Source organism: Esox lucius, chromosome 5 (genome assembly GCF_011004845.1).
Source record: "Esox lucius isolate fEsoLuc1 chromosome 5, fEsoLuc1.pri, whole genome shotgun sequence".
Taxonomy (NCBI): Eukaryota; Metazoa; Chordata; class Actinopteri; order Esociformes; family Esocidae; genus Esox; species Esox lucius.
In genome coordinates this window covers 25,739,806-25,799,036 of record NC_047573.1, presented here as the reverse complement: position 1 = coordinate 25,799,036, position 59,231 = coordinate 25,739,806, and the positions used below count along the sequence as shown (strand labels likewise).

The window sequence follows — 59,231 nt, the reverse complement described above, 5'->3', positions numbered from 1 at the left end:
GGATGCCTCTTCTAAAGATGATGCAGAACAGTTTGCTGAAGACAAGCAGACTAAGGACATGGATTACTGGAACCATGTCCTGTGGTTTGATGAGACCAAGATAAACATATTTGGTTCAGATGGTGTCAAGCGTGTGTGGCTGCAACCAGGTGAGGAGTACAAAGACAAGTGTGTCTTGCCTACAGTCAATCATGGTGGTGGGAGTGTCATGGTCTGGGGCTGCATGAGTGCTGCCGGTATTGGGGAGATACAGTTCATTGAGGGAACCATGAATGCCAACATGTACTGTGACATACTGAAGCAAAGCATGATCCCGTCCCTTCGCAGACTGGGCAGTATTCCAACATGATAACGACCCCAAACACACCTCCAAGACAATCACTGCCTTGCTAAAGAAGCTGAGGGTAAAGGTGATGGACTGGCCAAGCATGTCTCCAGACCTAAACTCTATTAAGCATCTGTGGGGCATCCTCAAACAGAAGATGGAGGAGTGCAAGGTCTCTAACATCCACCAGCTCCGTGATGTCGTCATGGAGGAGTGGATGAGGACTCAAGTGGCAACCTGTGAAGCTCTGGTGACCTCCCAGCCCAAGAAGGTTAAGGCACTGCTGGAAAATAATGGTGGCCACACAAAATATTGACACTTTGGGCCCAATTTGGACATTTTCACTTAGGGGTGTACTCACATTTGTTGCCAGCAGTTTAGACATTAATGGCAGCAAATTGACACTGTTATACAAGCTGTACACTCACTAATTTACATTGTAGTAAAGTGTGATTTCTTCAGTGTTTTGTGAGAAAATGTATATACATTATACTTACCGGTACTGTGCTTCAGAAGGCGTACCATAGCTTTCTGGAGTTGTCTGCCGTGTTTAAGTGTTCTTTTCTGTTTTGTAATGGAGAGTAGGCATTCGTGTTGTTAATCTTGTTTACCATTTAAACTCTACTTGTCTGTGAATCCTGCTCAACTGTCTCACCTTGCACCCAGCCCCCTCCCTCCACAATTCCAGCAAAAGGTCAGTGGTGCCTCCCCACGTATGTGTGTTTCTTACTGCCGCATGTGCCTTTACTCAAGTCTGTTGTTACTCGAGGAGAAAGAGACTTCAGTATCAAAAGTAAAAATCAAACTGTAAAGCCTTAAATACCAAGTGGTGAAGCATGGTAGAGGGAGCATCTTGCTATGGGGATGCTTCTCTGAGGCATGTACTGAGAGACTGATCAGAATTGAGAGAAGGAAATTTGAAGATCAGGACGCATCATCCGAGAAATTCACCTTGAAGTTGTTTTTCTAGTCCAACCTGTGTGACCAACTCATCAGAGGAAAAGCTCCTTTGATTTACAACTTCAGTGTAACTTGCAGGCACCTGTACCGTCTGAGAGACCCAACAGACCGTGATGAGTCAAGAAAATCCCTACCAAAGACATGTCCGCCAGCCGTGCGCAGACCCTGACAGTATTACCTTAGACCGCTGAGCCACATGGGAGCCAGCAGATGTTTTAATGTTATATTACGTCTGAGTCCATTTTTCTATCCAGAATCTTTCTATGCACGCACACAGAAGAGTCCATACAACACTATTGACAAATGATGACACTGTCTACAACACCAGAACTGCATTTAAGGGAGGTAAAAAAAATCTGCAGCAATACTGGTTTACTGGTCTTTGTTGAAATAATTGCCAGGATTTTATAACAGTTGTCATGGGAACCCAGAAGTTGATGCATGTTGACAGATTCTGTGCATGGAGACTGAGACACTGAAACGAGAGATGAGTGGTGGATGGATACACAAATGCATCCGACGAGCGAACTTTGCCAAACAGTGCCGGGCATTTCAACACAATAAGGCTCTGATGGGAATGAACGGTTGTGAGAAAGAGTGCAAGAGAAAGAGAGACTGCAAAAAAGGACAGAGACGGAAAGAGCGAGCTATTTTAGGCCGCGGGTTGTCATGGAAACAGCAGCCTCACTACTACAAATGGAGACGTCTAGAACACACGGACCGGGAAACAAACGGCATGGGTTAAAGCGCGTGCAGAAAGCGTGTGTGACTGACTACTCTCAATCTTGGTCGGGTTAATCCTCATGATGACACGGTCTCATTCAGCCAGAGTGAAAATGAATGGGGCGCTTTAGTGAGGGGGCACAAACGATGGGAGTCAGGGGCTAAGTAACAGCCAGTAGTGTCCATTCAGTCAGCCAGCGAGTCAGCCACTCAGTCTGTCTTTTAATTAACCAGTCCCTTTAGCCGCTTCCTCCCCCACCTCAACCCCCCCCCCCAACATCTCTCCCTCCCTCTCTCTCTTTATCTCTCCCTCTCTCTGAAGGACGGAGGTATTCCCACATTTCCTGGTTGCTATAGCAACACTGCGGCGAGAAAAAGAAAGAGAGGGCTCAGGCAGGAGGAGGGGAGTGGGAGAAAAGGACGAAGGGGGAGGGGCGGAGGGAAGCGGGGCCTGAGATGAGGGGATGTGTGAACAATGCAAATGGTAATGATAGCCGCTATACCAACCAGGGTGATGGCGAATTTCCCATTGTCGAACCGCCCAAAGCCCAGACTTATGTCACTCCCATTACGCATAATTGTCAGTGGATATCTTATCTCGCTTCATGACGATATCTCTCTTTCTACAAGACACAGCCTTCTGCTCGTTCATTCAACTGTCCTTTTATCTTTTCGACGTTGAGTGGCCCGATTGTCATAATTGCTTTCATTTTGTTTACCATGTGAGTGTCGTACAGATATGATAGGAAATAAAGTTACAAGATCCCACACTGTGTAACTTCACTCAAGGATATTGAGAACGACATGAGAAGAAGGCGCCCTGTGCTTTCATTAAAACTGAACCAAATCAAACCAAAGGGCTTGTCTGACAGGATGTGTTCAAAACATTGCGATTACCTTCCATTAATGTTGTAGGGTTGTAGGCCTGTGTGTATCGATGTATAATACCAAATGTTTTGTCACATCACAATAATAAAATCAAAAAGCAGACCATATTGTATCACTAAAGGCTGTGAGGAATATAATGGGAAAAAAGCTGAATGTCCTTGGATATGTCTGGCAGACATATGCACAGAATCCAATAGATATATGTCGCAATGGTCATCAAGACATGTTCAGTGCATACCGCATACATATGGACAGTTGTATACATTCTACATGTCAACAAGACTGTCTCTCTGTCCTCCCTTCTCAATCAATAACTCATCACTTGACGTCAATACTGTTATCCCCCATGGGACAAAAATGTCCTTCTTTAGGACAAATGGAGTATAAAAGTGAAAAAAGAAAAGCAAGGTAGATAGACAAGGAGAAAGGGAGGGGGGAGAGGGAGAGAGACTTGTTCTTCCTTCATATCTCATCATGTTGTGCATAATATATCTGACACAGCAAGAATTGCTACATGTCTTTCTTAGCTTTTTTTCTTTCTTTAACTTCTTTTAACAGTCTTTTTTGCTTCTCCTCTTTCAGTGTGCAGTCAAAAAGAATTAGTTATCAGATAGAAAGTGGATATACCTCCAAAAATGGGAATAAAATGTGGAACAGATATAAAATACAGGTGAAATACTGTTTAAAGACAGACACTACATACAGGCAGAACTGCGTGGATGGAAATCAAGAATTTTGAGCTCCAGCAGGTGCCTTGCAATATTTGAAAAGACAAATGTTCTCAAAACTGCATTTTGTCGTAGCCAGTCTTAAAAGTAATAGTCCCAGGGTTATGGGATAGCTTCATTTCCATCCCTGGGCAGCAGGAAATGGAATAATACCAATGTTTTTAAGATTGCTCCACATTTTTTGTTAGTGTTGAGTCCATCTATATACTAGTCCATCTATACTATATGCTTTATTCAGTACTTTGTAGAAGTACCTTTAGGAATGATTGTAGCTTTGAGTCTTCTTAGGTATATCTTTACCAGCTTTGCACAACTGGATTTGGCCTGGTTCTCCAATTCCTTGTAAATCCCCTCAAGCTGTGGGAGGCTACAGTGAACTGTGATCTTCAGGTCTCACTGCCATTGTTAAATGGGGTTCAAGTCCTTTGGATGGGCCACTGCAGGACTTGCACAGGTTTGTCCCAAAGCTACTCTAGCATTGTCTTGGCCCTGTGATTCAGATTGTTGTTGTGCTGAAGATGCATCATCTCCCCATTCTTCAATGGCCTCTCTGTATTTTACTCAGTTCATCCTTACCTCAATCCTGTCCAGTCTCCCATTCCCTGCCACTGTGAAGCATTCCCATACTTTGGTGCTTCTACCACCATGCTTCTCCATTGGGATAGTATTAGCCAAGTGGTGATCGGTGCCTTGTTTCTGCCGGATGTAGTGCCTGGCATTCCAGCCTACTAAGTCTCATCAAACCTGAGAATAATTTTCCTCATGTTCTCAGTCCTTCATGCCTTTTTCCCAGGACTTACATTTGTCTTGCCACTCTAACATAAAGGCTTGATTGATGGAGTAACTGCAGAGATGGTTGTCCTTCTGGTAGGTTATCCTAACTCTGAAGCTCATTTAAAGTGGCCATTGTGTTCTTGGTTACCTCTCTGACCAAGGCTCTTCTTCCCAGGCCTGTTTACTTAGTTTGGATGGATATCCAACTAGGAAGGCTTTCTATGCCTTGACACAATCTCTAAGATTGAATGACTTGTCTTGGTTTTTGCTCTGACATGCTCTTTGAAGGGTGGATCCTTGTTATAGATTGGTGTGTGCCTTTCTAAATCATGCCCGATCCGTTGAATTTGCTACAGGTGGATTCCAATCAAGTTCAAGGGGACATTTTCAAGACTAAAACTATGCAAACTCAATTTGGAGTGTCATGGCAAAAACTCTCAATACTTAGGAACATTAAGAATGTCAGTGTTTAATTTTTCTATAAACTGGCACACATCTCCCAAAATTTTGTTTTGCTTTGTCTTTATGGGGTATTGTGTGTAGATTAATCGCAAAAATATATACATATGTAATCAATTAACTTAATGCACAATAACATATGGAGGATGTGAAATGGGCTGTACGCTTTCCAAAGCCACTGTACATAGCTCAGTTCACCAGGATCAAACCTTCTGCTCAATGATGATTTGTTCTAGACCATCACCTTTCACCTACTTCCCCTATTTTTTAAGTCTTCTCTAATTTCCTTCTACAATTAATTATCGTTTCCTTTTAATCCTTCACCTTCTGGCCAGCCTCCTATGGAGGCCAAGTCACTTCACTGTCGGTATGTCCAGCAACCACAGGTTTACTGTAATGTTCCTCTGCAGTAAAGGTTGGTGTGCTGCAGTCTATTCCAGAGCATATCCGCCACACGCATACGAATGCCTTCAGTTGACCTTAGCATACAAACATCCATGACCCAGTGCTTCACCCTTGCTCATCTTCCAGACTGGGATATTGGAGACGATAGAAAAATCGCTTAAGGGCAAGGGATCCCTTTTTAACCTCGAAACTCTCGAGGCTGGTGAGATATTAATGGAAGTCCTGTGCTTGTTAGAGGTTCTGTATTGGTAACATCTAACACAGTCGGAATGCATTATGAATGAGGCCCTAACTCACTGATGCATTCTGAATGTGTAAGCTATTTTAAAGTGCGTTCATGCACCACAAAGAAAATATATATTGGTAATTTACCCGTTGCTGGATTTCTAGAAATCGGACACATTATCTCGAGCAATAAAATCAAGACATATCTACCTATTCTTTAAAGTAACGTTCTCCTTGAAAGCCAAATAATGTTGGAGAGAGAACAGAGATAAAGACAATAAGCACTTGATTCCTCCCAGATATGATTCCTGAGTTGAATTCTTAATTAACATGTAATTCTTAATAACAACATTTGTCCAGATTTTATTCCATAAAAAGTGTTTCAGGTTGGCACATGAACAGATTGGATAGTCATAAAAGAGTTGGCACAGGGTCCAGATTAACTGTATCAATCTACTCCCTTATCTCCACATTCCCTACAAAATGTTGCATTAAACGATACAAAACATTCATCAAAACGGAAACAAATAGGCAGTTTCCCTTGGTGTGCTTTGTTTTCAGTGTAAAAAGACAAATATGCAGTAATTCCAGGTGACATTGCTGGCTGAGTTGAGTGCTGCCCCCCCTCCTGAGAAAGACAGAAGAGGTGAGGAAACTGCCCTAGAGGACTGTGTTAAGGAAGTGGGAGTGAGGATGGAAGGAAATATGGGTTTAGAGTATATTACTAAAAGAGAATCAGGATAGCATCATCTACCATCTGCAATATTAATCCAGATCAGAAACACGTTTGACAAAAAAATTGATTATTTACATCTGTGAAGATTATATAATGTATGTACATGTGGTAAAGACAGCCCCCCCCCCAAAAAAAAGGTAATATATATATACTATACTTACATATATACCATATTTACATATAGATATGTGTATTTTATATGTATATACAGTAAATACTATATGTATTTATACTGTATATACACTACCATTCAAATGTTTGGGGTCACTTAGAAATGTCCTTGTTACCAAAAGATAATATGTTTTCTGTCCATTAAAATAACATTAATTTTTCCAGAAATACAGTGTAGACATTGTTAATGTTGTAAATGACTATTGTAGCTGGAAACCGCAGATTTTTTATGGAATACATTCATGGGCGTACAGAGGCCCATTATCAACAAACATCAGTCATGTGTCCAAATGACACATTGCTTTAGCTAATACAAGTTTATCTTTTTAATAGGCTAATTGATCATTACAAAACCATTTTGCAGTTATGTTAGCACAGCTGAAAACTGTTGTGCTGATTAAAGAAGCATTAAAAATGTCCTTCTCTATACTAGTTCTGTAATTATAGCATCAGCAATTGTGGGTTTGATTACAGGCTCAAAATTGACAAATACCAATAACTTTCTTCTGAAACTCATCCGTCTATTCTTGTTCTGAGAAATGAAGACTATTCCATGCAAGAAATTACTAAGAAACTGAAGCTCTCGTACCACGCTGTGTACTACTCCCTTCACAGAACAGTACAAACTGCCTCTAATCAGAATAGAAAGAAGAGTGGGAGGCCCCAGTGCACAACTGAGGAAGAGGTCTTTTGAGAAACAGGCACTTCACAGGTCCTCAACTGGGAGCTTCATTAAATAGTTCCCTCGAAACACTAGTCTCAACATCAACAGTGAGGAGGTAACTCCAAGATGCTGGCCTTCTTGGCAGAGTTGCAAAGAATAAGCCACATCTCAGACTCGCCAATAAAAAGAAAAGATAAAGACTGGCAACAGAACACAGACACTGGAGAGAGGAAGATCTGAAAATAGTGTTTGTGGTGTTCAGATCACAAAGAAAACAATTTGTGAGATGCATACTAAATCAAATGATGCTGGAGGAGTGACACCATCTGTCAAGCTTGGTAGAGGCAATGTGATGGTCTGGCGTGCTTTGGTGGTGGTAAATTGGGAGATTTGTACAGGGTAAAAGGGACCTTGAAGAGAGAAGGCTATCACTCCATTTTGCAACGCCATGCCATACCCTGTTGATGGCACTTGAATAGTTCCAATTTCCTCCTACGACAGGAAAATGACACAAACTATGCAATAACTATTTAGGGAAGAAGCTGTCAGCTGGTATTCTGTCTATAATGGAGTGACCAGCACAGTCACCGGATCTCAACCATATGAGCTGTTGTGGGAGCAGCTTGACTGTATGGTAGGTAGAAGTGCCTATCAAGCCAATCCAATTTGAGGGAGGTGCTTCAGGAAGCATGGGGTGAAATCTCTTCAGATTACCTCAACAAATGGACAACTAGAATGACAAAGGTCTGCAAGGCTGTAATCGCTGCAAATGGAGGATTATTTGACAAAAGCAGTTTGAAGGACACAATTACTATTTAAATTAAAAATCATTATTTCTAACCTTGTTCATTTCTATATTTCCTAATAATTTAGCTTTAACTAATTTCATGTATTTTTTCATGGAAAACAATGCAATTTCTACATGACCCCAAACTTTGGAACGGTGGTGTATGTACATTACATTGTACATTTAAACAGTGACTAACAAGTTAAAGTGCAAACTGTCAGCATATATTTGAGTGTATTTACACCCATAAACTGTGAACTGTGTAGGAATTAAAGTCCTATTTTACCTAGTCCCTCCCACTCCACAGGGGACCAAAATTAATTGGACAAATTAACAATTTAAAATAAATGTATCGTATTTTTTACTTGGTTGCAAATCCTTTGCATTCGATCACCACCTCAAGTCTGCAACCCACAGACCATCACCAGGCACTGTGTATCTTCCATTATGATACTCTCCCAGGGCTGAACTGCAGCCATTTTCAGTTCAAGTTTGTTTCAGGGGATTTTTGCCTTCTGTCTTGTCTTCGGCAAGTGAAAGGCATGCTCAATTGGATTCGGCTCAAGTGACTCCGCCAGTCAAGAGCATTCCTGTTTTTTGGCCCAGTCTTTTACCTGCTGCAAGGTGAACTGTCACCCTATGGGTTTTGAGGCGTTTGGTTGCATCTGAGCAGACAAGATGTTTCCGTACACTTCAGAATTCATCCTACCGCTGCGGTCCACAGTTCAACAGTGGCAGCCATACATGCCCAAAACATAACACTCCCTACATCTTATTTCACAGATGCGTTGGTATGCCAGTTCAAGTTTTTCTCTACACTTTTCTCTTGCCATCACCCTAGTACTAATGTTTTTGCACCTTGAAGACCAGCCAGGAGAGTTTTCTTGATTTGTCTCACAGTTGTTTGTTGTTTTTTTTATTCACTATGGTGAGCATTCTTTGGTCATCCACTGTGGAGGTCTTCCTTAGTCTACCAGGTTATTTGCCATTGCTAAGGTAACCAGTGCTTTTATTCTTCTTAATGTACCAAACACTTTGTTCTGGCATGCCTAATGTTTTGGCTAGGTCTCTGAACGATTAATTCTGTCCATATACTTTTGATACCCTTAAATGTGGAGTCTGATATTTATAAATGGTTCATCCAATATGGATGAAAATCCCTCAAATTAAAGCTGACAGTCTTTACACCAATGTCATTATATAATTTCCAAAATGCTGGAGTACAGAGCCAAAACAACAAAACGTGTCACTGGCAAAATAATACATTTTTACATTTAAAAAAAAATTATCAACAATTTTCATAATGACAAAAAAAAAATCTATATATAAATCCATATAAAGACCAGTATGTTTGAAATGTTTAAATAATATGATCCCCAACATCCCCACACTAACTCCTATTAAACTATTCTGTTCAACGCTTTCTGCCTCCTGCTCCTTTTCTCTAACACTGGGAAATGGAGTCCAGTCCCAGGATTTGAGTTGTATTGAAAGGCAACGTAAATACACTCAATTCCCTAACAAGCAACATAATCCACAGCAGGGCTCTTGCTGTCGATGTTACATCCACACTTGAATGTAGCCGACGCAAACTGCTCTTGTATGCATGGACTGTAGGCACGCTCAGAGGTAGGCTCCCTCCCTACGTTTCCACGGTTTCGGGCAGAGGCGCTAATGTATCGGGCTACAAACAGTGACACCTCTGCTCCATTGCTCCATCCTGAAGTTTATACTGCCAGTTCTGCCAGCAGACGCTGCTGTATATGTGTAGTCTGTTTGTCGGCCAGGGGAGTGAGATGGGAATCCCCTGAGAATCACTGCTGGGAGGCTATTGAATTTGAAGTGAACGATGGCATAGAAAAAACAGGGCAAGAGAGCTAGGTTCAGGGAGATACATATTTTCTGATCCCGACAAAGGGGACAGCGACGGGAAGGAAAGTTGCACCCATTCACATAAACTGTCTCCTCTTCATTTCAATTAGCTACTCTACAATTAAAAGAGTAAAGCATAGTATGAAAAAAGAGCTAAGAGTATATCCAGTTGCACCTTGCTGCAAGCAATGAAAAAAGTGTTTTCCCAAGATCACCTTGCACTGCCACAAATGTCCGTGTTAGGATCACACGCTTCTCTAATCACATTTGCATTCCAGCATTTCACTTTCATCTTTTAGTCTGAATGCGTGTTAAATTTGTTCTCCTCTGCCTCATACGACACATTCTGCTCTTCTCTTCACGGCCTCTTAAGAATATTACGATTTGTGTTACCTAAATCTGCCTGTTCTGTTGACTTTATATATATCATTATTTTTTGTACAAATTCAAATGTTTTTTAAGCTAACGCTAAGAAATATTTACAATTCTGTGTTTTAAAAAATTGGCAACACTCACAGGTCGTGAATTAACAACCAGAATTTTCACCTTTTGGGCACACTTGCTTTGAAGCCTCACCTAAGCACAAGGTTATCTCCTTCAGGATATAGATTTTAAATACAATCCTTACGTGCACCCTTTCTGTTACAAATCATAACTTACTACCAATCCATCACTTTAGATTCCGTCTGTACTGCACTGTGGTGCAAGCCTTTCAAACAGATGCACAGGAAGTCTTCAGGGACCAATAAGAATTGCTCTAGGGGCTTCAGGAGGACAATTAAATACAGTATACAAACATGCCCCAGAGAACTGAAGTGTCCCAAACGTACAGAAGTCTTAGTTAAACATGGTAACACATATCATCAAATGTCCCATATTCCAAATACAAAATCACCAATGTTTTCCTTATTTTGCTATACAGAGTACAGAGACCTCTTTGGTGCAGGATAAACAACTGCAATCCTTCTAACTGCATACATTAACTCTAACCATGTGCTATGTTTTAATGGTGTCAAATCACCAGAGCTGTTTGATATGAACCAACAATATAAAAATAAATATATTCACTGCATATTGTGGGCATTGACAGGTGGTAAGCCTTATTCCAATGTAAACCGAATCGAAACAGCATCAGCATTTATACATTGGTACTTAGTGTTCATGTAACTAGCAACCTAAAAACAAAAAAGAGCATGTTCATGTGGGAATAAATACTTGCTATGACTTCCACTCATTAAGAGCTATCTTTCATACGTACCAAATAGTCCAAATGGCTTACGGGATCTGGACCTGAAACCTTTAAGCACGAAGGTATGGGACAAAGAATTTAGTGAATTGAGAGTGCATCTTGGAGAAGACAGGTAATTAAGGGGACAGTTTAATGCACTGGTTTGGATAACAGCACTGTTAGATTCTTACAAGAACTTGTGAAGTGAACGGCTGTGACACACTTCTGTACGGAGTCCATATTAGGACATTCATTTCAAATGACAACTGAATAAACTCCAAGTGACTGACTCGGACTCACCCCAACTGACTTTAACATTAACCATTGTTAAAATACAAAGCTTCCATCGATGTGATTACGACTTTATGTGGGCACCACACTAGTGATCAGTAAGAAAAACATGGCAAAACATGACAACACAATGATATTTGCTAGAATTAATTTCATTTTTGTTTCATAAAATCCACACTATACAAATGCTGTATCTTAATTTGATCATCCTATTGTTGCAGGACTATTCTTGCACCGCATGAAATGTTGATTGTTAAATAGAAAATGTCTGTTCATTGCGATCCAAATACCAATTAACTTATTTCATTTTTCTGCATGACAAAATGTGCTTAAATTAAGATACAGCATCTGTAAGTTAATGTACAGTATCATCATTGTCTGAAAGGATTTAACCTGGTTTAACCTCAAGTATTTTGTAGTAAGCGGTGCTTCAGATGGGAAAACCAGTACAAACACTAAATTATAAGTGTTGAATGGATCTTGATGAAAATGTTTCTTTACCTCTGGGCAGAAGGTTAAGTCAAACTGGCACAGAGAGTATCATATAGCATATATATATATATATATATATACATATACATATAGATATGTATAGATATATATACATAGATATGTATAGATATATATACATAGAATTTCTCTGTCAATGTATGACAAATGTAAATATTATATATTCATGTGTCCAAAGGTGAATAGAAAAGTTGTAAAATTTCTACTCCACCGTATCCCTGGGTTAATGATTTATAGGTGACATCAGATGACAGTACATTAATAATGACCATATCAATAATTTTACACTTTAGATACAACCACCAATTGCGGGAAAAAAATTTAACAAATGAACACAAAAATGTCACATTTTATTATTTTGCATTTAAAGAAATCTATAGGTTTTCTAAAGCTTAACTTTCTTTCTCTTCATTAAAAAGCTTTCCAAACAACAACATAGTTCAGTTTCTCGTTCAGTTCATCAAATGGAATTTCGTACCAAAAGATCATAATTTTCTCACAATTTTGTGGCTGAAATAACAGTAATCCACATTCGGTGTAACCAACCAAATTTAGCTCCAAACAAATGGCATCTGGGCTGTAGCATCCAGTTGTTACAAGGGGCGGGAAAAACAACACACTCAGTATTCCATCCATTGAGGTCATCATCATCTTCTTTAGTAAAGATGACCATTGTCAAAGTTCATTTGTTATCTTCTGATGTAGTTACTTGGGTTAAGTGGTGGCTGTTGTGTATTTCCTCCATCATGTTTCAGTTGCGTAGGTATCCACTGCACCATTCACTTTAAGTTGTAACACTGTGTTTGATAATCATAAAAATTTAACAATAATAACAACAATAAATATTAATAACAATAATGATCATACTATCTTCAAACATTTGTTGATACATTTTTTCAATGCTATGTAAGGAACCTCTCTAGAATTTGTGATGTCTATCATCAAACATTGCCAAATATTATAATTCCGAGAAACAACTTTCTTGTTCTGTTCTGTACAGTGATTTACTCTCACGTAGCATGCTCGAGAGGTATTAAATATGCTCTTTGAAATCTGAAAGCACAGTTACCAAATGTAGCACATCAACAGTGCAGCCATATTTTGGAGTTTTTAGTCTTCATTTATATTCTAGTAGCGTCTCAGTAGGGAAACAGTTGAACTCTGCCCACAAAAAGTGTCTGCTGGACCATGTTACTGAAATACTATCTAATTCTCATCCTATTTACCCCTTTTGAGGGGGAGTATCATGATTCATGAAATGTGCATAAAGCGTCAAGTAAAAACTTGCATTACAACTCCCTAAATGTTCCTTAGTTGGTCAGTCGCTTTGTCTCAAATCTAAGACAGATTAGGGGCAACACTCAAACTGAGTCACAATGAGAACTGACAAATTCATTAGTAATTCTGTAAGTTTGTAAGTAGAAGTAATTATTTTCTTAATATTAATACTAAACATATCGAAAGCCCTTATACCACAGTGGCATAATGTATCATTTTTTTATTATTATTATTAATGTTGTTATTATTATCATGGTTGTTTTTATCATTATCTTCCTCATTATTTCCTCAAAAACATGTACCTTTTTTCCCACTGGTGCACTCATTATGGGAATATAACAGCAAGTAAATCAGAACCAACCCTCCCTACCCACTCAAGACAAGCTCTGAAAATGCATCCTGCACTGTGAGGAACGGGGGGTGCAGCATTAGCACTTGTTTAGTGGTAGCAAGATCACTGCCAATACGTCAGTGTGCAGTATTACAGTAACATAACACACCTCTAATCTCCTATGCAACAATCTGCCTTTCACTTGAATGTGGTTTGGCGAGTTCAGTTTGCACTCAATTGCAACAACCATTCTGACGTTAACATTCTGTGTTGATTCATACCACTTTTTTAGGGCTAAGAAGAGCAGTTTTTTCAAGAGACAAACTAGATTTTATGCCAATTAAAGCAGCCTTTTAATGCCAATATTACTCCCTCATAGGAATGACTAAACGCCTGTCATGGGATGTTAACAAAAAAGATGACAAAATCGGCAAGCAAAAAGGCCCAATAAAGATTGCAATAGCCTGCAGCATTACTCTTTATAACTACAGTATGTTTTCAGTTGGTTTCCATTAACCACCAATACATCAACACATGATTGATTTATTTTATGTGAATGATACATGGCTAGACAATGGCACACATTATATCAAACTAAGCAAAAATAATTAGAGACAAAGTTTAAATGCACAAAGCTTTAAATTGTATTATCACATGAGAGGTACACAGTAAAAAAGTGGTTTATACAATCGTCATCAACCAAATACTGTTATCATACATTTCTCTTCCACTAAACCAATAATGGTAGTTGAATCCACTTACTGAATGCCACTGCAAAGACAGGCATTTAATCACCCTTATGACAGCATTGTGTGGCATCAAAATGGCGACCATGAGAAAGGTGTTAATATCAAATTCGCCACTTAAAGCAAATATCTTGCTACTGATCTGAGTCCAGTTACACTTTGTCAACATTTCATTTTGCCCATACATTTTTTGCAGGATATTAGCTCACTGTGGATGTGTTTTATTTCACCTACATTTGCTGATGGCACATGTATATGCTGGCAAGTAGCCTGCTGGAATATATGGAATATACTCTCAAAACAAACAAGAACAGAAATATCCAATTTTCATCACTGCGGAGAGAGTGAAACACAGACTAAAGCTTCCCAAACAGAAAACTGTGGACCTCTCCTAATGTTGTTCAATATTCATGGCGGCCAAATTCATTCACAATGAGTGTTGCAATTGAGCCCTTATGTTTTGGAGGAGTACCCAAACTCAAAACATATGTATAGTATAATCAACCTTCACAATCACCGCCCCTGATTATTCACAAAACAAACTATTACAGCTCATATATCCTCCAAAATATTTTTGCATTGGAGTCTGCAATGTTACATATTCAAATGAAAATATATTTATATAATTTGAGGAATTTTCACAGTAGTTCGTACTGTCCTGTACTTTTTGTCCTTCCATTTCTGCCTATCTACGGCCTTAAGGGAGACTTTGAGTTCATACAAGAGTGTCTTGCACAACTGTTTTACGTGAAAGAGAAATGTCTCTAGTATTTTTTTTCCTGTAATGTCTCCAAACTTCAATGTGGTAAGTGCTGTGCAGGTCTTAAGTCTTGACTGACTGGCCAACAAAGACTTGGGGGACTGAGCTACAGTACTTGGAAAGGCTTTTTTCGTCTATGTGAATACAACTCATAGAAACTGCAAGAAACATTTGCTTTGGCACAGATTTACATTGTAGCGATGTTAGTTTTTGAACTCCATTGCCGTGATCGTTACTACAAACACAAGTGGCCCATTGAGTTAATCCTTGGCTCAGTACACTGTCGCTGACCAGTCTATGTGTTTGTGTATTGCCGTGTCAGTCTATCCTCTCTCCTGGTGTAATGTCAATGCACTGTTCTGTCTAATCGTTCGGTGCGTAAACCAGCCATCAATCCCCTTTCTGCCTTTCCCTTGCACTCCTCACTCCTTGTATTTAAATTTGAGTTTCCTGGACGTTTTCCTTTGAGTTTCCCTTGAACAGAAGAGGCTCCATTTGTGGATTCTGGTTCTGGCCCATGAAACCCTTGATCGATCCGTGTAATCCCATAGGGGGCATGGGGAGGGACATTGGCAGAGGTGGGGAAACAGAATGAAGGTTGGTGTTGGTGCCATTTCCCGACATGGTCTGGAAACTGGTGGAGGAGATTGGAACTTGTGTACAGGAGATGGGGATGTCCTGGCCATGCTGGTTAAGTGAAGACTGGTTGTTCTTGTTGCTAAGGGTACCGATGCCTGCCCCTGTCCCAATGCTCAGACCCATCACGTTGTTGTTGAAATGATTGGCTTTGTAGTAATGGTTGAGGTGATCTGATCGCCCAATGTTGGGAAGGTTTACTATTTCCGGGTGATGCCTCCTTAAGGTTCCATCTCCCCCACACCCAGATTGCATGGTCGATCCCCCTGAGATGCCGCTCCCGGCACCAGCGCCAATCTCATCCTCCACGTTGATGATTTCAATGGCGCGAGTAGGGCCGTGGTGCTTGTGCAGTTGGTGCTGTTTCCTCAGTTTGTAGAAGACGACCAGCATCACAGCAGCCATGAAGGTGATGGCCACGAAGCAGCCGATAATGATCTTGGTGGTCTTCATAACGTCATCCAGGCCAGGGATGTTCGTGACATCCATTATTGACACGGTGACCGCCTTTTCAGTGGCTCTGGTGGCTCGAGGGGAAAGAGAGGAGAGGGAAGAGCGAGATGGAGATATGGTGTATCCAACCCTGCCTTTGCCCATTACCTCTCCTGAAACAGTGGGACCCAGGTAATCCGGTGGCACGTAGGTTTCGTTGATGTACTGCCTCGCGGCGGAATCCTCCACGTTTACCGTTTCCACGGTTTCTACGGTGACGGTGGTGAAATAGCTGAAGGGGTTGCTGGAGTCTGAGGAGGAGACGTTAAGCACTGCGGTTGCGGTAGTGTTGCCAGCAGAGTTGGTCACCATGCAGGTGTATTGGCCTGTGTCTTGCACAGTCACATTGGTGAAATTTAGGGTTCCGTCGTGAAGGACCGAGATCCTGACGCGGTACGACCCATGGGTCATGAGAGTGCCATTCGGGGTCAGCCAGTTGACAGACGTCATAGATGTGCCCGTGCGACACTTCAGCTCTGCGGCCATGCCTTCGGTGACATTGAGGTCGGTGGGTGGCTCAACAATGACTGGAGCGTAACAGGTGAAGTGGCTCTGGTCCAGCTCCCCAATGTACCGGCCCTTTAGGCCTGGGGGAGCGTGGCAGCGGGCGCAGCACGTTGTGTTACTGGGCACCGTCTCCTTTAGCCACCAGCTGAGCCACAGGACGTCGCAGTTGCAAACCCAGGGGTTGTGGTTGAGGTGGACACGTTCCAACTGGTGCAGCGGGGTGAAGAGGTCGTGGGGCAGAGAGTGCAGGGAATTGTGTGAAAGATTGAGCTCTTCCAGGTTCTTCAGGTCGTCAAACGCATTGCGCTCGATGACGAGTACCTTGGAGTGCATGAGCCACAGTTTGCGCAGCGACACCAGGCCTTGGAAGGACCCCGGTCGGACCTTCCCCAGCTGGTTCCCTGACAGCTCCAGCTCCTCTAGTCGAACCAAGGGCGTGAGGTTGGGGATTTCCTTTAGACCGCACATGCCCAAGTTTAAGAAACGCAGGTTGACCAGGCCTTCAAAGGCGGCCTCTGAGATGTAGTCCAACCTCCTGAGTTCACCCAGGTCTAGACGGCGTAGGGAGGGAACGCGGTGGAAGGCATATGCCGGCAGAGTTTCGATAGGGTTATTTCGTAGCCAGAGCTCCCGCAGCTTACTGAGGTACTCAAAAGCCTGTGACGGTACCAGCGTGAGGCGGTTGTCAAAGAGCTCCAGAGTGTTGAGATTGGGCAAGCCATTGAAAGCGCCCACCTCAATCTGTCGGATGTGATTCTTTGAGAGCTGCAAGATCTCCAAATGACGCAGGTGCTTGAACGTATCAGACTTAATCACCTGTTGGGAGAGATTAATACATGCTGGTACATTGTAGCCATGTGAAACTTACGTGCCCTCGAATATTCTCTGTTAATGTGAGTAAATGTATAGACTGTGAGTAAATGCAATGAGAGAAATGCATAATTACCTCAATCGTGTTCTCTTGTAGGTTAAGGTATCTTGTGTTCACCGAAATACTGTCCGGTACTTCCACTAAACTCTTCCTTGTACAGATGACTCGGCTTGCCTGATTGGAACAGCTACAAGGGTTGGGACATGGTGGTGCAGCTTCTGTCAGCTCAGGTCCATGCTGGTGGAGCCACAGCAAAAGCTGGACCAACCAGAGGAGGGGAGAGGGGGTGGAGGGGCCGGTCACCATGACAACACGCATGGCAACTGGGTCATGACCCACCCCTAGTCCTAATATGTCTAATAAGTCACTCCAACACAAGACAGTTAAGTGTTTCTGTTAGTGTTCATTTTACCCTTCTATTCTTCTCTTTCATGTTGTTTTAAAAAGTGTGATGAACAGTTGTCTTGATTGATCATTAATACTTTTTACTTGACTTGGTTTGTGTCAGTTTAAATCTAAAATCTATTTTTCAGCATATCTTTTTAGGGAAGTGTGAATTTGTATATCCCATGGCATTATGAGAATAACAAAGGAGATATTTGGTAAATCGGCTCTTGAAGGGTTGTCTCTGTGGGCTTTAGATGCTCTTCACTGTAAGGGGAAAAAATAGAGAGGGAGGGAGAGAGAGAGAGAGAGAGAGAGAGAGAGAGAAAGGGAGAGCGAGTGAGATCAGACAACTGCATATGAAATCCATTAGTTCGGTAACTAGAAGCACAATCGCTGAGAACACTGAAACATTGAATCATGTGGGACTTCAATATCATAGCAACACTGATGATCAATAGATAATATGTATGGAAAGCATGTTAGCTTTCAGGTTTACACTACAGTATTTGTTATCAATAATCATAAACCGGGTTGTTCATACTCTGAATGTTGATTGGCTGAAAGCCATGGTATGTAAGACTGTATACCATGCAATGGTCAAATTGCGTCTGAAACAAGTTTATAATCGCAATAATGCACCTCTGGGATTTGTGGTGTATGGCTAATATACCATGGCTAAGGGATGTATCCAGAAACTCTGCACTGCATTGAGCAACAGCCCTTAGAAGTGCTCTACTGGTCATATCCCCATTATCTACTGGACCTGATCCAACCATTTCGCCAGTCACTTTTAACTTCACATGTCAAGGTAAACATTTCGATCACTGTTCATGATCTCCCTGACAGACACTGACAGAAAAGCCAAAAGAAAAATACAATTGGTTAATGAAATTTCGTGGATGATTCAGTAAAATAAAAAAATATATATATTAGGATGCCCCCTGTTTATCTTTTACCAAGATCAGTTAAAAAGACAAGCAAGGGGTCTTTCAAATTAGATGTTTCTTGAGGAACCAGTTTTAGTTAGTAAGCTTGTTGATGCTCACGTTTCATCATTCACGAAGCCTATGGGTTTAATTGAAAGCCAAATCTGGGTTATATTTTAAATAATAAAAATGCATTTACTTTGTAAAGCACTTTTGTCTCACCTTAGGTGCTAAAAATAAAACTAAAATCATCAATAAAAACAAAATACAGAACAAAGAAAACAGACAACAAGCAAAGTTATATAAAGGTATTATCAGATCTGGGGGACATGAGAACAGAATTAGCAGAGGTCCTTGAAAGCTTTTCTGAACAGCACAATCTTCAGCAGTGCCTTAAATGAGGACAGAGACTCTGCAGTCCTGACAGTATCTGGTAGTATGTTCCACAGCCTCAGAGCATTGCAACTGAAAGCCTTGTCACCCATAGTTTTTAGTCTGCAGCCTGGCTGCTGAAGGGAGATGGGCCTGGAGCAGCTAAGGGTGCGTGTGGTTTTAACCCCTCATTCTACTACCATACTTATTCAGAAGGCCATTTCACAGCGAACATGTTTTTCTGTTATGCAACTCAGCACTCAAAGGCTACTCCTTATGTACCCATTCCAAATGTTTTAATACTGTCTAAATAAGTAATCTATTGGTTATCGTGTTCACCATATAAGTTTACCGTTTGATTCACACCACATTGAAATAATGCTCTAGAAATTGGGAAGTGAAATTGCTAATCTGGTAAGTTTTTGCGTGTATAAACACGGGGTCCCCCTCTCATCCTACTCCCCACAAATGACCCTGTACTGTCCCTTTAAGACTAGAGGCCCTTAACAGAATGTAAAATATTCAAGGCAATGTTGTTCAAACTAAAGCAACCATTGCTTAAATTCTTGTACTGTATTCCATTTATAACACACCTCTCTGGTGAATTGTCAGATTTGAAACCCAGGTTTATAGTTAGCCCAAAACATCCTCTCTCCTACACAGTGCCATGAACGCATGCAGTCCTAGGAACCTGGTTGCTGTGGCAACCGGCTCATACACCATCTTGTGTTTCACTGCCCAGTGCAGTGAAACACTGCACAGCACTAGATGCTAGTGCTGTGCAGCTAGCATCTAGCTAACAGATGTAGGCCAGTCATTTTCAACCGATCAGTGTCTTGCATTTGTGCTCAATTAACACATAACCCCAGCGCTTTTGGGGTTCAGTAGGCTGTGTCGAGGGCCTGCAGAATAACGCCCTACTTGTTGCGTGTTCAGAGAATGTTCTGTCTTCTGATGAAAGAGTCACTGTAAAGATATGCTTCAACAATTTGCCCGAACCAATCTGCAAAACCTTACAGGTGGTTCACAGCACAAATAAGACACAGGCCTGCCTAATGAAATGATTGAGTATCTAAAGTCTGGCCAAGACATTTTAGAATGAACACGAATAGAGGAGAAACGCTCCAACTTTCTATTGCACATAGTATTTTACAATGTCACAGCGCCCAGTGCAAGGATGATCCCTCAAACCTTAACATTGCCTATGTTGCAAACAAAGGCTGAACCCTGCCTATCAAGATAACAGTGGAGAGAAACAAACACTTGATCAATCATAATGTGCACATAAGCTGCAGATTAGGTCAACATCCATCAGCATTCAAATATTGCTGAAGTCTTTGCGTACACTAACAAACGCAGACACACATCAGTTTCAATGATTCTCCACTACCAGGATCCACCATTATAATTGCAACATTGAGACAAATGATTATTATGTCACTGGTCATTAGATAGCCTCCAGGTATTGGCACTGGATAGTGACATTGGGGGAGGGGACATATTCAATATCCTCCCCAGGTGTCCCTTCAAAATCTATGCACGGCCTACACTCCAGGCTGGTGCATCTGAAATTATGGGCTTGTCCATCATGGTGAAATTGACCTATTTTATTGTGCCATTCTTGATCAGGGAACATCAACTGTCATTGTTTAAGAGGTGTCCAATCCGTTACATGCAACACAGTCACAACCCATTGAAAAGGGGTTTTATGAGCCAGATGAAGAAAACAATTGCTCTTTACAAAGACTCATTCCAAGACCATCAAAAATATCTAACTGGACAAACGTTGCTGTCAGTAGATGTTTATTCTGACGACACTCTCGTGTACTGTAGGCTGTGCACAATGGTCGCAGGCAACTGCTATGCTGCAATTCGACAGCACGTTTCCTCTTATACTAGGACGACATTGGATATTATAGTCTTCTGAAAACACAGTTCTCTTAAGAAAACATATCTAACATAACAGCACGTTTAGGTTATACCAATGTGTGCCTTATTGTTTCATCTACTTGTCTTGCACCCTCTATTTGTTTTCTCCTTTTCACAACACTGAACAGTGAGGATTCTCTGTTAGGCAGCTCAGGTGGCTTTTGCCTGCTTGTGCTACATCAATGGGCCTAATCACCGCAAAACAACACCAGTGCCTTGAGTTCCCTTCCTATGCTACACATTCCACCATGGCGAATAGTCTGTAGACGTTTTTAATCGTACTCCTTGTCAACATACAAATAGGATGTTGCATTGTGTTCACACAACATGGTTGTTGCTTAAGTCTTGAACGACATAAGCTCTTTTGTCTATAAATAGATGCAATTAATTTTCATCATGTCAAGTGCTGGTTGCACCCATGTAGGTATTGATCTATGACACACAATTAGTCCTGGGAGAAGAAAGCGTTCAGTCGTGAAGAAACAAATGATCTGCAACCTGCCGGCCATATGTAACACAAACACTTGAGTATTGTGTAATCGCTGTAGATTCTAATGAACTGAACAAAACTAAACTGCATTTTCCCAGGGCTTCATGCTCAGTACCTGATCTCATCTTAAGGTGAATTAAGTAACACTTTGCTTAAATAGCCTGCGGTAAAAATGTATTTCAATAGCCTGAAACTAACGTGCATTATGAAGCAGTTATAATGATTTGTATAATATATATATTGTAGACTATTATAACAGTGTCATAATGATCGTGATGAGTGAGTTGAAATGTAGCCTATTGAAAGCATTTATAAGAAATTATGCCGAAATTATAACAAGGTATGAAGCATTATATCAGCAGTATTTGTAAGTAAAGTCTTACCAATTGTGGCATTGTTTTCTTTATCCTCAGGCTAAAGCGACCTGAGCATAGAGAGATCCTGTAGCCTATACCAGGCTCAATAAGACCTGATATTTACAGCTGGTCTGAGACGAACACAAAGCGACGCAGGTGCAGCAGCGCTAACATCATCTACTGTAACTATGACAACACTAAATTGATTCGGAGTTGTTGGACGTGGGAATCCGGTTAGGGGGAGGCTATATGCACAATAGTAGAAATCAGTGTGTTATAGAGAAAATTTGGTTAAGGTCCAAATGGTACTTTGATCTCTTCATTAGCAGGTGATATTTGTTTCTCCTTATTGGGTCTGAGATTTGACAGCAATATTATGGAGAGTTTAAACATTGAAATATACTAGCGATTTAGAAAATTTGATAATGGCATTCATATGACACATAGTGTTATCTATCCTCAACGTATAATCAATTCACAATAAGCCCTTGTGGCTATACATGTTCATATAATTTCATCAATGCAGCTGGCTTCGCGCTACGGCGCACCTTCTATGGAACGCAATTGAAATTCTTAGAATAGGCCTAATTTTGCACATGCTGCATTACAAAATGGCTTGCATCGACTATCTTTTTGAATGTGGAATAATGACAACTAGGAGATACGATTGCAGCAAGAATAATGTTAGCCTATTATCGTTAGTAAGGTATATTCTGTAATATAGGTTTACATAAGGTGACAAAACGTGATTACAACACCTTTTCGTTTTGAAATGATCTTGAGAATTTCTTCAGTTTTGATTTTCAAAATGTCTTATAAATCTGCTTGTTTTTCCGGGTATTCCTTTTTTACAAAGCCATTTTAGCTAATAAAACAGTAATGTCCCCAGCAGATCGGGAGAATCATACCTAAATAAGAAATTGGTTTACTACATCTGTCATTTCAGTTTATACAAGTATTTAGTCCAATTGACTCATACCTTTCTCTTTCAATTGCTGTGGCGTGAGGTCGACGTTTTCTCTCCTTTCGTCCCTCTCTTCTAGTCAGTTCCCCAACCTCTCTATATATCTCTCATTTTGTCTTCTCTAAATTGATTCGCTCGCTTCCACTGAGCTCGGCTCTTGGTCGTCTTCCGCAGCAGCAACGCAACAACTCACCGATTGCACGTTCAACATAAGCAGAATCCAAACACGACAAAACAGAGTAAAGAAAAGTATGAATAATACCATTAAATTTAAAACGTGTTTTATCAAATAAAAACGAAATCGTGAATGGATGCATCCAAGCGTCTTCTCATCCTTGGAGACGCGCGCAAGCAGCAAACGCGACGGCGCCCATTGGGCATGGGCAGAGCATTTTTGCGCTCCAGCATAAGCGGTAGCTTACGCGCATTCCGTAGGTCTGCAGCTGAATGCCACGAAGTCAGCGTAGAGCTCTCAACAAATACCACAGAGAGACCAACAGCTCAGGATGGAGGGCCACGTTGATTTAAGAAAAAATATTTCAAGACATGCAGCTTACTATCCTTATGCCATATGCAATCATTGTGCATTCTCTATTGTAGCATGTTGGCAGGATATTTTCAGTGAGACGACAGTCATGACCTGGCCCATAGATCTGAGTGAACATGTAGATCTACAGAGGGCCACAATTGGAACACTTAACACAAAAAGAGTGGTACTTCATTTATTAACTCTGAAGATTTCAGAGAAAGTTGCAGCAGGTTTTTCTGCAGTGTGTTCTTGAAAGCAGTCCATTGCTGGTTCACCATTGGCATCTCATAAAGTGAACATATTGCCACAGCGCCTTTGGGCAAAGCAGGCTATTTCACTGCCTCTGGGGCCGGTTAAGTTGTTGTTGCGCAAATGTTACATATCAGAGCAGTCAACTTCAGGTTACTGCCACATATACCTTTTTTAGACATAAAACATTCAGACAATGTAGTTTCAGTTAGGGTTTTTGCACTTTTGTAGTTTATCATGGTATAGAGTTTTTATGGCAATATAGACCAATCAATCAATCATAACATTTACTATGAAGTTTTGCTTGATTAATTAAGCAGCTGATGGTTTTCTGGGGACACAACAGCCTTTTGTCGAACGGGTTGGGATATCATAAAAAACTACTCTTTCGTGTGCTTTCCTAATATAGGTTCCTAATCTAAAAGTGAAGTTTAGAAAAAGCCGCCAGACTTCAGTCAGTTACACTTCGTGGGGTGTTGTACTACCCTACTGTGACTGTTAAGGCCTGCCACTCCAGCGCATTTTAGAAAACCGTTTTTTAGATGTACTGGATCGTGTCATTTGGTTTTTACACGTTCCTCAGAGATGAAAAAATGACAATATAGCTATTGTCAACAATACACTGCATGTGGAGTACGCTTTCAATACGTTTTCAAGCTGCACCCACATGAACCCATCATAAGTTCAAATGCGTAGCTTGTACCATGTCTTCCCCATCCCCCCATCTATCTCCACAGTAGTGGCTGTGAAGTAACATACAGACCTGAGTATTCACCAGAAGTCTCAGTCTCTCTCTCTCTCTCTCTCCCCCTCTCTCTCTCTCTTTCACTCCCCCTTCATTCGTTCACTCTTTCCCCATTTCTCTAAATATCTCTCCCCTTCATTCGTTCACACTCTCCATCGCTTTTCATCTCCCCGCCTTCCTCTGCCTGAATGCAGTAGTGAGCATTGTTCACAACCAACCCATAGCTTTTGCGAAGAGCCGCACAGCAATGAAGGCTCTGTGCCTTTTGCCTCTCTCTCTCTCCCTCCCCTCGGTACGCCTCTGTCTCTCTCTCCCTCTCCCCCTCCTCTACCTCTCTCTCTCTATTAAATTTCCGCTCACACAGTGGTGCAGAGGATATTCCTCCCCTTTCTCCCTCTTCCCTTGCATTCCTTCGCGCTCCGTCTGATGTCTTAGTCCTCTCCCGATCCCACTCTTCCTCTCTGGCTGTCATGCAGTCCAGTGTCGCTCTCTCCTCTCTCTCTTCACATCTTTTTCCTTTCCAACCCCCGCGCCATTTAAAATGAGTCCACACGCTCACATACATCGCCCAAGCACCACCCCACCCTCTGCCTTTCATCTTACCCCCTCTCTAGACTGTCCTCACTGTGTCATTGCATGCCTATGTGTGTATGTGTGTGTATGTGTGCACGTTTGCGTTTGTGTCTGTCTGTTCCGATTGTGTGTGTACGTGTGAGACGTGTGTTTCGGTGTGCATGCGTGCGTGCGGGCAAATGAAAAAAACACTCATGGCTGTATTGCTGGTGTCATCAGTACAGAGAGGCTATCTGACAGAAATACAGTGGAGGGCACGTTAATCCTGCCATTGAGAGAAGGGTGTGTGTGTGTGTGTGTGTGTGTGTGTGTGCGCCATCTTCAATACAGACCAACACATGAACCTTTAATGGTGGGTTAGGATCCACAGGGGACTGAGTGAACAGGGAGAGGGGGATGGAGATTTGGCAGGGACATGCCATGGCAGGACATATGTAGCATGCTGATAGCTCCGGAGAGGTGCAGCTAGGACTGTGGAGAAACACGGGAAGGTACTGCTACGTATTCATCAACTCTGTGACACTTTGGATCAAGGATGTCGGGTGGCAGTTTGTGAGCTGTCCTTTCAGATAGCCGAGCTAGGCGCGCGCATTCCTATCGCAGTGAATGTCTGGTTACATGCACTCTTTGACAATGTGGTTAATCTTATGCTTTTAGATTCTAGTAAACAAACGAACAGTCTGCTTGGTGGGCATCTGGTGTGAGCTAGCAAAAACAAATGACATATCGGCACTTGAGACTTTTGGATCTGGTCTCTAAGAACTGTTATTGAAAAGACAGAGCACTGTTCAATGTCATCTGTGATAGAGAAAGAGAGATAGTATGCGAATTTAGTGCTATTCAGTATGGTAACGCTGTGTGCTGTGTGAGGGAGGGAGAGAGAGAGACAGCGCCAGAGGAGAGATCCTAGTGTCACAGTATCTTAGCAACTGCCTCCATCTCCTTGGAGACAAGACCTGACATCATTTCCCGTCTGTGAAAAAAATCACTTTGGTTTGTACACAGGGTGTGTGAATGTGTGTGACATGTTTATGTTATTTGAGCCTGTTATGATTGCTATCAGTATGTGCCGTGACACTGTGGAGATGTATTCCATAAGGGTATACTCAAGAAATGTCATAAGTTGAAACAATATAGTATTACAGATTTTAAGGAAAACATGTCTTAAAATGAAAAATAAATATTTTGATGGATAAGCTATTATAATTCATAATTTTCAGAATAGATTGATAAGATTTAACATTGTTTATTCATAAATGTATTATAAAGTAAACCAAATATGTTTCTCAGATACTAAATGGGATAATAAATACATTTAATTCTAAAAAGAATGTATGTTTGTATTATCTATGTGCAAACAGTGATATTTTAGTACTTTTATTTAAATTCTTGTTGAAGATATAACAATCTGTGTTCTCTGCTGTCATCTAGTGACAAAAAGTGAAAACTACAACAAGTCTCACATTTGCATTTTAGTTTATTTTACAATGTAGATTTTAGGAAAAAGAGACTCTCAAAAGAACAGCAAATTGAATGTAATTCCTGCAATTAGGTACTGCAATGTTCCCAGTCAGACAAAACATGGTATGTCTAACTGTTCATCCGGGTCTTTATATAAACTAGGGTACCAGTTAATATTTCTTGCAATGGACAACTACTAATAAAGTCAGCAACCTTATTAGTCCCAAGACTCCAGTAACAATGTGTTATTATGTATTATTCATCGGAGTCTCCAGCCCTTATATTCAGTCTTACAATGAAGTGTCTTACTGGAAATATATGGATGACAAGAATTTGGCCTCAGTCATACCTATATTTCCATGTACCCAACAGATACTGATCCAAAGAAATCCATGTGTTGTGGAAATTCTAACCAGAAAAGGCAGAAAGACTGTAGATTCTTAAAACAATTCAAACTTTATTATACATTTGCAAATTTGGAGCAGTTAACAACACTCAGCAGCGTAATGTTATGAGCTCTGTCCAAAGATAATCTCAGGCATATATACTCAGTAATCAGAACAGCCCACTGCGTGAAAACGTCCACCTACCATGCATGGTTAGACTGCATGGCTCACAAGATGTTCTGCGGAGATCGACACTTAGCCATAGCTACACCAGTCTTATGCCGAAATTAGATAAATAATCTGCGGTAAACACTTCCCATTCAGTAAAGAGAGTAGAAACACACACAATTGCCTGTGTTCAAAGTATAATTACTTGATTATACTTTGAATTTCCATTTAACATAGTAATAAGCAAGACGCATATTTTTTTTTAAGAAACAAGTACATGTCCCACTACATTTCTACCACAAGTACATTTGCCAGGCATCCATCTACCCTTCTGACTCTCTCCATTAATCACAGTACCCTTAAAGTCTGTGACAGAGTTCTAGGCGGTAACCAGTGGGACTGTCAAGTGGACCACATGTTGAAAATCTGCCTATATGGGAACAGTTTTCCCTGAGGGGTCTAAAATTATTAGGTTTTCCAGACCTATAATTTTTGTCCATCCACAGTCCAATTTGGAAAGTATTCAGATCCCTTACATTTTTACTCATTTTGCTATGTTACAGCCTGATTCTAAAATTGATTAAATGTGGTTTTTCCCCCCATCAATGTACAAACAACATCATAATGACAAAGCAAAGACAGGTTTTTAGAGATTTCAGAAAGGATTGTGTGAAGGCACAAATCTGGGGAAGGGTATGAAAAAAAATTAAGGTCCCCTAGGACAAAGTGGCCTCCATTATTCTTAAATGGAAGTTTGTAACCACAAGTTTGTTATGACCAACACTTTTCCTAGAGCTGTCCACCCAGCCAAACTAAGGGGAGAAGGGCCTTCCAGTAGGACAACAATATATACAGCGCTCCACCAATCAGGCAGAGTAGAGTAGCCAGACATAACCCACTTAAAATGCACATGACAACCCGCTTGGAGTTTGCCAAAATAAACCTAAAGGACTGTCAGACCCTGAGAAAGAAGATTCTCCGGTCTGATGAAACCAAAATTGAACTTGTTGGCCTGAATGTCAAGCGTGCCAAGGAAACCAGGCACAACTCATCACCTGGCCAATAAGATGGTGTGGTGGTGGCAACATCATGCCGAGGATGTTTCTCAGTAGCAGGGACTGAGACTAGACAGGATAGAGGATAAAATGAACAGAGTGAAGTGCAGGTACCCTTGATAAATGTTAATCTGTTCCAGAGCGCTCATGACCTCAGTCTAGGGCAAAGGTTAACCTTCCTGTAACGCTGTAGTTGTGGTGTAATGTTGGCATTGGAACCAGGCACAGGCATTTATCTCGTTTGTGGGTTTTAATGAAAACAAACCAAACAGAAAACAATACTAAGGACTGAATGAAAATAAAGAATGCGACTTAACAACTAACATTCAAACAGTACATCAAACACCACTCACCAGCATACAAACAGACATAACAGCAACAATGATCCACAATGTGGAGGGCAGAGGAGAAACATTTAAACACATACAAACGATACAAATTGGGACCTGGTGTGAAAGATAGGAGACATGTGACAGTCCGGGATGTGTTTGTGTGATATGGGAACTTGAGAATATATGGCACGGTGGCACTGCTGCTCACCGCACCATGACACTTCCAACAGGACAATGACCCTAAGCAGGCTGCCAAGACTACAGTCATGGCCAAAAGTGTTGGCACCCCTGAAATTATTACAGAAAATAAAGTATTTCTCACAGAAAAGTATTGCATTAACACATGTTTTGCTATACACATGTGTATTCCCCTTGAGTGTATTGGAACAAAACAAAAAAAATAAGGAAAAAAGCAAATTGGACATAATTACACACAAAACTCCAAAAAATACTGAAATCAATCGCTTCCTATAACCAACAATAAGCTTCTGACAACTCTCACCCGGATTTTTGGACCACTCTTTCTTTTCAAACTGCTCCAGGTCTCTCATATTGGAAGGGTGCCTTTTCCCAACAGCAATTTTAAGATCTCTCCACAGGTGTTCAATGGGATTTAGATCTGGACTCATTGCTGGCAACTTCAGAACTCTCCAGCACTTTGTTGCCATCCAAGTATGTTTGGGGTCATTGTCCTGCTGGAAGACCCACGATCTCGACGCAAACCCATCTTTTTGACACTGGGCCCTACATTGCAACTCAGATTTCATGATGTCTTGCACACAGTCAAGGCACCCAGTGCCAGAGGCAGCAAAATAACCCTAAAACATCTTCGTTTTCAGTAAACAGTAGAATGATGTGCTTTACCAAAAAGCTCTATCTTGGTCTCATCTGTCCACAAGACGTTTTTTGGCTTACTCAAGTGCGAAACCCGATTCCAAAAAAGTTGGGACACTGTACAAATTGTGAGTAAAAAAAGGAATGGAATAATTTACAAATCTCATTAACTTATATTTAATTCACAATAGAATATAGATAACATATCAAATGTTGAAAGTGAGACATTTTGTAATGTCATGCCAAATATTGGCTCATTTTGGATTTCATGAGAGCTACACATTCCAAAAAAGTTGGGACAGGTAGCAATAAGAGGCCGGAAAAGTAAAATATACAGACAAGGAACAGCTGGAGGACCAATTGGCAACATGATTGGGTATAAAAAAGAGCCTCTCAGAGTGGCAGTGTCTCTCAGAAGTCAAGATGGGCAGAGGATCACCAATTCCCCCAATGCTGCGGCGAAAAATAGTGGAGCAATATCAGAAAGGTTGCAAAGAGTTTGAAGTTATTATCATCTGCAGTGCTTAATATCATCCAAAGATTCAGATAATCTGGAACAAATCTCTGTGCATAAAGGTCAAGGCCGGAAAACCATACTGGATGCCCGTGATCTTCGGGCCCTCAGACGGCACTGCATCACATACAGGAATGATACTGTAATGGAAATCACAACATTGGCTCAGGAATACTTCCAGAAAACATTGTCGGTGAACACAATCCACCGTGCCATTCGCTGTTGCCGGCTAAAACTCTATTGGTCAAAAAAGAAGCCGTCTCTAAACAGGATCCAGAAGCGCAGGCGTTTTCTCTGGGCCAAGGATCATTTAAAATGGACTGTGGCAAAGTGGAAAAGATTTCTGTGGTCAGACAAATCAAAATTTGAAGTTCATTTTGGAAAACTGGGACGCCATGACATCCGGACTAAAGAGGACAAGGACAACCCAAGTTGTTATCAGCGCTCAGTTCAGAAGCCTGCATCTCTGATGGTATGGGGTTGCATGAGTGCGTGTGGCAAGGGCAGCCTACACATCTGGAAAGTCACCATCAATGCTGACAGTTATATCCCAGTTCTACAACAACATATGCTCCCATCCAGACGTCGTCTCTTTCAGGGAAGACCTTGCATTTTCCAACATGACAATGCCAGACCACATACTGCATCAATTACAATATCATGGCTGCATAGAAGAAGGATCCGGGTACTGAAATGGCCAGCCTGCAGTCCAGACCTTTCACCCATAGAAAACATTTGGCGCATCATAAAGAGGAAGGTGCGACAAAGAAGACCTAAGACAGTTGAGCAACTAGAAGCCTGTATTAGTCAAGAATGGGACAACATTCCTATTCATAAACTTGAGCAACTTGTCTCCTCAGTCCCCAAACGTTTGCAGTCTGTTATAAAAAGAAGAGGGATGCCACACAGTGGTAAACATGGCCTTGTCCCATCTGTTTTGAGGTGTGTTGATGCCATGACATTTTAAATCAACTGATTTTCCCCTTGAAGTGATACATTTTTCAGTTTAAACATTTGATATGTCATCTATGTAGTATTCTGAATAAAATATTGAAATTTGAAACTTCCACATCATTGCATTCAGTTTTTATTCACAATTGTCTAGTGTCGCAAATTTTTTGTAGTTGGGTTTTTACATTTTGGCAAACTGTAGTCTTGCTTTTTTATGTCTATGTGTCAGCAGTGGGGTCCTCCTGGGTCTCCTGCCATAGCATTTCATTTAATTCAAATGTTGACGGATAGTTTGTGCTGACACTGATGCACCCTGAGCCTGCAGGACAGCTTGAATTTCTTTGGAACTTGTTTGGGGCTGCTTATCCACCATCCGGACTATCCTGTGTTGCAACCTTTCCTCAATTTTTCTCTTCCGTCCACGTCCAGGGAGATTAGCTACAGTGCCATGGGTTGCAAACTTCTTGATAATGCTGCGCACTGTGGACAAAGGAACATCTAGATCTCTGGAGATGGACTTGTAACCTTGAGATTGTTGATGTTTTTCCACAATTTTCTGGAACTCAGACAGTTCTCTTCTCCTCTTTCTATTGTCCATGCTTAATGTGGTACACACAGACACACAATGCACAGACTAAGTCAATTTCTCTCCTTTTTATCTGCTTTCAGGTGTGATTTTTATATTACCCACCCCTTTTACTTGCCTCAGGTGAGTTTAAAGGAGCATCACATGCTTGAAACAATCTTATTTATCCACAATTTTGAAAGGGTGCCAAGAATTTTGTCCAGCCCATTTTTGGGGTTTGTGTGCAATTATGTCCAATTAGCTTTTTTTCCTTCTTTTTTTTGTTTTGTTCCAATACACACAAAGGGGAATAAACATGTGTATAGCAAAACATTTGTCAATGCAATACTTTTCTGTGAGAAATACTTGATTTTCTGGAATAATTTCAAGGGTGCCAACACTTGTGGCCATGACTGTATGTACGAGCCTGTATATGTCCTTGAGTGGCCCAGCAAGAGCCCAGACAGGAACTTGATCAAACATCTCTGGAGAGACCTTAAAATGACTGTGCAGTGACATTCACTATCCAACCTGACAGAGCTTGAGAAGATCTGCAAAGAACAATTGGAGAAACACGCCAAATACAGATGTGCCCAGCTTGTAGCATCATCCCCAAGAAGACTCAAGACTCACTGTAATCCCTAATGGTATTTCTTAAATGTTTCAGCTTAGTGTAAAACGTAAAAGTTCCTAATGACTCAAAATGTTGTTGCGATACTGACTTTTACAAAATGTTAAGTTTCAAATGATTATCTTCTCAGCATGCTCTGCTTCAGGTTGGTATTTTTGTCATGTCCTCCCTCGAGGTGCCTTGTTTTGCTTCTCCCGGTTGTCGGGGCAACGACTTAGGGGGCGTGGCGTCACTCCTTGGAGTACAGCCGGCACCAGCTGTTCCCAATCGCCTTTCACACACCTGTTCCCGCTTGACTCATCACCAGCTGTATTTCTAAGGAGCCCTGACGACCCGTCCCTGCTGGATTGTTGATCCATGTTCGTACGTGCTACGTTGCCCCAGTCAAACTATAGCCACTCAGTCAAACACCCTGTTGTATTATCTGTTACTTACCTTGTTTCCCTATGACCACAGGATTCCACCAGATGACCATCACCAGCTTGTGTACCGATCTTCGGTGTGTCTATGACTACTCTGCCTGCTACCTGCCTGTACCTCTGCCGCCAGCCTATGTACCGACCCCCTTGCCTGCCCATGACTACTAGGCACCTGCTCCTGACCTCGAACCAACCCCACTACTTCCCCAGCCTTTCCCACTCAGAGTAAATATGTTTTGTGGCACCTCATTCGTCCGGTCTGCGTTTGGGTTCCTACCAGTGCTGACAGAATGATCTGGCCAACATGAACCCAGCGGATCTGGACGCCGTCCGTCAGGCCGTCTTGATGCAGGGTGCCTTGTTAGACAACACCATTGCTCTGGCCATGCGGGTGGACAACCGGGTCAGGGAACGGAGGAGAGAAAGAAAGAGGGGTGGCCACCCCATGCAGCCGCCATCCAGACACCCCAAAGGGGAGGGGCGTTATTGCCCACCAGCAGCCCCGGGCACGGAGAGGGAGGCGAAGCTGGCTGAACCAGAACCCATGCAGGTGGGGTGCTACCAAATCGACAAAGAAGAACAACAGTGACGGAGAGACAGAGCCACGCTGTTTGTTGATGTGTTAAATAAACAAATCTGTAGCAAGAGGGAGTTTCGTAGCTTTACTGGTATGTATCCTATATTTTTAAATGGTTTGTGCCCCACCAATTTTTTACATATAAAAACGACACTGCTCATAACTCACCTGATTTATTTATTTAAGGGCTTGATGATTAATTGATCAGCTGAATCAGGTATGTTAGCTGGTGTTCAAATACCTGTTAAGGGTGTGTATCCCATTAAGTTACCTAGAATGTAGTGGAAACTCTATTTCAGAGGGACTTACAGAAGACAGTGCATACCTTTTCACACAGGTCCCTGTGGTAATCAAACCTACCTTGGTGTTAAAACCATCATGCTCTACATATTTCTTTTTTTTCTTCTGTATAAATTGTTGCACTAACGGGCCAGAACAAATTCCTTGTTTAATGTGAAACTTAATTGACAAAAAAAACTAATTCTGATAATACTGGCTTTTCATAAAAATACATTAGGGGTTGCTGATTATCAATACCTCTCCGGGAGCCATCACCTTATCACGGTGGAGAGGTTTGTCTGTTCCTATGAACCTGAGGGCTGTGTTGTCCGGGCCTTAGTGCTCCTGGCAGGGTTTCCCATGGCAAAGTGGTCTCAGGGGAGGAGCCAGACTAAGAATGGTTAAAAAAAAAACTATGCACAAACAAGGAAGAGGAGGAGTTACCCTGCCAGGAGGAAGCCCAGGGCCCCCGTCTGGAGCCAGGCCCAGAGGGAGGGCTCGCAGGCAAGCGCCTGGTGGCCGGGGTTTGCCACGGAGCCCGGTCGGGCATTGCCCGAAAAAGCAACGTGGCACCCCCCTCTCCATCCTAAGGGCCCACCACTCATGGGAGGAACCGCTGGGGTCGGGTGCGCTGCCATATGGGTGGCAGTGAAGTCCAGGGGCCTCGACGGACCAGACCCAGGCGGCAGGGGCTGGCTCTGGGGACGAGGAACGTCACCTCTCTGTGGGGGAAGGAGCTGGAACTTGTGAGGGAGGTGGAGCGCTATCAGTTAGATCTGTTGGGGCTTACATCCACACACAGTCTCGGTTCTGGAACCATACTCCTGGATAGGGGATGAACTTTATTAATCTCTGGAGTTGCCCAGGGTGTGAGGCACTGGGCGGGGGTTGGGATACTCACAAGCCCCCGGCTGAGTGCCGCTGTGTTGGAGTTTACCCAACAAATGATTGATTTTGTGATCGTGTCATCGGACCTGAGACCTCATGTTTTGGACACTCGGGTAAAGAGAGGGGCGGAGCTGTCAACCGATCACCATCTGGTGGTGAGTTGGGTCAGGGGGTTGGGGAAGACTGGACAGACCGGGAAAACCCAAACGGGTAGTGCGGGTGAACTGGGAACGTCTGGAGGAGGCCCCTGTCCGAAAGACCTTCAACTCACACCTCCGGCGGAGCTTTTCTGGCATCCCTGTGGAGGTTGTGGGCATTGAACCTGAGTGGTCGATGTTCAAAGCCTCCATTGACGAAGCTGCGGCGGGGAGCTGTGGTCTAATGGTCTTAGGTGCATTAAGGGGCGGTAACCCTCAAACACCTTGGTGGACACCGGTGGTCAGGGAAGCCGTCCGACTGAAGAAGGAGGTCTTCCGGGATATGTTATCCCAGAGGACTCCAGAGACAGTTGCAGTGTACCGACAGACCCGAAGGGCTGCGACCTCTGCTGTGAAAGAGGCAAAACAGCAGGTGTGGGAGGAGTTTGGGGAAGGACTTTCGGTTGGCACCAAGGTGTTTCTGGAAAACCGTCCGCCACCTCAGGAGGGGAAAACAGGGAACTATCCAAGCTGTGTACAGTAAGGATGGAACACTGTTGACCTCAACTGAGGAGGTAATTGGGCGATGGAAGGAACACTTTACGGAAATCCCACTAACACGCCCTCTATAGTGGAGGCAGAGCTGGAGGCTGATGGGGAAGCATCGTCAATCTCCATGGCAAAAGTCACTGAGGTAGTCAAACAGCTCCACAGTGGCAAAGCTCCGGGGATTGACTAGATCCGTCCAGAAATGTTGAAAGCTTTGGGTGTGGAAGGGATGTCTTGGATGACACACCTCTTCAACATTGCGTGGGAGTCGGGGAAAGTGCCTAAGGAGTGGCGGACCGGGGTGGTGGTTCCCCTGTTCAAAAAGGGGGACCAGAGGGTGTGTGCCAATTACAGGGGTATCACACTTCTCAGCCTCCCTGGGAAAGTCTACTCAAAGGTACTGGAAAGGAGGGTTCGGCAGATAGTCGAATCTCGGATTGAAGGGGAACAATGCGGATTCCATCCTGGTTGCGGAACAACCGACCAGCTCTTTACTCTTGCAAGGATCGTGGAGGGGTCCTAGGAATATGCCCATCCAGTCTACATGTGTTTTGTGGATTTGGAGAAGGCGTATGTCCCCCGGGAGATACTGTGGGAGGTGCCGTGGGAGTATGGGGTGAGGAGGTCCCTTTTGAGGGCTATCCAATCCCTGTACGTCCAAAGTGAGAGCTGTGTCTGGTTTCTCGGTAGTAAGTCAGACTCATTCCAGGTGGGGGTTGGCCTCCGCCAGGGCTGCGCTTTGTCTCCAATCCTGTTTGTAACTTTTATGGACAGGATATCGCGGTGTAGTCGGGGTGGGGAGTGATCATCATTGGGTGTGATCATCATGCGCGCAAAAGTGGGCGCGCATAACCAGATTAGTGACCAATGAAGCGCTAGTTTTATTGGTAAAAACAGAGTGTATCTACGATCATTTATTCCTAACCATTTAAAATGTGTAGTTATCCACTCGACGCATCTTTCTCAGAACAATGATAGGCCTACCTGGTGTTATATATATAAGTTTCAAGGACTATTTGTCAAACACACCAAACAACACAGCCAGGAAGAGTTAGGCATCTATTTGTTTGATAGCTGTAACAAGGCTCTACCTTGTTAAGCACTTTGCCAAAGCATGATGATTTGCATTTGACGCGGCCACCTCAACTACATCCATACAGGTAGGCCATGTGATCCTGCTTTTGCTTTGAATCTCAGAAAATTCTGGTTATCATTGGCTGCTGGCCGCATTGAATTTAAAATAAGAGAGCAGTGTGCAGGTGCTGGTCATAAAATTTGAATATCATCAAAAAGTTGCACATTTAGAATTACTTGCATTTTTACAGTTGTTACATATACATCTACCTCGGGGACCTCATTGCTGCTATCTCTGCATCCCGGTTGCAGATGCTACCTTACTCCTTCAATTTGCCTCGATTGCACATCCAGCATCCCATTTACAATTGCCATTTGTACCCACACTACAATATTCCCATTTGTAACATACACTATACTTAAAACTTGTACATTTTCTTCCCTCCTCTATTGCCTTAATTGCACATTTAGTATTTGCCATTTGTACTGCATTTGCCTTCATTGCACATCTATACATTCCACTTGTAATATATAGTACATATACTTAGCACTTGTTATATACATATACTGGAACCCAGGGTTTAGGCCCAATGTATACACTGTGGGATGGATCCCAGGGTTTAAGCCCATATGTACACACAGTGGGATGGATACCAGGGTTTAAGCCCACATGTACACACTGTGGGATGGATCCCAGGTTTTAGGCCCATATGTGCACTGTGGAATGGAACCCAAGGTTTATGTCACATGATCACTTTTGGTCAACTTTATACATCCTTAGCACAATGAACCCAAATAGGTACCGGGGCCCTCATTTATCAATGGTTCTTACGAACATAAATACCAACTGTTTTGTACTTGTGAACAGCGCTTAACATAAACTTTACGTTTAGTTTGATTAAAGTTGACTATGATGTGTGTTTGGTCTACTTTACTGTAGTTATCTGTGCCCAAGTTATAATTTTTTTGTATATACAAGCTTGTTTTCTTGTTTTTTTGTATATACAAGCTTGTTTTTACATACGTGTTTAGTTTGCTGTCCCTCTGCTAAATCTGACCGGTAGTGGCATGGGTCCAAGAGAGCAGAACGGTGCAAAATTCACAGCCGACAGTAGAGGGACAGATGAGGCAAGCAAGTTTATTTGTTTTACTGTAGAAAGATTAACTTAGTTTCCATGTGTTATTTACAGGAGGCAAGCAAGTTTGTGGCTGCAGCTGGATGCCCCTTAAATTTCATTTCTTTGTCGATTTTTTTAACATTTGAAGAAAAAGTTAACTCAACAGGTAAATTCCATTTGCAACTTTTTTAAATAATCACTTCTCGTATTAAACCATAGTAAACGTTTGTTTTGTAGGCATTTACAGGATACAATAGTAACATGTGACTTCCTTACTTACAGATTGCATGAAAAACCTGGCGGATATCAGACCTGGGTTGAGATATGATGTGTTATATGAGACAAAACAAGAGATTGAATACGAATGTATTTGGAAAGACACTTGCACTCCAAAACTACTTAAACTCAGTTGAAGTCAGACATGTACATACACCTTAGCCAAATACATATAAACTCAGTTGTTGACAATTCCTGACATGTGATCTTAGTAAAAAATGATCTGTCTTAGGTCAGTCAGGATAACTACTTTATATTAAGAATGTGAAATGTCAGAGAAATAGTAAAGAGAATGACTAATTTCAGCTTTTATTTCTTTCATCACATTCCCAGTTGGTCAGAAGTTTACATACACTCAATTAGTATTTGTTAGCTTTAAAATTGTTTAACTTAGGTCAAATGTTTCAGGTAGCCTTCCACAAGCAATAAGTAGATTTTTTTTCCCATTCCTCCTGACAGAAACGGTGTAACTGAGTCAGGTTGTTACACTATCCTGTAGAGCAGTGTTTCCCAATCCTGGTCCTCAGGACCCAAAGGGGTGAACGTTTTTGTTTTTGCCCTATCACTCACACAACTGGTTCAAATGGTACCCAAACACTTACAAACTTGATTGATGTAATCAACCTATCATCAAGTCTTTAATTTGAATCAGGAGTGCTAGGGCAAAACCAAAAATGTGCACCCCTTTGGGTCCCGAGGACCAGGATGGGAAACACTGCTATAGAGAAGGCTGACCATACTTTAATGACAATTAATCTTTCAAATTCTAGCCAAAATATAATATTCATGGGGTTTCGGAAAAAGACTGTCAGGCTCCAGTGGATAAAATGGAATCCCTTAGCCTCTTGGGGTTTGAAGGCTGACCTTTACCCAGCAGAAACCTTCCAAGGACCACTCTTATCTGTTCCGTCTCCCCTCTCCACGCAAAGCGTCTGAACAAAGTTTGGGAAAGAAGTCTCATGTTATACTTAATGATATATATGTCCCGTCTCTGTTTTTATCAAGCTAGCAAATATGGTTCTCAAATTATTCTGATTTCAAAGTAAAATTAATGGCAGACTTACCACTTCCCAGTTCTTATATCCAATTAATTTGTGAATTTAGACAATAATAATGTGCATTTTTCATATTATTTGTATATGTTTTGTATTTGCTGTGAGACCGGGCTCAGCTGTAAAATAGATCTAGGTCTAAGACTGACTTCTCTGTATTAATAAACAAACTAATATTAGCTATAGCTTTTACCTAATCATTGTTCTTGCAAAAGCATTTAAGTGCTTTTATCAAATATTTGATAGAGCTCTGAGTTTGTCTGGGCTGGCTTAGTAAGAGGGAGAGTAGATGTGGGGAGGGACAAGGAAAAGAGAGTTGCGAGATTAAGAGTTTTTTTTCCCAGGAAGGCGTTCCGGAGGCATCCGAAACAGATGCCCAAGCCACCTCAGCTGAGCCCTCTCGATGCGAAGGAGCTCCTCCCGGGTGTCCAAGCTTCTCACCCTATCTCTAAGGGATCGCCCAGCCACCCTGTGGAGAAAGCTCATTTCGGCCGCCTGTATCCAGGATCTTGTCCTTTTGGTCATGACCCAAAGCTCATGACCATAGGTGAGAGTAGGAACGTAGATTGACCGGTATCTGAGCTCTGATTAAGACTATTCCTTTATTAGGTGTACCCCGGGATTAATTATTACTATTTATTACCAATACAATTGTAGGTGAAAGGATTTTTATAAAAACAATATCTTGCTGTGCCTTCGGTTATTGATTAGTTGCCATACTCTGTTTGAATTGTACAGTAAAGTGATTCATGTTATATGATAATTTCCTGTTTCCAATCCTTTTAATAGCCCTCAAATAAAAATGTATCTTATGTATATACTGTGTTGTCGGATGCACGTTTAAAGTAAAGGGTATTTAGCTAGGGAAAGGGGATCAACTCTGGGATTGTTTTAATTATCTAAACCCCAGTTCACCAGGAATCCTGGTTGGCAGAAAAGTGGTGTTACAATTATATTAACAATTACATGCATATATTAAACAGTGATGTGCATGTAACTGATTCAAGAATAAAAGTTAAATAGATTAACTAATTAGGTAGAACAAAACTCTAGGAACAATTTGAAAGGAGGGTAGCTAAATAGTATCTCAGCTAGTAATGTTTGTGGAAAGTGGTGGTTTTGCAGTCCACTCTGTACAATAGGCCAAGGAAGGTGTGTGTTGGAGACGATTCCTTACGTCCTTTACTTGATTTGTTGGTATGATTTTTTTTCTTTAAACAACAAATACATATAATTAAACAAAAGATTTAATTCAAGGAAAATGTATTTGTGGCTAAGGCAAGCTAAGAAACTTTCTCAGTAGTAGATTATTGGATTAGAGAACTACAAGGTAAGGAGAATAAAATGGCATTTAATAAAGCACTATAAACACTTCAGACTGCTCCAGTCAGCCCAGATTTAGTCTTCCAAGGCAGCACCAGTCTCAGGTCTGGGGATTCTCAGCTGCAGCTTCACCTTCCTGTTTGAAGCATTGGTTCTTGAAAGAAACCCAAAAGAAAAATCTTTGAGAAATAAAATATTTCTTAGAGTAAACAATTAATACACAAACAATTTTACATTTTTATAAACAATTATGACAAATCACACACCTGAAATATCAGACTACTTGAAACAAGAACATAATGAAGAACGTCCCGAATTGGGGGAATCTGCGACAAGGGAAAAAAATATATATTATTAAAATGTTTTGATACAGTAGTGTATATTTCAAAGACATTATACATTTTATTATACAATTAAAAAACCTATATATGGAAACTATTTCAGAAGATTTTCTAACTGGAAATCGCTCTGCCGGCCACAGCCAATATGGAAGGGTCTCACAGCCAGTATGAGAACCTGATAAATACATTTTCAACAGTGGTTTTGGGAAAAAACAACATCTTGCTTAAGTCAATTTAAAAAGTCCTATACCAGTGGATCTCCTATTTGAGGACCCAATGTTACAGAGTTATGTTCTCTGAATTAGCTCATCTGATACATTGATTCAAATTCATTATTAGTTGAATCAGCTTTTCTGGTCAATACATTTGAATGCTGGGTGGCCATGAGCAGAGACCTAAGCACTAGTATGTTGTGTAGTGTTGACCACTGTGAAAACATGGGGGCACAACTATGACCATCCAAATAACCAAAACAGAAATCTGATGACTCCTCAATGCCTATAATAGTTACGAATAATTTAGTGTTTAGTGCACATATCTGTGCAACGGCAGGTTGACAGCTTTTACCTGCTCGAGTAGCAGACCAGTTGTTGTTCTGAGAATTCTGACTTTGCACCAATGGTTGGGAAGAAGGAGGAGGTGTTGATACTATTGGCTGTATTTTTACTGTCTTCAGAATCTCACTGACTGCTTCTTTATTGCGAGGACAGTCCAGAAGTCCTCCCTGACTCTCGTGGAACAGACAGTCCACTGTTAGTACTACATCTTCTCTAGTCACTTGTCCTTTGCTGTCAGGTACAAAGAGGTCTGGGTTGGAAGTGTGATGCAGCACCACTAGAATAACCGGTTTGTCAACTGTCAAAAAGAGTGAGAAAACATAAAATGTGAAACTTCATGTATAGGTCAACACAGACATTTTGAAGTATTTTTTAAATACTTTGGAATACATTTGAGGGACCATTTACCTGGGATCTGTTTCTGTGCTGCTTCAATATCAGTCCCAATGCGACTGACGATGGGACAGAAAGCCAGGATGACATTAGCCTTTTCTGGTGACTTTGCTTTTGTTAAGACTCCTTTTTTGAGTTTTTTTATAAACTGTTTATCTGAACCCAAGGTGTTGCCAGTCAGGATAGTGATGAATTTCTTGCCCACTGGTTAAATAAAGGTACAGAAAATCAGAATTATCATTAAAAAAAAAACATTTAAAACAAACATTTGAATTAATCTAACTGTTAGGAACAACGTCCCTTCGGTCAACAACTTAAGTTTAGCTTGCAGGCGTCTGATAACCCTGACAGCCTCGGAGAGGAGATCACAATGACACAAAGAATGCTTTACTGGTCGCCACCTCCCTTAGCTCAGGGTGATGCAAGGCCCATATGTACACACTGTGGGATGGAACCCAGGGTTTAGGCCCATATGTACACACTGTGGGATGGAACCCAGGGTTTAGGCCCATATGTACACACTGTGGGATGGAACCCAGGGTTTAGGCCCATATGTACACACTGTGGGATGGAACCCAGGGATTAGGCCCATATGTACACACTGTGGGATGGAACCCAGGGTTTAGGCCCATATGTACACACTGTGGGATGGAACCCAGGGTTTAGGCCCATATGTACACACTGTGGGATGGAACCCAGGGTTTAGGCCCATATGTACACACTGTGGGATGGAACCCAGGGTTTAGGCCCATATGTACATACTGTGGGATGGAACCCAGGGTTTAGGCCCATATGTACATACTGTGGGATGGAACCCAGGGTTTAGGCCCATATGTACATACTGTGGGATGGAACCCAGGGTTTAGGCCCATATGAACACACTGTGGGATGGAACCCAAGGTTTAGTAGCACATGATCACTTCTGGTCAACTTCATACAGCTCCGGAAATAATTAAGAGACCACTGCACATCAAAACAAGTTGAAAAGGAAAGTTCTGAGTGAGGAACATAAGCGTTCAATTTGCAGTTATGTCTTAATTTTAACCCTTCTGTTAAAAGTCATTTTCGACTTATTTGGAAAGGAATGAAGAAGGTGCAGTGGTCTCTGAATTTGTTCCGGAGCTGTACATCCTTACCATAAAGAACCCAAATAGGTACCAGGGCCCTCATTTATTAATGTTGCTTACAAACAGAAATGTTTGTCAACCATGCATGTGATCATTTCTAAGCAGTGCAGCATTTATATATTTGTACTTGAGAATGTGCATAAATTTAAGAACACCTCTGACCATGCGTATGCACAGCACCATGTAGAAAAACTCAAACTGCACTTAACACTTAATGTAGTAATAGTTTTCCCAGGGTGCTATCCAATTCAGAAACATGAAACCATTTTAGCCTAACTGAATAATTAAATTAGAAAGAGAATGGAATGTAAGGTTGGAGGCGATTTAGTTGAACACTAAACAATAAATAATATAAAAGGGAAAACTGAGGCATTTTGACTTGTCCAAAATGGCAAATATTGCATTGCTGGATGATCTGACACAAGCTGCATTACACGGGGGGTGTTTTCAAAGAGCGTGCCGATTTTTTTTGTTGAGAGCAATGTTTGGCTTATTAGTAGATTTAATTTTCAATTTATTTTGTCACATATATTTATTATAATTATTGTCAAGCAAGTATATTTAGATGTGGTCCATGTCTGAACATGGCTGTGAAAATAAAGCTTGACTTGTCATCAGTTGGTGTGTCTGGTATTCCTTCAGGGTCTGGGAGAGGCTCCTCAGTATCACCATCAAAAATGATGACAGACACTGAGGTCTCCGGTTATGCTGCCAATGTTCTTGTCCATAACCGAGAGTAAAGCGTCACTCCACCCTCCCCCTGTTGGACCTATATCCCTTTTGTGGATCATAATATTATTTTTCAAACCATTTCTTATTCATTTAATGAACTGTTATGCAATCAGATGAGGCAGAATTTACCACAGCTCTAATCTGTTCCCAAGCAATACTTTCTCTTATTTGTCAAGCCATTTCTGAGGGCACCAAAATGTATAACATGTTTTGCTTCCACTTCGGTGATCAAAAGTTGTATTTCTGCATCCCAATCTTTGATTTCCATTTTCTGCGTCCAAATGTTTTCTTTGATTTCCATTTTGGCTGACATAAATTGGTGACATTCCTTGCAGCTTTAAAGGGAAGGTTTGTGACCATAAATGGTCATTTAGTGCAGTTCTTTATGTAAATGAGAATTCATGTGCTCTATAACAGTGTTTTAGAAACTGTCTGATTTATCAAGGCAAAGTATTTACATGTGTATAGATCAAGCATACAAACATAAATACCAACTGTTTTATACTTGCGAACAGTGCTTAACATTAACTTTTTTGCTCACCAGCCACTGTGGCTAGTGGTTTTCCAAAGTTACCAGCCACTCACCCTTTTCACTAGCCACCATTTTGTTGTTGGAAAATGACATTTCATTTGTTTAAAGTTGACTATGATGTGCTACATCTTAGTCTATCTTGTTCACGTTGTTGGTCACTGGCGTGCAAGGCAATAGGCCTAACACAAATGGACCAGAATCAAACACTGTAGGTAGTGCTCATGGTAGTTGTAGGGATGTAGCTCATAGTATCGCTCACATTACAGTAAGTTTATTATTTCAGATATATTTTGAGACGACAAAAAAAGTGTGTGTGTGTGCCCCTCTGTGAAATACTGTATATAATATGTGGCTACACACTTGAAAACGACAACTATTAGAATATTAAATCTGCCCTGATGTCCACATGAGCAGCTAATGCACGCTACAATGTCCTCCCTAATATCAACCAAAATATACAAGCAATATATTTATTCTTAACATAGACCTATTAGCATGCTTTTTAATAAGAAATATGAAATTACTCATTAGTGTTATAATCAATCGCAGTCAATTTTTTGTTGTCTATTTTGTTATTATGCTATGTTCTTGTTAATATAGACTTGCAATATACCTATATTACAGCTTTGTCATGATATTCTTTTTCCCCATCCTCTCTTTAAATAAATCTGTAATTCCAAGATATAGACACGTAAAAAAAAGTATGCAGATTGGATGTAGTTTGAGGTTATTACTTTTTAATGAAATATTTTGACATGCTTGGTTGCAAAAAAAAACACTTGCTTTTCAGACTTCACTCATCTCCGCGATGTCAGGACCTGTGCGGTCTTGTATGCAAGGTTGCCAGATTTCATTGTAAGTAACCAGATTTTCACACAGAGACTCCAGAAAAATCGAACCGCCCAAGCTCATTAACAAAATCACAATTGTGTGAAGAAAATTCCCCACCTGGCAACACTGCCAATACAGAAGAAGTTTCCTCCAACAGTCACATTTGCTGCAGTGTTTCGCTGGGATTTTATTTATGAGCACTAAATGTTTTTACCATGCCAACACACAGAGGCTGTGCGAGATTTTGGGAAGGCCATCGCCTTTGAGTTTTGGAAGCAGCCAATGTGGCTAGTAACCTGATTTATGCTTCTGTGGGTCTGCGTTGTTAATGTCACATGCGTCTGTACGCAGACGTGCTCAGAATTTATAGTTGTGCGGCCTTGTTGTGTAGATGGCCATTACACATCTTAGCACTAGGCGGTAAAGTTGCGCAAATCATTGGTTTGTTCGTTGTAGAGCAGGAAGGCGTCACAGAAGAAGTAACTGTATAGTTGGAAAACAATATAATAGGTAGCTAACTAACTAGATCGGGGAAGACGGTTTCTGGAATGGAGCGTTTGAGAGAACTAGTAAAATTAAATTAATAAGGAAAGAGAGAAGACGCTTGGCACCTGGTTTGTTCGCTTGTAGAGCAGGAAAACTTAACACAAGTATCTTTATAGTTGGTAAACAATATAATAGCTATCTTGCTAGAATACAATGTGCTTGTTAAACAGATGCGTAATATGGACGAAGAGCGTGTTTAAAATATTTTAGCATGTCTGCTAATCATTCCAACAATCTTCTCCATCACTTGAAATCCGTTATTACACATCAAGCCACCCACTTCACACCATCCTGCTTAAGGGGACAGTTGCTATTCCTCCACCTACAAACATTCCTGGGATAGAACTCACCATCCATGTCATCGTTGGAGATGCTGCCTTTCCATTGCATGTAAATCTGATGAAGCCCTTTTAAAGTAAGCAATTGTTAATTGATATTCTGAAAATATTTGGAGGGGTTAAATCATAAGCAGATATTAGATTAATACTAGGATTATAAACTTAATACTCGCCCGGACAGCCAAGAAAGCATTATATTAAACAGAGGTGCTTTTTTCCCCCTCCTGCATCTCCACTTTCACTCTTCAATTTCTTCTTTATTCTTACATATTTGTCCCTCGTCAGCTTCCACCTTTTCTGGCAAGTTGCTGGCTTTTCGCCCAGAATTTCTCCTATACAGCAAGAAGTTCCTCGATTTGAGCCATGCCTCTAGACTCCATATTTTCAGAATATCAATTAACAATTGCTTACTTTGAAAGGGCTTCATCAGATTTACATGCAATGGAAAAGCAGCATCTCCAACGATGACATGGATGGTGAGTTCTATCCCAGGAATGTTTGTAGGTGGAGGAATAGCAACTGTCCCCTTAAGCAGGATGGTGTGAAGTGGGTGGCTTGATGTGTAATAAAGGGTTTCAAGCGATGGAGAAGACTGTTGGAATGATTAGCAGACATGCTAAAATATTTTAAACACTTCGTCCATATTACGCATCTGCTGAACAAGCACACTGTATTCTAGCTAGATAGCTATTATATTGTTTACCAACTATACAGCTACTTCTGTTAAGTTTTCCTGCTCTACAAGTGAAACAACCAGGTGCCAAGCATCTTCTCTCTTTCCTTATTCATTTAATTTCACTAGTTCTCTCAAACGCTCCATTCCAGAAACCGTCTTCCCCGATCTAGTTAGCTACCTATTATATTGTTTTCCAACTATACAGTTACTTCTTCTGTGACGCCTTCCTGCTCTACAAGCGAACAAACCAATAAATTGCGAGACATCGCCGCCTAGTGCTAAGATGTGTAATGGCCATCTACACAACAAGGACGCACTGCTGAGCACGTCTGCGTACAGACGCACATGACATTAACAACGCAGACACGCAGAAGTATAAATCAGGCTTTATACACCACAGACGAATTGGGTGCTAATCTTAAACGCTACTTGCAAACAATCAAAATGTTGTTTGTATATGTAGATTTAGAATATTTTATACGTAACATTCATATAGGAGGGCCTTGATAAACTTCTTTATATGTTTTAAAGAAATAGCTGTCTTTGCTCACCAGGAAGTAGACACCACTTACGTCCTTGTATGGTTGTTGTTCATAGGAATGCAAATTTTGCATGCAAAGAAAAAGACAAAATATATTCCCGGTTGTTTTTTCTTATTACCTTATACTTGTCCTCAGTCTTCCTATTATTTCTTTAACCTAAAATATCTTGGCCTGTTTATATATTCCCCCCTCCAAGTCTTATCTTTCCCCTGTTCTAATTTTGGAAAGTGTAATAAAGAGTCATACCTTTAATGGTCATTTTCTCCACTTCAAAATACAGATGTACGTCTATATTGATACCTGACAGTGATTCAATGTGTAAGATTATCTTTTCACAGTGACTTCGCAGATAATCTACTCATTGCTGTTTAACGTCCTCTTTCACTTTCGTTGCAGCTACGTCTATTCCACCTATGCCACCTATTGGATACAGTTTGTAGCTACGTATCTGAAGTTAGTGTCGAAGGATGGCAGAATCGCATTCTACATACTATATAGCCTACTACAAGAACGTGCTTCGCGGATGATGGTAAAGTGCGTACTGTTTAGATAGTAAGCTAGTATGCCAGTATTGGGACCGTTTGGGATATACTACCTCGTCACTCAATTGCGTCTCAACATAAGATTCAACACTACTGTTGTTTGCTCCTTGGGGTTTAAGGCCGGGTGTCTCTGTAAAAGCACTTTGTGACAACTGCTGTTGTAAAAAGTGCTTTATAAATAAAATTGATCGATTTAGAAGATGATTTTGTGACACCAAATTTGAATGTATATATTTTGGCGAGCCTTAATGAAAGAATAGGGTATTAAACAGTGACTTCTCTTTTATATAATTATTGTGCACCTTACACACCACAACCCCCGGAAAAGTGATACTTCGTCAAGCAATTCAACAAGGAATATGAACCCCAGCCATGTAAGGCTCGGTCACGGTAACCACAGTTTTGATTCACTTTTTGATGATATTCTAATTTTATGACCAGCACTTGTACAACTCTGTTTAGTTTTTATGCAAGTCTATATTAACAAGAATTTAGCATAACAACAAAGAATCAATAATATGAATAATAATATTGACTGTGATTAATTATATAGCTGATGAGTGATTTCATATTTTTAAATGAAATCACAGGTCTATGTTAAGAATAAATATATTGCTTGCACATTTTGGTTGATATTAGGGAGGACATTGTAGCGTGCATTAGCTGCTGAAGTAGACATGGACAACAGGGCAGAATTAACACTAATATTTGTCATTTTCAAGTGTGTAGCCACATTATATATAAAGTATATCACAGAGGGGCATCTGGTAGAGTGCAAGGGTTTGGGTACCACCAACCCTTGCAGGAAAACCCCTCTGTACACACACACACACACACACACACACACACACACATACATATTGTGCTAGATTGCAGGGAGAGGTGAGGGGAGTGGTAATTGAAGGAAGGTATATTGTGGCTCGTTGGCTCCATCCCCAAGCCTTATATGGACTTCCTCTTCCAACACAGAGAGGCTGGGATTCATTGGGTGATTAGGTTTTGGAGGGAAAAAGGGATGCAGGTGGGTTTGAAGGGAGAGAGAGGACAGAGAACGGGAGAGGAGGAGAGAAGACGGAGTGGGACCGCTTGTGGAGAATAGTGAAGAGAATATTGAACTAAACTGTGTGACTAAGTGGTGTGACCTGGACTGGCTGACTAACCCCCTGTGTACCGAACTGTTTTGGATGAGGACCTGTTTGTGTATTAGCTGTGGATAGAAGACGATGAGGACGGATTGTGGACCTTGAAGCAATGGACGGTGAAGTAGTGGCAAAATCCCCTCCTACACTGTGAATTATCCTTAATAAACTTTCCAACTGGGTTCAACTGTACTCCGAGTGCCGGCTTGTGTTGTTGAACTGGTGACATGGAAGCCCACACCCCTGGGCTTGCCACTATATATATATATATATATATATACACACACACACTCACCTAAAGGATTATTAGGAACACCATACTAGTACTGTGTTTGACCCCCTTTCGCCTTCAGAACTGCCTTAATTCTACTTGGCATTGATTCAACAAGGTGCTGAAAGCATGTTGGCCCATATTGATAGGATAGCATCTTGCAGTTGATGGAGATTTGTGGGATGCACATCCAGGGCACGAAGCTCCCTGTTCCATCACATCCCAAAGATGCTCTATTGGGTTGAGATCTGGTGACTGTGGGGGCCATTTCAGTACAGTGAACTCATTGTCATGTTCAAGAAACCAATTTGAAATGATTCAAGCTTTGTGACATGATGCATTATCCTGCTGGAAGTAGCCATCAGAGGATGGGTACATGATGGTCATAAAGGGATGGACATGGTCAGAAACACTGCTCAGGTAGGCCGTGGCATTTAAACAATGCCCAATTGGCACTAAGGGGCCTAAAGTGTGCCAAGAAAACATCCCCCACACCATTACACCACTACCACCAGCCTGCACAGTGTTAACAAGGCATGATGGATCCATATTCTCATTCCCCGGTGGGGTCTTCTGCTGTTGTAGCCCATCCGCCTCAAGGTTGTGCGTGTTGTGGCTTCACAAATGCTTTGCTGCATACCTCGGTTGTAACAAGTGGTTATTTCAGTCAAAGTTGCTCTTCTATCAGCTTGAATCAGTCGGCCCATTCTCCTCTGACCTCTAGCATCAACAAGGCATTTTCGCCCACAGGACTGCAGCATACTGGATGTTTTTCCCTTTTCACACCATTCTTTGTAAACCCTAGAAATGGTTGTGCGTGAAAATCCCAGTAACTGAGCAGATTGTGAAATATTCAGACCGGCCCGTCTGGCACCAACAACCATGCCACGCTCAAAATTGCTTAAATCACCTTTCTTTCCCATTCTGACATTCAGTTTGGAGTTCAGGAGATTGTCTTGACCAGGACCACACCCCTAAATGCATTGAAGCAACTGCCATGTGATTGGTTGATTAGATAATTGCATTAATGAGAAATTGAACAGGTTTTCCTAATAATCCTTTAGGTGAATGTATATGTGTATTTTACGTCCTCTGTGTACTGTTTCTGTTGTGTCTCTGCTGTCTCTCCTCTGTTCCTTCACCAGGTGTGGTGAGTTGCTGCCGATGACGTGGGCATGACCATCAATTCCATGATCAATCTCCACCAGCCAATCCTGAGCGGCTTGCCGCCCTGTAAAGACATTCAGCCTGTGTTTGGTTAGGTTAGCTTGTCATTTGTTTGAGTGTGTGTGAGAGAAATCTTTGTATTAGAATCTGAGTTAGTGTTAGGTTAGTAGATTAGATTGCTGTTTGTGTAAGTAGAGAGCTTGGTGCTTGTGTATGTATAAACCTTCTGCTCTATGGAGTAGGGTTTGGTAGACACCCTGGGGTTTACATATACCCATAGGTAACCCACTGTTATATACACTAGGTTAGACGCCAGCGGCTGTTGCACAGTTGTCACTACCCTACTCCTACCCCTTTACCCTGCTGCCCTCCTTCCCTTGTTTAGCTGTGTTGTTTTGTTGTCCATGATATCATTTTTACACATAGAAATAGACAATAAAACCCCAGCAGTTGGGTAACATTTAATTGGTTGTCTGTTTTCTCATTGTTCTACATTCAGCCAGGCCACTCACCCCTTTTCAGTAGGCCCTTATCTGGTGTGCGCGATCTTGGGTGGTTGCATTGTCCTCCTCCGCCGTTAGAGGGGAGGGGAGGGGGGGGGCGTAACAGTTGGGTGTAACAGTTGATCCGGGATTGTTTGTTCTGGACTCCCAAGGTCCACACATTGGGTAGGGCTGATTTCTTATTTTGTGCTGTGGTTGTACTGTTGTGATGGCTACATCTCTGGTGCAGTTGTTCATTGCAGCCCCATCTGCAGACCTGTTGGCACAATGTCACAAGGTAGACCTAGGGGGGATAATTGATCACTATTCCTTGGCGGTGTCTAAGCATCAGGTCAAGCAAGAGGTGAGGCGTTGTTTCTGGGAAGCTCTAGTGGACAGGGCAGTCTTACCTCCCATTGTGGCGAGTCCTAGTCGCCGGGACAGAACCGGTTAGCGGCGCCGTTAGCTCTCCTGTGCGAGCAGAGGCCAAGGACGGTGCTGCAACGCTATTCACGCTGCCCCGCTTTGATTCCATGTCTAGCCAGAGGTCCAGTGTAGATGCTCGTGTGAAGGTGCGAATCGGACGGCTTCAAATGGAGGAGCAGTTTCTACAATTTAGAAGTCAGGAAAATGGAGCTTGAGGCTGGGTATAAGTTGCGACAACTGGAGATGGATGGTAAAGTCGCTATACTTTACCATCCATATGAGTTGGTCCCTGAAGCCTATAGGCTGAAGTTCAGGAACCATAAAAATAGCCCAAATAGGTCCTATGTGGAGTTTGCTTGGGAGAAACAAACATTGTTTGATAGGTGGTGTGCTGTAAGTAAACGCAATGACATCGCATCTCTACGTGAGTTGACGTTACTGGAGGAGTTTAAGAATGGTTTACCAAATCGATTGGTAATGTACCTAAACAAACAGAAGGTGGCAACGTAGTCCCAAGCTGCATTGCTTGCGAACGAGTTTGCACTAACACATAAGACAATGTTTAATATGCCCGTACTGAAGTTCAGAGTATAGCCTCGTCAGGTACTACACTGAGCAAACACACCTCACTTCCTTCTCCATCTTGTCCTAGTGAGGAGCGAGAATGTTTTTACTGCCGTAAAAAAGGGCATATCATGGCTGATTGTGTGAAGCTGCAGCATAAGCAGGACTTGTCAACCTCAACTACTTCTAAGCCAGTAGGGTTAGTTAAGACTATGCCTCTTACTCAGGGACAACAAAGTCCTGCTGTCTCATGTTTGTCCCCTGATCCCAGTTACAATCCTTTTCTATCTACAGGGTCGGTGTCATTAGATGACAAACCGGAGATGTATGTGCCTGTCTGTATACTAAGGGATACTGGAGCATTGCAATCCGTCATCCTTTCGGGTGTTTTGCCTTGGTCTGATGATTCATTGTGTGGTTACAGTGTACTGTTGCTAGGTATTGAGATGGGCTGTGTTCCAGTACATGTGCACTGTGTGTACTTGAAATCTGAGTTACTTAACGGACAAGTTACGGTGGCTGTACAACCGTCTCCTCCTGTGAAAGGGGTCACCATGATCATGGGAATTGACATGGCTGGAGGTCTAGTGAGGCCAGTGTTAGACACACCTGACAGTTCCACCCGCTCTGAGTCACTCAGTGGTGAGCTTGGTGTTGTGTATCCAGCGTGTGTGGTAACGCGTGCACAATCGACTGGGCGAGGTGATTGGACTGGATGACAGTGTTTGCCCCAGTCTTCAGCACAAAGGATACATCCCATTTGTCTCCTATCTCCCCTGCGAAAGTGGACTGTCAAGATCAGCTGAGTTCATTTGCTACTGGTGAGTGCTTGTTGCCTTTCACTCGTGAGAACCTGGTTGAGGCACAAAAGGTAGACCGCAGGCTTGAGAAATGCTACTCCTCTGTGATAATTCAAAAGCAAGCTGAAAAACAAACTGTAGCTTATCTTCTTGAGGATGGGTTGTTGCTGCGTAAACTGACTCCCAGCAGGGTTCTGAAGGTGTATGGAATTCTGTGGTTCAGATTGTTATCCCAACGCCTTTTAGGTCACAGGCATTGTCCTTAGTTCACGACATTCCATGGTCAGGACATTTAGGCATCACTAAAACATACAACCGTGTGTTACAACATTTCTTTTGGCCAGGGCTGAAAAGAGATGTGGCAGGTTATTGTAGGTTCTGTCATACCTGTCAGATCACTGGGAAGCCTAACCAGGTCTTTCCGCCAGCTCCTCTCGACCCGATTCAAGTTATGGGTGAGACATTTGAGAAAATGATAATGGACTGTGTTGGTCCTTTACCTAAAACAAAGTCAGGAAATCATTGTCCGTTAACGATTGTGTGCTGCCACTCATTACCACGAGGCAACAAGGAGAAGAGAGGCGTGAGACTAAGAGTTTTGTTTTGAGGATACGTTCTGTTTTGTATTTGGTTGGGGGTTTTTTATGGAGAGAAGAAAGTTCGAGATGGTTAGTTTCAAGACAGTTAGTCTTGTTAAGAGAGAAAGCTGTGAACGGTTGTAAATTATATAAATTATATATTTCACTGTTTTAACAGTGTCCGGGGCCAACTAGCAACGAGACTAGATAGCGACTCCATATACAAGCAATTATTTTAATTTCATTTGGGGTTGTCTGTGATACGCTGTAACTTCAGCTTGTTAGTTACGGTCAGCTAGTCTTTACACTATTACGTTTCCTTAGTGACTTAGGTATCTGTCACTGTAAGAGTAGGCCTCTGCGCAGTAGGGATAATTAAAGAGATTATATTACATGTAGATGTGTGCGGGGCAGTCTGGTACCAGACCTTTTTTTCTTGGCTTTCTATTTGTTTCACACTCGGCATCCACACGGATTACCATGCCTTTGTGCACAATCTTTAGTGGGAAATCCACTGACACACTCGGCTCATCTTAAGTAAGTCTCTGTGGGGGATACACTGTTCTTTGTGATCATGGGTGATATGTAGCCTCATCCTGTGAGGTATCCAGTGGTCCACAATCCTGTTGATCTGAATCAGGCAAATTCCCTTTTTCAATAGCATTTTCCACATCATCAGGCATCTCCACTACTCCCTCATCCGTGTTGTCAGGAGTCTCCTGTACTGTCATCTTGGCAGTTTCTCAGGCCTTCGGGCTTAGTGCTTTGCCAAGACTTATCTGTCTGATAATTTGGAACATACATGCCAATGGAACCTTCATCCTCTGAGTCTGTGTCAGGTAAGTCTGTGGTAGGATTCTTGGTCAATATGCTTCCTTTTTCTTTGTAAAGGCATGACATCCAGGAGTGAGTCACTCTGCAAAGCCAACCTGACTAGATGACCAATAGGTAGCAGATTTTTTCTGTGGACGGACTTTACTTCAGCTCTCCCATTTTCCAGTTTCACTGGTTAGACTGGCAAGTCTGTTAGCTTTACCAGGACCACTTTTGGCTCTGGTTTCCATCTGTCAGCAATCTTGTTGTTTGCTGTCCACTTAGAGAGAAGCACACAGGTCCCCTTCAGTCAAAATTTGCTCACGTAACCTCTTGTCATAGTGTCGTTTGTTTCCCTCTTGGACTTTCTCAGCTGTCTGGGACGCAGTTTGATATGCATTCTTAAGCCTTTGTTTAAGCTGGGTGACATAGTGGAGGTGTGGATGGGGGTCTTTTTGGGGGTGGGAGACATATCAAAGCAGAGGTCAATGGGCAATGGTCAATGGCCTCTCTCCAGAACATCAGCAGATACGGGAAGAATCCGGTTGCATTGTTCCGAGTGCAATTGTTTGCGTGCACCAAGGACTTGACATGTCGACTCCACACCTTAGGTATATTGAAGATCCTGTGAGTTACCATTTGGCGAACTCCGATAGCGACCCTAGGTACCAGGAGATCCTAGGGTTTCGGCTAACCTACAACAACAAAGCAAGCTCTCCGTGATCCTCCACTTCAATGGACTGTCCTGACTGCTGGAACTCCCCACACACTCCTACACCTACGGATCGTCGAATAGCACATTGTATTGTGGTCATTTGTTCTGGTCAAATTTACCCAGGATGGAAATGTTAGATATCTGAGCTCTGATTAAGACTATTCCTTTATTAGGTGTACCCTGGGTTTAATTATTATTTATTACCAGTGCAGTTGTAGGTGAAAGTTGCTGTGCGTTAGTTATTGATTAGTTGCCATGCTCATTAGTCTGTTTGAACTGTATAGTTATAAGTGATTCATGCTATTAGATGATACTTTGTTGTTTCCAATCCTTTTAATACTAGTCCTCAAATAAAATGTTCTCTTGTGTATATATTGTGTTCTAGGGTGCTTGTTTAAAGTAAAGGGTATTTAGCTAGGGAAAGAGGATCAACTCTGGGGTTGATCACCCCTTCTTATTCTGTACCACCAGGAAACCACCTGTTTAGGAGAAAAGGGGTGTTACAATTATATTAACAATTACATGCATATATTTAACAGTGATGTGCATGTAATTGATTCAAAAGTTAAAAAAAAGATTAACTAATTTAGTAGAACGAAACTCTAGGAACAATTTGAAAGGAGGGTAGCTAAATAGTATCTCAGCTAGTAATGTTTGAGGAAAGTGGTGGTTTTGCAGTCCTCTGCACAATAGGCCAAAGAAGGTGTGTTGGAGACGATTTCTTATGTCCTTTATTTGATTTGTTGGTATGGTTAACTTTTTTCTTTAAACAACAAATACATGTGAAAACAGTAATTAAACAAAATATTATAGCATCTGGCAGGGCAGTGTCTCAAACCTACAACCTTTGGGTCCCCAGATGGGCTCACTACCCACTGCTCCAAATAGGGATATCCTTTTAGGAGGGGCGAGTAGCAGCCCTACCAAGGTCGCTACAATATTTAAATCAAGGAAAATGTATTTGTGGCTAAGGCAAGCTTAGAAACTTTCTCAGTAGCAGATAATTGAATTAGAGAACTTTACAAGATCGGGAAAAGAAAATAGCACTTAATAAAGCACTATAAACACTTCAGACTGCTCCAATCCGCCCATATTTGAGTCTTCCATGGCAGCACCAGTCTCAGGTCTAGGGATTCTCAGCTGCAGCTTCACCTTCCTGTTTGAAGCATTGGTTCTTGAATGAAACACAAAAGAAAAATCCTGGAGAATTAAATTTTTTCTCAAATTAAACAATACACAAATTATTTTACATATTTACAAACAATTATAACAAATCACACACTTGAAATTTCTGACTGACTGAGACAACATAATGAAGAAAATCTTGAATTGGGGGAATCTGTGCCAAGGGGAAAACTTATTTTCTTATTAAAATGTATTTCAAGATATATTTAAAAAATATTTCAAAGACATCTTTCACATTTTAATACAATTAGAATTAAAAAACCTATATATGTAAACTGTTTCGGGAGATTTTCTAACTGGAAATCGCTCTGCCGGCCACAGCCAATATGGAAGGGTCTCACAGCCATTATGAGAACCTGATAAATACATTTTCAACACTTAGTGGTTTTGGGAAGCAACAACATCAGTGGATCTCCTATTTTTCTTTGAGAACCAAATGTTTCATAATTTTGTTTGATCTCTGAATTATCTCATCTGATACATTGATTCAAATTAATTTTGATTAGTTGAATCAGCTTTTCTGGTCACTATATTTGAATGGTGGGGGGCCATGAGCAGAGACCTGAACACTAGTTTGTTGTGTAGTGTTGACCACTGTGAAACACGGTGGCACATCTCTGACCATCTTAAGTCCAAACAACCAAAATAGAAATCTGATGCAACATATCTCTGCAACTGCCAGTAGACAGCTTTAACCTGCTCGAGTAGCAGACCAGTTGTTGTGCAAAGAATTCTAAATTTGCACCACTGGTTGGGAAGAAGGAGGAGGTGTTGATATTATTGGCTGTATGTTTACTGTCTTCAGAATCTCACTGACTGCTTCTTTATTGCGAGGACAGTCCAGAAGTCCTCCCTGACTCTCATGGAACAAACAGTCCACTGTTAGTACTACATCTTCTCTAGTCACTAGTCTTTTGCTGTCAGGTACAATGAAGTCTGGGTCGAAAAGTGTGATGCAGCACCACTAGAATAACAGGTTTTTTAACTGTCAAAAAAGAGTGAGAAAAATAAGAAAATAAGAAATATGTGAAATTCTATGTACAGTTCAACACAGACTTTTTGAAGTATTTTTTTAAATACTTGGGAATACATTTCAGCAACCATTTACCCTGGATCTGTTGCAGTGCTGCTTCAATATCAGTCCCGGAGCGACTGATGATGGGACACAAAGCCATGATGACATTAGCCTCTTTTGGTTTGCTTCAGTTAGGACTCCTGAGATTTTGAGTTGTTTTATAAACTGTATGTCTAAACCCAAGGTGCCACAAGCCAGGAGAGTGATGAATTTCATAATCCCTGGATAAAAAAGGTACAGAAAATTACTAATATCATCTAAAACAAACCATACCATATGGAATACAAATGGTACATACAGTTGTGCTCAAAAGTTGGCATACCTTTAAAGAATTTGCAATATATGTACCATTTGTGGAAAAAAACATGAGTGAGCAGGCAAAACACATCTTTTATTTCTTATGGGATTCATATTAGGTTATAACAGAATGGCATAATCATAACACAAAACATGGCAACAAAGAAAAAAATTAACGGACCCCTGTTCAAAAGTCTACATAAGCTTAGTTCTTAATATTGTGTATTGCCCCCTTTAGTATCAATGACAGCGTGCAGTCTTTTGTAATTGTCTATGAGGCCCAGAATTCTTGCAGGTGGTATAGCTGCCCATTCGTCTTGACAAAATGCCTCTAGGTCATGCAGTCTTTGGTCATCTTGCATGAACCACACCTTTGAGATCTCCCCAGAGTGGCTGGACTCCAGAACCTTTGCCTTTTGCTGTAAAACCACTGGAGGGTCAATTTGGGCTTGTGCTTAGGGTCATTGTCGTGCTGGAAAATCCAAGAGCGTCCCATTGACAGCTTTCGTGCAGAAGATTTCAAATATTTTCTGATAACATGCTGCATTCATTCTTGCCATACATTTTCACAAGATTCCCTCTGCCTTTAGAGCTCACACATCCCCAAAACATTAGTTAGCCAACTCCATGCTTCACAGTGGACTATAGTTGTTGACACCTCTCCAAACATACTGCTTATGGTTGTGACCATAAAGCTCTATTTTGGTCTGGTCACTTTACATAATATTTTCAACAAACAGACTTTATGTATTCCATTGTTACATCAATTTTGGTATTCCATTGTTATTTAGCAGAGGCTCTTATCCAGAGCAACTTACATTAAATGTAGGGATTTTAAAAGAGCTAAGTGAAACAACCATACAGTGTAGTAAGTGCATTCTGCTCAGGGAATCCTTAAATTAAATTACTCAGGGAATCCTTCTCCTGTATCTATTTCATAAAATCTTTTACCTTAAATTTTCTGTAGTATTTATTCAGATTACATGAGCAACCTGGTTATTGTACGGTTTTTATTTTTTGTTTTTCCCGCTCGAAGATTTCAATTTGTTTTTCTATTCACATTATAGGTCACATTAAAAGTGGAAAAGGTTCTGACATGATTTATCTTTGTCTCATTCTTTTACATCACAAAAACCTGCCATTTTAACAGGGGTGTGTAGACTTTTTATATCCACTCTACATAAGTATTCAGACTCTTTATTCAGTCATTTGTAGCAACAACTTTGGCAGAAATCACAGATTTGAGTCTTCTTGGGTATGATTCTATCATCTTGGCACAACAGGATTTGGGCCATTTCTTCCATTCTTCCTTGCATATCCTCTCAAGCTCTGTCTCGGATGGGGAGTGTCTGTCAAGTCTGTTCTTCAGGTCTCCCCACCAGTGGCGTCGTTAGGCCTGGGCATCCAGGATGCCTCTGCTCTCCACAGATGTTCAACAGGTTTCAAATCCAGGTTTTGGTTAGGCTACTCAAGGACATACAAAAACTTGTTGCAAAGCCACTCCAGTATTGTCTTTGTGCTTCGAGATATTGTCGTGCTGAAAGATGAATCTTTGCCCAAGGCTTTCTTCAAGGACTTCCCTGTATTTTGATCCGTTCACCCTCCTCTCTGTCTTGACCAGTCTCCCAGTCCCTGATACTGAGAAGCATTCCCATTGTATGGGAGTCACACCACCATGCTTCACCATAGAGTTTGTATCGGTCATGTGATCATCGGTAACTTGTTTTCGCCAGACATAGAGCTTGGCTTTTTGACCTAATTATTCTATTTTTGTCTAATCAGACTAGAGAATCTTTTCCCTCATGTTCATAGAGTAATAACGACAAATGTCATATACCATCTAATCAGGTGTGGCTTTCGTCTAGCTAGTTACTGTGATGTCTTAATAGATGGAGTGCCACCAAGATGGTTGACATTCTGGCATGTTCTCCCATCACTGCACATAAACTCGGAAGCTTGGTTAGAGTAGCCATTGTGTTCTTGGTCACCTCCATCACGAAAGCCCTTTTTGTCTGCTTGCTTAGCTTAGCTGGACAGACAGTTCTATGGAGGGTGTTGGAGGTTCCAAACTTTCTCCATTTCACAACGATGGAGGCCACCGTGCCCCTGGGAATTTTCAATACTATAGGATTTTTTTATAAACATACCCAGATATAGGCCTCGACACAAATATACATCTGAGGTCTATGGAGATTTCCTTGGACTACATGGCTTTTGCTATAACATGCACTGTGAAGTGAGGACCTAATATAAAGAGGTGTTTGCTTTTTAAATAATTTCTAATGATTTGAATTAGCCACAGGTGGACTCATCCAACTTTATTAAAGGACAAAGGAAGCAGCTCAATTTGGAGTGTCATGGTAAAGGTACTGAATACTTTTGTTCACAGGATAATTAAATAAAATTCATATTCAATAAATCAGCCAACATTTCTAAACCTTTTTGCGTTATCATTATGGGGTGTTGTGTGAAGCCTGATGGCAAAAATACATAACAAATTTAACAAATTATAAATTAAAAGTGTAACACAAAATGTGGAGAAAGTGAAATAGTCTGAATACCTCTGAAGGTACCTTATGGATACTTAGGTTGTAATCGATTCCATGCATTGCAGTACAAACTTCTATCCACCCGATGGCGCTAAACTTCTAAGTATTAGAATTAATACAAAGACCAACTAAACCCAGTGATTATGTCAATGACTGAGTAATGACAAGTGACTTATTGTAAATACAGGAGCCACTTCTCTCTGATGGAGCCCAAGTTTGGTGTCCTTTGTATCTCTTAACTGGTTCAGAGATGCACAAAATATGAGGTCAGTCACAGTCTTTATCCTTGCTAAATCTGTCAGAGCCAATCACCCAGAAACAGAAGATTAATTGACAATAGCTCATGCTAACCAGTTTGCTGGTTTATTGCTGATTATCATGCAGATATCACTTGTTGGTATTAGACCTAGGTTCAAATACAATTCATTTCTAAAACAGAAGCTTAATAAACCATATTTCATGCTAACTAGTTTGCTGGTTTGTTTCTGATTATCATGCAGATATCACTTGTTGGTATTAGACCTAGGTTTCTATGCA

At 41.4% G+C, this 59,231-nt stretch overlaps 2 protein-coding genes across 2 annotated transcripts; both read right to left on the bottom strand.

The window, feature by feature from the left end:
- Positions 1-12,075: 12,075 nt before the first annotated feature.
- Positions 12,076-23,327, bottom strand: lrrc4bb (leucine rich repeat containing 4Bb). Its single transcript, XM_010904938.3, has 3 exons — positions 22,807-23,327; positions 17,443-18,018; positions 12,076-17,312 (listed from the first exon to the last, which is right to left on the bottom strand). Exons 2-3 carry the CDS (start codon positions 17,683-17,685, stop codon positions 15,297-15,299), a joined length of 2,259 nt encoding a protein of 752 aa, XP_010903240.1. The 5' UTR covers positions 17,686-18,018; positions 22,807-23,327; the 3' UTR covers positions 12,076-15,296.
- A 15,575-nt stretch (positions 23,328-38,902) lies between these two features.
- LOC105030842 lies at positions 38,903-46,665 on the bottom strand. The gene is made up of 5 exons (XM_010904949.4): positions 46,338-46,665; positions 40,783-40,971; positions 40,385-40,672; positions 39,743-39,802; positions 38,903-39,630 (listed from the first exon to the last, which is right to left on the bottom strand). Exons 1-4 carry the CDS (start codon positions 46,348-46,350, stop codon positions 39,756-39,758), a joined length of 537 nt encoding a protein of 178 aa, XP_010903251.1. The 5' UTR covers positions 46,351-46,665; the 3' UTR covers positions 38,903-39,630; positions 39,743-39,755.
- Between the last annotated feature and the right edge of the window lie 12,566 nt (positions 46,666-59,231).

What these genes read in the sequence shown, in the direction of transcription:
- lrrc4bb (XM_010904938.3), bottom strand. Translation starts at nt 17,685, where the DNA reads ATGCGTGTTGTCATGGTGACCGGCCCCTCCACCCCCTCTCCCCTCCTC. An exon ending in TACAAGAGAACACGATTGAG is followed by an intron (nt 17,313 to 17,442) that starts GTAATTATGCAT and finishes CTCTCCCAACAG; the next exon opens with GTGATTAAGTCTGATACGTT.
- LOC105030842 (XM_010904949.4), bottom strand. An exon ending in AGCACAGAAACAGATCCCAG is followed by an intron (nt 40,673 to 40,782) that starts GTAAATGGTCCC and finishes TCTTTTTGACAG; the next exon opens with TTGACAAACCGGTTATTCTA. An exon ending in CTGGTCTGCTACTCGAGCAG is followed by an intron (nt 39,803 to 40,384) that starts GTAAAAGCTGTC and finishes CCCTTGTCGCAG; the next exon opens with ATTCCCCCAATTCGGGACGT.